Genomic DNA, 72,089 nt, shown 5'->3' with positions numbered 1-72,089 from the left:
GATAGCCCGAACTCATCTTCAGTTTGGTGCCAGTTTTCTGAAACAGTTCAGTCCAAAAATGACTGGTAAAAGTTGCATCACGATCAGAGACAATGGAAGAAGGGAGTCCATGAAGACGAAATATCTGGTCCATGAAGATTTGTGCAACAGAGGAGGCAGTATAGGGGTGGCTGAGGGCACAAAAATGACTATATTTCGAGAGGCGATCAACCACAACCAAGATCACTGTCTTGCCACCGGATTTAGGAAGCCCTTCAATGAAATCCATAGAAATATCAGTCCAAATCCGTGTAGGGATGGGCAATGGTTCGAGCAAGCCAGGAAGGAGGGTCGTTTCACCCTTGTGGCGTTGGCAAGTATCACATTCAGCCACCATCTGTTGAATCGTCTGTTTCATTCCTTTCCAAAAGAAGTTTCTCCTTGCTCGCTCATAAGTTTTGAGGAAGCCTGAGTGCCCTGCTGAAGGAGAAGCATGGAGTTCATAAAAAATAGCCTGATGTAGAGCTGGGTTCTGAGGAAGCACTAGCCGACCCTTGTATCGAAGAGAAGAACCATCCCAAGAGTAATGTGGTATAGCAGAAGGATTATTGGCTAGCTGGTGAATGATTTGAGATAAAGAAGAGTCACTGTCATAGCCCTGCTGAACAGACGCTAACCAATTGGGAATGGGCTTAGAAATAGCGGAAAGGGAAGCTTGATTATCAAATGTGCGAGAAAGAGCATCTGCCACAATATTCTCCTTACCCTTCTTGTAGGTGATCTCATAATCACACCCCATGAGTTTGCTGACCCATTTCTGTTGTGTAGGAGAGGATACCCGTTGTTCCAGGAAGTATTTCAGACTTTGGTGATCGGTTCTGATGCAAAAATGACTCCCTAAGAGGTATGGCCGCCACTTCTGTACAGCATGCAAAATAGCCATCATTTCTTTTTCATAAGTAGAGAGGGCTAGATTCTTACCAGAGAGGGCTTTGCTAGTGAACGCAATAGGATGGTCATCTTGCAGGAGAACAGCACCCAATCCATTGCCGCAAGCATCACTCTCAATAGTGAAGGGTTTGGAAAAATCTGGCATCGCGAGAACAGGTGTACTGCACATAGCCTGTTTCAGTTGTTCAAATGCAGTCTCAGCAACAGGGGTCCAGGAGAAGGCATCCTTTTTTAACAGAGCTGTCAATGGTGCTGCAATTTTCCCGTAATCTTTGACAAACTTGCGGTAGTAGCCAGTCAACCCCAAAAAACCTCGAAGGCTCTTGAGAGTTTTAGGATGCGGCCAAGTTTTCATGGCATCTATTTTTGTAGGATCCACCCGCACTCCATGGTGTGCAACAATATGCCCGAGATACTCCACTTCCTCCTGGCCAAACACACATTTAGATAGTTTTGCATAGAGTTGATGATCAGAGAGAAGTTGCAAGACAAGCTCCAGATGATGGAGATGCTCAGCCCAAGTTTTGCTATATATGAGGATATCATCAAGAAGACCAGAATGAATTTTCGGAGGTATGGTCGAAATATGTTATTCATCACTGCCTGAAATGTTGAAGGAGCATTCGTGAGGCCAAAGGTCATGACTAAAAATTCATAGTGACCATCATGTGTGCGGAAGGCAGTTTTAGGTATATCCTCCTCATTAATCCGAATTTGATGATACCCAGAACGAAGATCTAACTTGGAGAAAAAATGAGCCCCATGAAGTTCATCAAGAAGTTCATCAACAACTGGAATGGGAAACTTGTCCTTTATAGTGAGATGATTAAGTGCTCGGAAATCAATGCAGAGTCGCCATGACCCATCTTTTTTGCGAACAAGCAAAACTGGAGAAGAAAAGGAACTGGTACTAGGGCGAATAATACCTTGCTTCAGTAAGTCACGGACAAGTATCTCGATTTCGGTCTTCTGATGAAATGGGTAGCGGTAGGGCCTGATGTTGGGCGGAACACTGCCAGGAAGGAGCTGAATACGGTGGTCCTCTGGACGAGAAGGAGGTAATCCCACAGGTTCAGCAAATATACCAGAATACTTGTCCAAAATGTGTTGGAGATCGGCAGGAGTGCTAGAGACTGCTGATGGCTGCATCTGAATGGAATGGAGCTGAGCGATGACACCATGTGAATTCTTCTTAAGAATTTTTTCCATACGGTGTGAACTGATGATGCTGAGAGACCCTGGTTGTAAGCCTTTCAAAGTGTGTTGGTGCCCCTCGGCTGAAAACTGCATCCAAAGTTCAGCAAAATCCCAGAGAATGGGGCCAAGAGTGCGTAACCATTGGGCACCCAAAACCACATCACAGCCACCTAAGGGTAAGGCAAACATGTCAGAGCGCATGTTATAATCTCCAATAGAGAGACGCACATTGCGACATTTCCCTTTACAAGGTAAAGTGCCCCCATTGGCAATCATGACTTCAAAGCTAGAGCAGGGATGGATAAAGCAATCAGCCTGTTTGGCTATTCGTGGATCAATGAAGTTATGAGTGCTACCAGAATCAATGAGTATAGTAAGAGGGATCTTCTTGAAGAAACCCTGGACCCGCATGGTTTGTGGAGTAGTGACTCCTGCCAAAGCATGGACAGATATCTCTGGTGGAGCTTCTGGGGAAGGAGGTTCAGGCTGGTGAGGCTCAACCTCAGCATCCACTGTTTCCTGAGCATCTACATATTCTTCCAGTTCCGGTGGAGAATCCACATCCAAGAGATAGAGCTTTTGCTGAACACATCTATGGCCCCGAGACCATTTCTCATCACAATTATAACAAAGCCCTTTGTCTCGCCTAACTCGCATCTCTGTTTCAGACAAGTGCTTGATCGGAGTAGTTCTGGGAGCTGGTATGACTGGAGGGTTGTGAGAACCTGTATTTCTGAATGGAACAAAATTAGATCTGGAGCGTTGTAGAGCACTAATCTTGTCTTCCGCTAACTTAGCCAACCCAAGGGCTTCCATCATTGTAGTAGGTCGAAACATTTTGACTTCTGAGCGAAGTGCATCCTTCAGACCACTGACAAAACAACTACGGAAGAATTCATCAGACAAGCCCTCTGTGTGATTAGCTAATTTTTCAAACTCTGTCTGGTATTCTCTTACAGTGCCTGTTTGACGCAGTTTAGTGAGTGCTCCTGTGAAATCATCAAAGGAACTAGGGCCAAAGCGCTCCAAAATGAGGGTGCACAATTCGCTCCACGTTGGGCCTACATTAGCCTTGATGTACCAACGGAACCATTGAAGAGCTTCATGTTCCAAATGAAAAGATGCAAGGGAGACTTTGTGGTTATCCAAAGTATTATGCAAGCTGAAATACTGCTCTGCCCTATAGATCCATCCAGTCGGATCAGAACCATCGAAGCGTGGAAAATCAAGCTTTGGTCCACGAAAATTGCCAGAAGAGGACCCAGTATCTCCTGAATGGTTTCGGCTCATGGCTGACTGCTGAAAGTTAAGACCCAGAATTTTGTCATCCAGATCTTGAAGTCTGGTTTTGAGGGATGCAATTTCCTCTTCCATGATTTTTGCTCCTGTACGCGTAAAAACCATAAAACAAGTTTTTTTTTTTTTTTTTTTTTTTGAAATGGGTAGAAGATGAGAAACAAAAACTTTTTTAGTTACGGCAAACTTGGATTTGGGTAAAACTCATATAGGAAATGGGTGTTCGACGGGTGGTGGGAGACTATCTGGGGACAAGGGAAAAAGAAAAATGAGGGTTTCAAGGGTAGGGAGGCGAAATGAGGCGAACAGTCCAAGAGGGATAAGGGAGCAAAATGAGGAATTGAATCTTGTGGCTCAGTTTGGTGGCGATTGGATGAGAGGTGAAAAAGATAGGGCAAACCCTAAAATTAGATAAATGAGGGATTTAGGGCTTTGATATGTAAAATTTGGGGTTGGGTCGCCAAGGAAGGAAGTATGTGAAATGATATTGCAGACGTTCTGCGGAAGTATGAGCAGAAACAGAAAGCAAACAAGGAAGCTACGACTAAAAAACAGAAAAATTTTTACTCTTTTTTTTTTTTTTTTTTTTTAATTTTTTTAATTTTTTTTTCTGAACAGTCGACTTAGAAAAATTCACTCATAGACAGAACAACTGAAAAGAGTTATTGCAATAACAAGAGATATTAGAAGTGAGAGGAACCTGAAGGCCACGACAGAAAAAAAAATTTGATGTAATTTCCACCCAGCGAGCCCAAGAGCGTGCTCTGATACCAGATGAGAAGAACCTCCTTATAGCAATATCGTGAGAATGCTCGAAATAACAGAATACAAAGTGATAGCAGAACTCAGAATAAATCTACTGATCGCAGGCCACTTCGAGGGGGTAACCTCCTTTGAGCAAGCTCAATACAATAAATTCGTCCGTGCCCATCAAGGGCCTCAACCTATTCTTATATACTGGGTACGATCTAGAAAAGTAATACTACCTATGCATGTGGGATAATAAAATAAACTCACGGGACGACTTACAAAGCATATGCGTCCAACAACTCTACTCTAACAAAATAAACAGAAGGAACACACAGGTTCCTAACAAATTGTTGAACGTGCATTGTAATTTTAATGAAGATTTTATTAAAGTTTACAAAAATATTTGGAATAAGTATATAAGAATATAAGAATCTTACAGTCATTTATTATTAAAATTTATTTTTCAATTGTTATTTTTGAAATAGACCGTGTAAGGATTTTTTCGTCAACTTTTAGATCACATTGTATGATCCAACATTCTTTCCTTTTATTTCGCTTTCGTTCAGATGATAGATATGGAAGTATGATCTGAAAAAATATTTACATAATCATTTCTAAAAATAGCTTACCACTATTATTAAAATTCATTTCAAATAAAAATTTAAAGTATAATAAATCAAATAACAAAAGATCAACACTTTACTTAGCCAAAAGAAAAAAACTATTTAATGCGAATGATGTGGACTAAGAAGTCATGTGACATGTCCCCTTACTAATTTTGTATGATATTTCACGCCTCTAATTAGATTTTCAAGATCAAACAACTAATATCACAAAGATCCACCAAATTTATCAAGAAACCCCAAATCGGGTATGCCAGAAATAGTGCCAAAAGCTTCGCAGCTTCACCTATTATTAATAAATCTGAAAGTGGACATTTTTACAAAAATTTGAGCAGCATAACAGGCTTAAGCAGAACTTTTTCCTTGATTTCACCCATTGTTAGTTATGGAACGAACCTCCTCAAGCCTTAAAATGTACTTAAAAATAAATGCTAAGGTGGATATTTTCGTCAAAGATAAACGCCACTTCCAAGAGGCCTTGGATTTAGAAATTAACCCCCCAGTTTTCCAAACATGTGAGCTGCAGATTCATAGGAAAGAGCTAGGAATGCACTACGCTCTCACATTTAATAATCTAAAAGTAATGCTTTAAATTTTGTGGCCGAGAAACAACTGTGTTGGTTCATAGTTAGGTGGGAAAGGGTTTGGAGAAACGTTTTTGGGTAGACAAGTCCAGTAAAACAGTCGTCGCAGAAGCAGCTCCCCGGGATTAGGTCAGTCGTCGTAGTCAAGCTCCTCCGTGGCTAAGCCAGTCATACAAGTCTACGTGTGGATAAGTCAGGTGTCGTAGTCCACAAAGTAGAATTCGTTTCTCGTGTTTCATGGAAAACGGTTCTAAAAAATATAGCCAAGCCAAATTTTAATGTAAATGTATAAGTCAATTGTAATAGTATGCAAAGTTTAATTATAATATCGTAGTATATAAAGATAATGGAGAGATTCATAGGTATGTTTGAGATATGTAGGAGGTTTAAACTTCTACTTTCAAGGAAGAAGAGATAACATGAAGATTTATTTTTGTTATGTGAATATTTGAAATATTTTCCTAAATTGTATTTAGGAGTTCTTATTTTTCAGTAAGCGGATGAAAATGAGATGGGAACAAAATTTGTCTCAGATTGTTATTTTCCATTTAGTAACCATTTATGTTTAAATTTTCAGTAAAAATAAAATTAGAAGGAAAATAATCTTTTTTAACTTGTTTTTATTGTTGCACGACATAGATATGTATTAATGAGAGGACCAACTTCTTTCAATTTTAGAGATTAAACTTTTAATCTGAAATTGACTACAAGATTGTTGGGACCAACAACTTTGAAATATTCCTAAACAAAATCCATAATCTCGAACTCTATTTTTTAGGAAGTGGCCATCAATGAGACCTCACCTTAAGTCATGGAGATGAGCAACAAGGAGTTAAAATACAAAGACAAGCATGGGCCTTATCTAATATGCACGAGATGAGGGATTCATAGTTGAGTGTTAAAGTATCTAAATACTTACACCACCAACTCTTAAACTATATGAAAGGACATTTTTTTGAAGGCTCATCATTTGTTATATAAATTGTACTAGTAGTTACGTGCTTATATGCATGCGATGATGAGGAGCCAATAGGTTTTATTTATCAACAAGTTGGTAGTAATGGCCGCTAAGCACATATAAGAAGGGAAAATTGATATCAAATACAATATAGGTGTGTAAATCCTAATGAGCCTTTGATAAGATTAATAAAGTGTGTGAAACTATTGATGACATGAGGTATTGAAATTTGGTTAGGCAATGATTCTCTTTCTATGCTTTTTCTTTTCTTTTTGCAATTTGTGGGCCATCCTTTCTAGGTAGATCAATGTAACTTGGGATCTTTGACAAGATTAGGTATTATATCGAAAGTGGCCTTTATAGATTCTGACCAAGGAGAAAACAGTGATCTATTTGAAATACTATAATTTTTTTGTATTGTTGAATGATATATTAAATAAATCCCCTCAATCAATATTTTAAAGTAATCTAATAATTATCCGTATGAATGCTTTGAGAATGTTTATTAATAATATATGAGGTTCATTAGGGTTTACAAATCTATTCTTGTGTTACTCATAATTGCAATTTTCATGTGCTTCTCTTTCCTTATAGATGGAAAGATGACTTTATTTATTTTATTAAAATAAATAAGAAGTCTACGTGTGTTACTTGACAAAGGATTATAAATGATGTTAAGTGTTATTTGAATTAAATATATGTTTTGGATAAAGCTATTTTTAATCTAATGATAAAATTATATGAAATTATTATTTATAAATAATAATATGACTTATTCTAATGGAAATAAAGTATTTAATAATCACTTTAATATTTTAGTAAATAATCAATTTAGTATTTTCAAAATATTTTTTTATTATATTTATCTTTTATTAATATAATAATAAATGTTAAATAATTTTTGAAGAAATATACTTGAAGTATCTAATAATGATTTTTTTTTTATGTTGTGTTGTATTTAGGTAAGAATTAGTTTTATTTACTTAAATATAATAGCTAAAAGTTTTAGTAAATAAATAGAATTTAAATAATTGATAAAAATCTATCTAAACTAAGAGTGTTTATTATGCCAAGGTCTATATTTTTTTAGATATCATTAATTAATATTCTATCAAATTGATACTTATTTTTTAGTGGATATTATGTTTTTTTTTTTTAGTATTAATTATAATTCTTGGCAATTATTTAACTTAACATTGATAAAAAGATTTTGAAAAAATAAATGTGATAAATATTTTTGATTGGCTATTATATTTTATAAAAGAGTTATAAATTATGATGAAAAAATATATAAAGAGTACAAACTAGAATATTAAATACAAAAGAAGTCACTTATTTCAAATGTAACAATATTAAATAACTTACTTTTCCTTCTTAAAATTTATTTTTGAGATAAAATTAGTAAAATATTTTTTTTTAAAAATCAATTAAAAATATTATAAAGATTTAAATAAATAGAAATGATTATTTATTAAAAAATAATAATTTACAATGAACTATTTAAGATTTTTTTTTTTCTTAAATATCAATCATAAAATGGTCAACTTACATTACATTTTAATTTTTTTACTATTATAGAAATTTTATATATATTTACATTTTGTAATTATAATTTTTAATGAGTAAAATTTATGAATTATATGGTCCAATATTGATTATGAAAAATTAAAATATTATTAAAAGTAAAAATAAAAATAAAAATAATAAAAATATATTTTTAAAAGTCAATATTATAAAACTAATTAAATTCACCTAGTAAAGGAAGAACATTAGTAATGACAATTAGATTGAACAATGATCCTAATAGTCAATATTTTTAAAAGTCAATATTATAAAACTAATTAAATTCACCTAGTAAAGGAAGAACATTAGTAATGACAATTAGATTGAACAATGATCCTAACAGTTAAATACTTGAAGATTATTTTGTGATTGGGATTATGTTGGTTTTTGACTCACTTTGTGTCTTTAGTCTAGAATATTCACTATAAAAGATATTAATAGTTCATTTCTCTCTTTCAAACTATTCCCAAGAAACCAACAGTTCTCAAAGTTCTCATGACTTTAGTAGTACAATAATCATAAGCTACCTAACTAAATGTTGGCTTCCATTCTTCCTACACTTCCAACATCTACTCTCAAGCACCCAAGGGTTCTTGTGGTTCTAGAATGTTACAAGCACAACAACGATAATTAGAACAAACCAAGATAAAAATACTCTTTCAACACACACTAAAGTTACTTGACCATTTTCTCATTGCTAATTTGTAAGCACAAATCTAATAGAAGGAAAAGTTCTAAAACCATATGTAAGTTTTTCTTTAAAATTTATATGTAATATGCTCTACAAACTGAGGTAACTAAATTATTTTCCACAAATGAAACTATAAATATAATAAAACTACTCAAAAATATCTTGGTTATATATGTAATATAATAAACTAAGAGATTGTTACTTTCTTTCAAAAACTATTCCCAAACAACCAACGATCCTCATGGTTCCTATAACATTATGAGTACAATAATTATAAGCTACACTACTAAATAATGGACCTTACATTATAAGCATTAATATAGTACTTGTACGACATCTTTCATATTCACAATTACATTCTTTGCTTCAAATTTTTTGTGTAAGAAATCTGTAACTTGATTAATTCGTAAAAGTTTGTTACCAAAAATTCTCATTATTGACCTTGCTAATCCCAGTTGACAAAAAAAAGTATTTTATATTTTAGTGCCTTTGTATCATATATGTATGTGGCATCACAAAAGTAATACAAATAATTTTATATATCATTTTTATGGAGTTGAGAGTATTTCAATAGTTGATTTAGACATTACTTTATAACTATACTACCAGTCCAAGTTCCAAGGGTCTAATGATTGCTTAAAGTGCTTCTCTAACATGTGTTCAATTGTTATTGTATTTGCCATAGCAATATACTATTGCAATCACTTCTATTTAACAAGTGATTAATCTTTTTTGTTCCAACCAATTAGGTTTCAATATTTTAATTTTGAATTTTGAATTTTTATTTTTCTGACGTATATATGTGATATTTTTAGTTTTTAAACCAATAAAACTATTTTACTTGCAATTTATTGGCTTAGATATTTGGGTCTTATAGGAGCAAATTTATAGGAAGTATCCCTATTCTAAGGCTATATTTTTGGATGCACAAATATATAAACATATGAAGGTGTGTGTGTGTGTGTGTGTGTGTGTGTGTGTGTATACTTTAAATAAAATAAAATAAAATATTAATAAACTAAGATACAACTATTCTTTATTTTTAATATACAACTATGCTATAAATATATTATTTAATAATATATAAATTTTAAATAGCTTTTAAAAAAAAAAAGTAAAATGAAATTATTTTTGATGATAACCATTTTATTCTACTTAATTAAACCATTATGTCTAACAAAAAATACAAGCAACTGCATCGCACTTGTTTCATAAATAATCTGCACAACTAATTATATTAAACAAGTAGTTAACTAAATAAATTTGTAGTCTTTCACAGATGGTTTACATATAGTGCTTCTAAATTTATATTTCTAAAATTATACATCAAGAGTTTTCCTCTACAAATAGTTTGACTTGTTGATGTTCATTTTATTATTGAAACCTAAAGACCTCTTTAAAAATTATTAAACCACCCCAACTTAAATTTAACTCCAAGACAAATAGTAAGTCAGGATCGACAAATTAGGCAAACAAACGTTCCTGTATGAGGGCTCCCAACTATCACCTTCTTTTGTGTTATTTTTTAAATGTGCTAATTTTGTCTCCCAAAACAGAAGAAACTAAAACATGATTAAAACTACCATGGCATGTTGGAAACTAAAGATTCAAACATTTAGAAGAGTGTTATGTCTAAACAAGGCTATGTAAAACTTTAAATATACTTATCTACATTATTTGTTTTTAATATTATATCTAATTTAAAACTTTATAAGTACCAAATATATTAAAATTTAGTATCCATGAAATTACTAAATATACTCTCATTCACGCAATAAAAAATGAAATAAAAGTTTAAAGAAGAAAAGGGCAACAGGCGTGTGCTTGATAAAACTGAACTATTATAAAATCTACAAAAAACTCTTAGTTAAATAATTTCTCTTGAGATGACGGTTCACCTTTGTCAATATTGAAAAGATCATTCTACAATCATGACAAGAACACAGAGCATACAAAATAGTTGATAAAGATGATGTTTATGATGTATATTTTGTTGATAAATAAGTGACAAACAATCGTAGAAGAGTAGATAATAAAATTGAGATTCTATATGGCCAAGGGGTGGCCTATTGTTGGAGGTGAAAGAAAAAAATTATAGGGTCTGAGAATGATCAGAAGGAAAGTTGCATTGTTCAAAGACACACAAATACGGAATCTGTAGCTCCTAAATCAGTGCATTTATTTGATATTTCATCAAACATAAAAAATAGAATGGGACTGCTCATGGTCAGCCTAACTCTCACCCTTGGCATCATTGGAGGGCACTTGTTTCTTCCACTTATATATTTCCAATTTAGGGAACAATTTTTTCATGAAGTATTTTATTTTACATATCTAGTAGTCAACAAATGATTTCACATTCAGATAGAACCTTGCACGAGATTCTTGGTCTACTTTGTCCTATTAAAACCATTAGGGGCCAATGTATTCTTATATAATTAGAATTATTTTCTTGGATTAATCTTAGAAGATCAAGTCGCTATTACCACCAAGGCCATCTCCACCCTATTGACAACTCCCGTAAATCACCCTAGAACTTTTTGTAAACTATTAAGACACCAACATAATAAATGTTGACAATATGATAGTCATCAAGCAGGACGTTCAAGAACCACCATTTCCTTGCTCTGTTGTCGTCACCTTTTTCCATTGCCTCCAAAACATTTTTGGTATTAGACATCACCAAATTGGTGAATGTCTCAACTATAATAGCCTATCGGCTAACAAGGTATGCATGTTAGACAATAAAAAAATAGTACTGTGGACAAATATTTTAATAGAAAGTTGGGAATTTAACAAAAAGAGAAAATACAAGAGGGGTCTACAATTGAGAACATGCTAAGTCAAAGCTTAGTGAGTTATGTGTAAGACTAGTTTACCTATTGCACACTGAAATACCATGACTAATTTTAATTTCAATGGAATTATTTGCTTGTTTCAAACTTCTTGTCAAGGTCCACCACTCTTTTGAAATAAATCTCATTAAATATTTTACCTCATATTTTTCAAATATGCTAGTAGGTATATGCCATATTCAACAAGAGCTCTGTAGAGCTGGAGTCCCACCTAATGAATAAATAGTTTGTGAAATTTTTCAAGTGTTCAAGTAATATTTTAATCAAAATTAAGCTTCTCATAATTGAAAATAATTAAATTTTTGATAAAATCATAAGATAAAAAAAAGTGAGTAAGTTCTTTTTTTTTTTCAAAAATCAATAGAAAATTAATACATATGCTTCATAAAATGAAGACACTATGAAGGATGCAAATATTCAGTAAATAAAGAAACCAATTAAATTACTTGGAGTTCTTAAATAAAAATGCCTATAAAATTTTGCCCACATAAGCATCTTCCAAAGATTTAGGCAGATCAAAGTGGTATCATGTAACATGCGGTTGGATGCCTAAGAGTTGAAACAAAAGAATGAATGTCAAGATTTCCACTTACATCAAATGTTTATACACAAAATTATATAATGTTAACAAGGAATAGAGGCACATACACCTTTTGGATTGGGTCTAGTCATGCCATACAAAATGATATAGTTAAATCCCAATAGTATCACACTATAGTATTTAAAATGAAATACATAGAAATAGAAATAATTAAAAATAAAAATAAAAAATAGTAGAAATAAATAAATAAATGTGACTTTTCTATAAATGACTATAAATTTATCCCTCCACATGACCAATGGTAAACAAACAACTTTAGAAAATAGAGTAAATCTATTTTACCCTCTATCCCACATATAGGGCACTCTTAAAGGTTTACCACGTATAATGCTAATCACAAGGTCAAAGGAAAATTATCAAAAAATAGACTTTCTGCAATACCTGATTATCCATCTACTACTGCTTTGATCAATTAAATTTGCATTCGAGCTGAAAAGAATGTAAAAAAAATGTGTGTACAAAATCTATTCAAAGATTCAAAGGGAGATATAGTGAATCTAACATGGTGGAGATTGGGGACTTAATTTTTAGATGTAAAGTCCTCATTGTCATGCAATTGAACTTAGCCAATTTCCTAAAGATATCAGGTTTTTGATTCTTAAAGAAATTTTATTGCTACACTATTCAAAATGTGGATGATGCCATGCTTGAAGGATTCAAGACCATGTGGCCATAGCTTCAAAATTTGGCAGGTCGTATTTATTTTAAGTTGAGAAACTTTAATATGCGCTCTTCCAATGTCATGCACCTAAACATAGGCTATCTAAGCCATAATGACAGAAACAAGCCTCATGGATGTTGAGCAATACACTAGGCTTAAATTACTACATGAAATTTCAAAAGGAGAATTAGTTAATAAAATCGGTCTTCAAAATTATAATCGAGGCAATGTTGTAAACCAAGAATTCCTAGAATAAGGGTTCTTAATAGGTTTCTAGCACTAGAAGAGTTGGTAATCCATGGCCTATGTTTCCAGGTAAATTGTTGTACATTGAGCTAAATATTTGTAGAATAATATTTATTTATTTCAAATTCTTGTATAAATTTGATGACAATGGCATTGCTTCTTTTAAATTCTTGGATATGAAGGAACACATATTATGTTTGATGTAGGAGATGATTCTGAATGAGATTTGAGTACAACAGATGAAATTGATAAATTTGAAAAATGGTGCAAGCCCATATTGGGGCAGACAACGCTAAAAAAGCATTGAATTTTTTGCATTTTCTTTTCAAAGATTGGTCTGTTGAGTGTCACAATTTTTTTTTTTCAAGAAGACTATCCTAATAACATGCATAGTAAATTGCTAGATTAGGAAAATGAGTTTTCAAAATCAAGATTGTTCACTGCCATAAGAAAATAGTCAATGCAGGGGAGAACAAATTTTTAATTTTGTGGAAAAAACCTCTAGTCAGTGATGAAAATAGTAGTGGGAAAACTAGGAGCCTTGGAATGTGCAGATAGATTGATAAATTGAATTTAGCAAAAACTTCATTCATGATTGAAATATATATATAGGAAAAACTAGAAGTCAAAAGAAATTATACATCATATATTGTACACCATTTTTTAATCACTAAAGGATGGAACAAAAATTGAATTACTAAAGATCTCAAATAAATTTAGATAAGTTTTGCAAAAGATCCATGCTTAGACTGTCATATACCTGAAAAAATCACATTATAGACTAAAAAATCTACAACAATTTAACACAGTTTTTTTCTTTTCTCTTGAAACACAATTTAAATAATATATTTAAATACATAAAAAAATTAACATCTCACTTAATTGAAAAATAAAATTAAGTTTCATAGATTTGTGTTCATAACTAGTAAAATGGACCTCACTTTATTTAAATGATATTTATTCCCAACAACATCTCTAGTGCCTCCATCCATAGTATTCTCTGCAATCATACAACAAACAAAAAATGAGGAATGAAATAAAATCAAATAAGTCAGTCTAAATTTAAAATATAAGAGCATCTGATGTGAAAATTTAATATGAACAAAGGTGTTCAAACTGTAGGCTTTCAACCATCTTCTGTTGCAACACCTTCATACTCCAATAATGGAAGTGTTTAAAGATTATATTTTTTCATTGCACAATACACCATAGAAAGTATCCTAGAAATGGGAACTGACTTGATAAGCAACAAAATCAGCACTAAAAATGAATCCCAGTGGAAAATCTTGTGGCAAATTTCTTATGTTGAATGTGAAGCTAACCCAAGAAAAGTTAATGTTCCTGAGTCCATAATTACAATTCTCACCACACGAGGCCCCCTGACCTCTAAAGATTTTTTCTATTTACATGCACATGCAACACAAGACAGGTTACACCGTGAGATGCCATCACATGGAAGATGTTTCCTTTGAAAATTACCACTCGTCTATTGAACAATTTGAAAAATGGCACTTGCTCTACTTCTCTAATTTTCAATTGAATTTTTTTTTAAAATCTAAAATTTCACTTAATAGAGAAATTAACTTAGACCATAAGATTAATGAACATTTTTTTCCCTTTGCACAGTTTTCAAAACATGAACTATTAGTTAAAAAGAGACTGAAAACTATAGTCTCCGCCTACATATGCAGGACTAATAAGCATTATGATTGTTCAAGAGGTCACGGAACATGCCAAGCTTAATGTGAAATAGTTAAAATCACACGCCTAGACTCTTCCTCTATTAATAATTCATTGCCCTTTCGATGCCTTTTGCTCATATGACCGACTTTGGCCCTTTCAAAGACTTTTGCACATATGACCAACTTTTCATATGTTTCCCGTGCCAAATGTCTTCGCATATTAATTCCCCTGGATGACTCTGCCACTCTTTCTCCTCTCTCTATCGTGGCCAACGTTTGACATATGGGCAGAGTTGCTTCTCTCAAGTCTTTGTTACGCAACACTACCAAATAAATTTCCATGCGTTTGGAAGAACACTATACTTTTCACCCTCAGCTTAATTTTGTGAATGGCAGTCATATCCCCAAAAAACAATTTTATTTTATTTTAAACCCTACGTTATGCAAGCACACCAACCTCTTTAAAATGAATTTTCACATCTCGCTTCTGGGAAATTGGAAACTTTGAGTTGGGAGTGAGGTTTCTCTTTCTGGGGTGTTTCCGGCTGAGCATAATTTCCTTACTACTTGAGCGCTAGATAGTAAATTATATTGGGAGTGATGGACGAAACCAATAAAAAGTTCTGCATCTGTGTATTTATAGTGTGTATCCAACTGAAAACTCACGGCTCTGCAGTCAAAGGTGGACACTCTCTTGGGCGAATCGATGACTAGAAATCAGACAATAATTTCGAGAAATGGCACATCTGAATTGGGATTTTTCAGCCCAGATGGTACGAGTAACTGGTATATTGGCATCTGGAATGCCAATATAACAGAGAATACGATTGTTTGGGTGGCCAACAGGGAGACTCCTGCGAGAGAAAGTTCTGGCGTTTTGAAGCTTTCAGGAGGAGGTGATCTTGGACTGTTTGACGCAATGGGTGCATCTCTTTGGTCTGCCAATGTGACCAAAAGGCTGTTTTACTAGATTCTGGCAATTTTGTGATGTGCAGTGATGCCAACAAATCTAAAGCTGTTTGGCAGAGTTTTGACTATCCCGTCGACACCTTGTTGCCAGGGATGAGCTTCGGTGGGCAGCAAAAGCTCGTCTATTGGAAAAGCCCAGTAGATCCTTCTCCTGGGATTTTCTCTTGTCAAGCAGACCCATCTGGAACCAAACAAACGGAGAAATATGGAACTTGGGATGGCAAGTCTTTCAGTGAAATCCCATGGATGATAAACCAAGTCTACTTCTACAATGTCGGCGTTGAAAGCACTCACTCTGGCTGTTATGTCAAGTATACATTGAATGGTACCAAGAATATGCTCTCACGTTTCGTCCTAACAAAGTCTGGAGGAATGCAAGCATATGATCTGCTTGATGACGGTAAATAGAATATGTTCTGGTCTCGACCAGCAGAACCCTGTTCCATATATGGTCTCTGCGGCGCCTACGGAATCTGTAACTCCAACAATTTTCAGTTCTGCAGCTGCGTACAAGGCTTAGCCCCAAAAGACACTCGCGCTTGGGATTTGCGAGAGTCGTGATCGAGTGGCTGTGTTCGACAGAGCCCCTTAAACTGCCATGCCAAAAATGGAAGCACCTACGGATTACAAGATCCGAACAACAGTTTGGCTGCTGCTGAATCCGCATCGTCACACCCTACAATGACGAAGAAACATTGCCAGAAAGCCTGCCTCCTCAACTGCTCTTGCACTGCGTTTGCTTTCAGTCCGCCTTCAGGGCCCTGCCAAATCTAGTCAGGCGATATTTTGAACTTGCGTACCTCTCTTCCATCAAAAACCAATGCAAATATTTTTATTCGAGTAGCTGCCTCTGTAAACGCTACGATCGATGGAGAGTCATGCAGATTCCTCGATTTCTCTTCTAAGAATGTTTAGCTACATTGAGTTGAAGATTGCAACTAGGAATTTCAGGACAAAGCTGGGGAGCGGAGGATTTGGCACGGTGTACAAAGGACGTCTGGTAGACTGTACACTTGTGGCGGTAAAGAAGATGAACAGTGTACAGAGACAAGATGAGAAGCAATTCCGAGCAGAAATCAGCTCTCTATAACTAATTTATCATTCTTAGTCAGGCTCCGAGGCTTTTATGCAGAAGGCAAGAGAAGGTATTTGATTTATGATTTCATGTGTAATGGCTCTCTTAGTTCCTTACTCTTCTCAAATAAATCTAAAGGTAAACATAAGGTACTCGACTGGAAGACTCGATTTGAGATCGCGTTAGGCATAGCAAGAGGATTACTTTATCTCCATGAAGAATGCAGAGATTGTATCATTCACTGCGAAGTTAAGCCCGAAAATATTCTTCTCGACAATAATTTTTTGACTAGAAGTTGGCAGATTTTGGACTGGCAAAGCTTGTGGGTAGAGATTTCAGCCGTGTTCTCACTACAACAAGAGGAACGAGAGGATACTTGGCTCCAGAGTGGATCTCTGGTCTTCCCATTACTCCCAAGGTTGATGTGTACAGTTTTGGTATGATGCTTTTGGAAATCATTTTTGGCCGAAGAAATTTGGATTTAAGCATTCAAGACTCAACTAAGTATTACTTTCCCTCATGGGCTGCCTCACAAATTTTCAACGGCAACACAATTAATATTGTGGAGGCAGGAACTGCAGAGGAAACTGACAGTGAAGAGGTGAGAAGAACAATTATTGCCGGGTTGTTATGCATTGAAAAGTATGAGGGAGTGAGGCCGAACATAAGGCAAGTGGTGCTAACGCTGGAAGGGAAGTTGCAGCCACAAATTTCACAAATTCAGTACTATGTGCTTATGGATAATCCAATAGACCAAAAAAACACTAGTAGCAGTGGCGATATATGACGTAAATAGATTTCAATAGTTGTGAAAGACACGAAAATTAGACTTGCAGTGTTTTATGCACATGGATTGTGGTTGCCTCTTGGTATCAACATGGAAAATGCTTGACCTTCCCAATTCTATTGTATAGTTTAGATTTTTGAAGATCTGAAAGATTAATCATTGACTATTTTTAAGCCAATAGGCTTATTTCTATTGGGCTTGCCGCCTTAATGTTGTGACATTCTGGTGTTGTGGGAAATCATAAAATAAAATCCGGTCATTAACAACAATCTGTAGAAAGGTCCAAAAGACATAATCAAATTTAGGATTTCTAAATCGGCTTAAATATTGTATGTCATGCAAAGATTAGTTTTAAAGCCCTTCTTGTCTAGTACGACCATGAATGGAGCTCCTTCCTCCAAATCTTCACAATACCATTTTCCAAATTATAATTGAATAATGCAAGAAATTAGTGAAACATGTAAGGTATCACAATGGAAACTCTCAAGGGAATTCGCTCTCCTTTCCTTTGCCAAATTTCTTAATGTTTGTTTTGTTATATTATTGATCCCAGGAACTAAAGTTATTAATGCTCTATTTCTCATTAGTTCTGCTTAGGTAATTGTGCACGTTCTTCAGTCTTCATTTTAACCTATAGTTGGCATGAAAAAATTCATTATACGCAATTTAGAGCATTTTAATTTCTCTTTCTTCATTGGGCATGTTGCTTTTTCTCGGTGGTCTTTTTGTTTTTTAGCCTCAAAAATTGATCAAAAATAGAGTTAGGATAACTAGCAGGGACAAGAGATGTGTCTTTCTCTAGAAATTTTATGTGTCTTGTTACATGAGCCTCACGTGACTCACTCAAATAACAGGCTGCTACAGATGAGGCTATTACAGATGGCTAATGTCTTTTAGCATGCAACATTTTATCTTTGTTCATCCATATCTGGTGAAACTTGTCAAATTCAACTGAAAAGACAAGAAGAAATTTATACCTAGCAAAAAATATTTCTAGAATTTGTCGCTGGACTAACCAAACATTAACATGGCTTTGCTGCAACAATACTAGTTAGGGTTGAGGAATTTCATGTGTTCATTAGACAATCACAAGTTTTATCTAATCCGATATGTAAATTATTACTCGCTAAACTGGTTTCTCTATGACTTGTTTGTCGTATCTTAAATTGTGTTATTTTAATATGGAGATTTAGATCTTCATTTCTTTTTTGCAAAAATTGCTTGGTGTGGATTATCAAAGCTTGTATTAAAGGATTCTTTGCATTTGGTGAGATATTTTAAAGATTGATGACAACTGAGACTTTTTTCCTTGCACAAATTCATGTTTCTAGAGAATTTCTGTTGATTTTTATTTTTTTATATGCAACTTCATATAATTTTTTATTTTATTTTTGCTTATGTTGAGTATTTGATGGAACCATTTTTGCTGAATTTTGACTTCACGCTTAGTTAATTTTCTATGGGTTGGTGATTTGTTATTGAATTTTCTTTTTCTACCTAAAATTTCGTTGATGTTGCAGTCTTTTTTATATTGACCTCTATATCAAGTACTTTTGGATTGTTTTGAATGAGTTTAATCCACAAGTAGTTTTTATTGAAACTTTAGTTGATTTTGGAACTATTTTTAAAAGTGAATGTTTGAATTGACTGAAGAAACTTTGAGCAATTTGTAAGATGAAAAGGAATCACTAAAATTGGTGCATGGGAAAATGGCTATGAAAAAGTGAAAAAAGTGTCATAATTGAATTTAAGCAATGTAAAATTTAGAAATGTGCATGTTTACCTTATAGATTTCATTAGGAAGTTGACAATACCAATTGTTCTCCAAACATCTGTGAAATGGCCCCAATTGAATAGTTACATAAAACTTGTGAAAATTGTATTCAGCTATCTTTGCTACAAATTTCAAATGTATAGATGACATATATATCAATATTATTCTTTCTTGGTTTCCCTTCACATCCAATCTCAATTCATGTTATATTAAGACCAAACTTCAAACTTGGAGGGCTTTGCAAGTTGACATGTGCTCCCAAAAGGATAGCGTTGCAGGCAGGGTTGTATAGAGGACTGTTTGCTATTTTGCTGGGCTCTATTGTTCTATACTGCTCATCATCCCTAATTCTATTTTTTCTTTCCAGATATTTGTAAAACTAGAAACGTCGAACAAATGGGTTGCCATTACTTTTCGGCACAAAGTTTGGATTGTAAAAGCCATCAAAATTTTGATGTGGCCTCATTGCCCTTGTTTTCTATTTGGATCTTCTGATTCATGCCTAGTCAATTGTATAATCTATAATTAGTTGATTGGAGAGAGAGAACAACATAATTTTTTTTGGGCATGATTATTTGTGAGTTGTCCAAACATAGGTAATTTTTCTCTGTTTAGAAGGTGGTGACCAACATATTTTTTTATACATGATTATTTGTGAGTTGTCCAAATAGAGATAACTTTTCTTTGTTTAGAAGGTGGGGATTAATGCTTTTGACTTGCTATTACACGTTTATTGTTGCATTGGGACCTGAAAAAATTGCAAAACAAGCCCATTTATACCATAGACTGAGATAAATTCCTATTTAATCAAATTTCTAGATTTCAATTATTTTTTATCAGCTTTCAATTTTCCTAGTAGTATTTTTAATTTTATATTGAGAAAATTTGATGAAAAATAGAAAGATGAAATCTTTCTTAAAAGTGGGTGTGTCATGTTCAAGGAACGTTAGGGTTTTTGTTGACAGTTTAAAAGAGAAGATAGAATTTTTAGCATTTTTTGATGTTACTAGTAGATTATGTATATATTATATTTTATTAAAGGGCTTGACTAGACACTTGGAAATGTTAAAACAATACTAGTACCTCACATGTGCTTTCAAATTTGGCATGCATTTTTGATAGAGTTAGCCACATAAGTGTGTTTCTAACATGTCAGATAGACAGTAGCTTGTAGGATACAATAATATATTTAGTAGGACTGGTATTTTCTTCAACATATTGCATAGATAATATCTTGTCCATGTTCCCACATTTTACTTACATGTCTAGCATGGTAATTTAAATGATAATATGGCAATGCCCTACAACAATTTTATGGATAATATCTAGGTGCTAGGACACATATAATTTTTTTTTCCTTTATCTTGACACCTTTCTCCTCACAATTTTCGGTCCCAGAGGTAACTGCTCTTGCTAAGAGGGTTGCATTTCTTGAATATGAGTTGTCTTATTACAAATAACTTAAATCTCATTTTAATCCTATTAAAGAATTCTAAAAATTGTATTTTATCTATTTATCTTTTTTATGTTGCTAATATTTAGTTGTGAAGCTTTTCTTAGGAAAAAAGTCGGTGAAATTTGATTCTTACAAGAACAATTAGCAAGAATTCATCAGCTTTATGTTAGCAATCTTAGCAATGATCATTTTCGATAATAATTAAAATATAAGTTTGATAAACTTTTTTGATCTATATCTATAAAGGCTTATACAATTTAATATTTTAATATAGATTTTTAAAGAAAATTTATAGGAAAACAAATGGAATGTCATTGAATAAAATAGTAAATATTTTTAAATAAAGAATAGATTGTGTATATAGGGATAGTCTAATTAAATTCAATTGTTGAACGTGCATTGTAATTTTAAGGAAGATTTTATCAAAGTTTACAAAAATATTTGGAATAAGTATATAAGAATATAAGAATCCTACAGTCATTTATTATTAAAATTTATTTTTCAATTGTTATTTTTGAAATAGATTGTGTAAGGATTTTTCCTTCAAATTTTACATCACATTGTATGATCCAGCATTCTTTCCTTTTATTTCTCTTTCATTCAGATGATAGATATGGAAGTATGATCTGAAAAAATATTTACATAATCATTTCTAAAAATAGCTTACCACTATTATTAAAATTCATTTCAAATAAAAATTTAAAGTATAATAAATCAAATAACAAAAGATTAACACTTTACGTAGCAAAAAGAAAAAAACTATTTAATGCGAATGGTGTGGACTAAGAAGTCATGTGAAATGTCCCTTTACTAATTTTGTATGATATTTCACACCTCTAATCAGATTTTCAAGATCAAACAACTAGTATCACAAAGATCCACCAAATTTCTCAAGAAACCCCAAATCGGGTATGCCAAAAATAGTGCCAAAAGCTTCACAGCTTCACCTATTATTAATAAATCTGAAAGTGGACATTTTTACAGAAATTTGAGCAGCATAACAGGCTTAAGCAGAACTTTTCCCTTGATTTCACCCATCGTTAGTTATGGAATGAACCTCCTCAAGCCTTAAAATGTACTTAAAAATAAATGCTAAGGTGGATATTTTCGTCAAAGATAAATGCCACTTCCAAGAGGCCTTGGATTTAGAAATTAACTCCCCAGTTTTCCAAACATGTGAGCTGCAGATTCATACCAAAGAGCTAGGAATGCACTACGCTCTCACATTTAATAATCTGAAAGTAATGCTTTAAATTTTGTGGCCGGGAAACAACTATGTTGGTTCATAGTTAGGTGGGAAAGGGTTTGGAGAAACATTTTTGGGCAGACAAGTCCAGTAAAGCAGTCGTCGCAGAAGCAGCTCCCCGGGATTAAGTCAGTCGTCGTAGTCATGCTGCTCCGTGGCTAAGCCAGTCATACAAGTCTACGTGTGGATAAGTCAGGTGTCGTAGTCCACAAAGTAAAATTTATTTCTCGTGTTTCATGGAAAACGGTTCTAAAAAATATAGCCAAGCCAAATTTTAATGTAAATGTATAAGTCAATTGTAATAGTATGAAAAGTTTAATTATTCTATCATAGGTATGTTGGAGATATGTAGGAGGTTTAAACTTCTACTTTCAAGGAAGAAGAGATAACGTGAAGATTTATTTTTGTTATGTGAATATTTGAAATCTTTTCCTAAATTGTATTTAGGAGTTCTTATTTTTCAGTAAGCGGATGAAAATGAGATGGGAACAAAATTTGTCTCAGATTGTTATTTGCCATTTAGTAACCATTTATGTTTAAATTTTCAGTAAAAATAAAATTAGAAGGAAACTAATTTTTTTAACTTGTTTTTATTGTTGCACGACATAGATATGTATTAATGAGAGGACCAACATCTTTCAATTTTAGAGATTAAACTTTTAATCCGAAATTGACTACAAGATTGCTAGGACCAACAACTTTGAAATATTCCTAAACAAAATCCATAATCTCGAACTCTATTTTTTAGGAAGTGGCCATCAATGAGACCTCACCTTAAGTCATGGAGACGAGCAACAAGGAGTTAAAATACAAAGACAAGCATGGGCCTTATCTAATATGCACGAGATGAGGGATTCATAGTTTAGTGTTAAAGTATCTAAATACTTACACCACCAACTCTTAAACTATATGCAAGGACATTTTTTTCAACGCTCATCATTTGTTATATAAATTGTACTAGTAGTTATGTGCTTATATGCATGTGATGAGGAGGAGCCAATAGGTTTTATTTATCAACAAGTTGGTAGAAATGGCTGCTAAGCACATAGGAGAAGGGAAATTTGATATCAAATACAATATAGGTGTGTAAATCCTAATGAGCCTTTGACAAGCTTAATAAAGTGTGTGAAACTATTGTTGACATGAGGTATTGAAATTTGGTTAGACAATGATTCTCTTTCTATGCTTTTTCTTTTCTTTTTGCAATTTGTGGGCCATCCTTTCTAGGTAGATCAATGTAACTTGGGATCTTTGACAAGATTAGGTATTATATTGGAAGTGGCCTTTATAGATTCTGACCAAGGAGAAAACAGTGATATTGTAACTTGATATTTGATCTATTTGAAATACTATAATTTTTTTGTATTGTTGAATGATATATTAAATAAATTCCCTCAATCAATATTTTAAAGTAATCTAATAATTATCCTTATGAATGCTTTGAGAATCTTTATTAATAATATATGAGGTTGATTAGGGTTTACAAATCTATTCTTGTGTTACTCATAATTGCATTTTTCATGTGCTTCTCTTTCCTTATTTCTGCTTTTTTTTTTTTTGAATACCTTTACCGTTGAGTTGTTTGTTTTTGTCCTATTTAAATTGTACACCGAGTCATTATCTTATAGATGGAACGATGACTTTATTTATTTTATTAAAATAAATAAGAAGTCTACGTGTGTTACTTGACAAAGGATTATAAATGATGTTAAGTGTTATTTGAATTAAATATATGTTTTGGATAAAGCTATTTTTAATCTAATGATAAAATTATATGAAATTATTATTTATAAATAATAATATGACTTATTCTAATGTAAATAAAGCATTTAATAATTACTATAATATTTTAGTAAATAATCAATTTAGTGTTTTCAAAATATTTTTTTATTATATTTATCTTTTATTAATATAATAATAAATGTTAAATAATTTTTGAAGAAATATACTTAAAGTATCTAATAATGATTTTTTTTTGATGTTAAGTTGTATTTAGGTAAGAATTAGTTTTATTTACTTAAATGTAATAGCTAAAACTTTTAGTAAATAAATAGAATTTAAATAATTGACAAAAATCTATCTAAACTAAGAGTGTTTATTATGCCAAGGTCTATATTTTATTAGATATCATTAATTAATATTCTATCAAATTGATAGTTATTTTTTAGTGGATATTATGTATATTTTTTTCAGTATTAATTTTAATTTTTCGTAATTATTTAACTTAACATTGATAAAAAGATTTTAAAAAAATTAATGTTATAAATATTTTTATTGGCTATTATTTTTTATAAAAGAGTTATAAATAATGATGAAAAAATATATAAAGAATACAAACTAGAATATTAAATACAAAAGAAGTCACTTATTTCAAATGTAACAATATTAAATAACTTATTTTTCCTTCTTAAAATTGATTTTTGAGATAAAATTAGTAAAATAATTTTTTTTTAAATCAGTTAAAAATATTATAAAGATTTAAATAAATAGAAATGATTATTTTTTAAAAAATAATAATTTTAAATGAATTATTTAAGATTTTTTTTTTCTTAAATATCAATCATAAAATGGTCAACTTACATTACATTTTAATTTTTTTACTATTATAAATTTTTTATATATATTTACATTTGATAATTAAATATTAATTAAATGAGAAAATATCTTTTTGTAATTATAAATTTTAATGAGTAAAATTTATGAATTATATGGTCCAATATTGATTATGAAAAGTTAAAATATTATTAAAAGTAAAAGTAAAAATAAAAATAACAAAAATATATTTTAAATAGTCAATATTATAAAACTAATTAAATTCACCTAGTAAAGGAAGAACATTAGTAATGACAATTAGATTGAACAATGATCCTAATAGTTAAATACTTGAAGATTATTTTGTGATTGGGATTATGTTGGTTTTTGACTCACTTTGTGTCTTTAGTCTGGAATATTCACTATAAAAGGTATTAATAGTTGATTTCTCTCTTTCAAACTATTCCCAAGAAACCAACAATTCTCAAAGTTCTCATGACTTTAGTAGTACAATAATCATAAGCTACCTAACTAAATGTTGGCTTCCATTCTTCCTACACTTCCAACATCTACTCTCAAGCACCCAAGGGTTCTTGTGGTTCTAGAATGTTACAAGCACAACAATGATAATTAGAACAAACCAAGATAAAAATACTCTTTCAACACACACTAAAGTTACTTGACCATTTTCTCATTGCTAATTTGTAAGCACAAATCTAATAGAAGGAAAAGTTCTAAAACCATATGTAAGTTTTTCTTTAAAATTTATATGTAATATGCTGTACAAACTGAGGTAGCTAAATTGTTTTCCACAAATGCAACTATAAATATAATAAAACTACTCAAAAAAATCTTGGTTATATATGTAATATAATAAACTAATAGATTGTTACTTTCTTTCAAAAACTATTCCCAAACAACCAACGATCCTCATGGTTCCTATAACATTATGAGTACAACAATGATAAGCTACACTACTAAATAATGGACCTTACATTATAAGCATTAATGTAGTACTTGTACGAGATCTTTCATATTCACAATTACATTCTTTGCTTCAAATTTTTTGTGTAAGAAATCTATAACTTGATTAATTCATAAAAGTTTGTTACCAAAAATTCTCATTATTGACCTTGCTAATCCCAGTTGACAACAACAAGTATTTTATATTTTAGTGCCTTTGTATCATATATGTATGTGGCATCACAAAAGTAATACAAATAATTTTATATATCATTTTTATGGAGTTGAGAGTATTTCAATAGTTGATTTGGACATTACTTTATAACTATACTACTAGTCCAAGTTCCAAGGGTCTAATGATTGCTTAAAGTGCTTCTCTAACATGTGTTCAATTGTTATTGTATTTGCCATAGCAATATACTATTGCAATCACTTCTATTTAACAGTGATTAATCTTTTTCCTTCCAACCAATTATGTTTAAATATTTTAATTTTGATTTTTGATTTTTTATTTTTCTAAGGTATATATGTGATATTTTTAGTTTTTAAACCAATAAAACTATTTTACTTGCAATTGATTGGCTTAGATATTTGGGTCTTATAGGAGGAAATTTACAGGAAGTATCCCTATTCTAAGGCTATATTTTTTGATGCACAAATATATAAACATATGAAGGTGTGTGTGTGTGTTTGTTTATATATATATATATATATATATACTTTAAATAAAATTGAACAAAATATTAATACACTAAGATACAACTATTCTTTATTTTTAATATACAACTATGCTATAAATATATTATTTAATAATATATAAATTTGAAATAGTTTTTTTTAAAAAAAAGTAAAATTAAATTATTTTTGATGATAACCATTTTATTCTACTTAATTAAACCATTATGTCTTACAAAAAATACAAGCAACTACATCGCACTTGTTTCATAAATAATCTGCACAACTAATTATATTAAACAAGTAGTTAACTAAATAAATTTGTAGTCTTTCATAGATGGTTTACATACAGTGCTTGTAAATTTATATTTCTAAAATTATACATCAAGAGTTTTCCTCTACAAATAGGTTGACTTGTTGATGTTCATTTTATTATTGAAACTTAAAGACCTCTTTAAAAATTATTAAACCACCCAAACTTAAATTTAAGTCCAAGGCAAATAGTAAGTCAGGATCGACAAATTAAGCAAACACACATTCCTCTATGAGGGCTCCCAACTACCAGCTTCTTTTGTGTTATTTTTTAAATGTGCTAATTTTGTCTCCAAAAATAGAAGAAACTAAAACATGATTAAAACTACCATGGCATGTTGGAAACTAAAGATTCAAACATTTAGAAGAGTGTTATGTCTAAACAAGGCTATCTAAAACTCTAAAGATACTTATCTACATTATTTGTTTTTAATATTATATCTAATTTACAACTTTATAACTACCAAATATATTAAAATTTAATATCCATGAAATTACTAAATATAGTCTCATTCACACAATAAAAAATGAAATAAAAGTTTAAAGAAGAAAAGGGCAACAGGCATGTGCTTGATCAAACTGAACTATTATAAAATCTACAAAAAAATCTTAGTTAAATAATTTCTCTTGAGATGATGGTTCACCTTTGTCAATATTGAAAAGATGATTCTACAAGCATGACAAGAACAAAGAGCATACAAAATAGTTGATAAAGATGATGTTTATGATGTATATTTTGTTGATAAATAAGTGACAAACAATCGTAGAAGAGTAGATAATAAAATTGAGATTCTATATGGCCAAGGGGTGGCCTATTGTTGGAGTTGAAAGAAAAAAATTATAGGGTCTGAGAATGATCAGAAGGAAAGTTGCATTGTTCAAAGACACACAGATACGGAATTTGTAGCTCCTAAATCAGTGCATTCATTTGTTATTTCATCAAACATAAAAAATAGAATGGGACTGCTCATGGTCAGCCTAACTCTCACCCTTGGCATCATGGGAGGGCACTTGTTTCTTCCACTTATATATTTCCAATTTAGGGAACAATTTTTTCATGAAGTATTTTATTTTACATATCTAGTAGTCAACAAAGGATTTCACATTTAGATAGAAGCTTGCACGAGATTCTTGGTCTACTTTGTCTTGTTAAAACGATCAGGGGCCAATGTATTCTTATATAATTAGATTTTTTTTCTTGGATTAATCTTAGAAGATCAAGTCATTATTACAACCAAGGCCATCTCCACCCTATTGCCAACTCCCGTAAGTCACCCTAGAACTTTCTGTAAACTATTAAGAAACCAACATAATAAATGTTGACAATATGATTGTCATCAAGCATGACTTTCAAGAACCACCATTTCCTTGCTCTGTTGTCGTCACCTTTTTTTTTTGCCTCCAAAACATTTTTGGTATTAGACATCACCAAATTGGTGAATGTCTCAACTATAATAGCCTATTGGCTCACAAGGTATGCATGTTAGACAATAAACAAATAGTACTTTGGACAAATATTTTAATAGAAAGTTGGGAATTTAACATAAAGAGAAAATACAAGAGGGGTCTACAATTGAGAACATGCTAAGTCAAAGCTTAGTGTGTTATGTGTAAGACTAGTTTACTTATTTCACACTGAAATACCATGACTAATTTTAATTTCAATGGAATTATTTGCTTGTTTCAAACTTCTTGTCAAGGTCCACCACTCTTTTGAAATAAATCTCATTAAATATTTTACCTCATATTTTTCAAATATGCTAGTAGCTATATGCCATATTCAACAAGAGCTCTGTAGAGCTAGAGTCCCACCTAATGAATAAATAGATTTTGAAATTTGTCAAGTGTTCAAGTAATATTTTAATCCAAATTAAGCTTCTCATAATTGAAAATAATTAAATTTTTGATAAAATCATAAGATAAAAAAAAGTAAGTTCTTTTTTTTTTTAAAAATGAATAGAATATTAATACATATGCTTTATAAAATGAAGACACTATGAATGATGCAAGTATTCAATAAATAAAAAAACCAATTAAATTACTTGGAGTTCGTAAATAAAAATGCCTATAAAATTTTGCCCACATAAGCATCTTCCAAAGATTTAGGCAGATCAAAGTGGTATCATGTAACATGCGGTTGGATGCCTAAGAGTTGAAACAAAAGAATGAATGTCAAGATTTCCACTTACATCAAATGTTTATACACAAAAGTATATGGATTGGGTCTAGTCATGCCATACAAAATGATATAGTTAAATCCCAATAGTATCACACTATAGTATTTAAAATGAAATACATAGAAATAGAAATAATTTAAAAAATAAAAATAAAAAAATAGTAGAAATAAATAAATAAATGTGACTTTTCTATAAATGACTATAAATTTATCCCTCCACATGGCCAATGGTAAACAAACAACTTTAGAAAATAGAGTAAATCTATTTTACCCTCTATCACACATATAGGGCACTCTTAAAGGTTTACCACGTATAATGCTAATCACAAGGTCAAAGGAAAATTCTCAAAAAATAGACTTTCTGCAATACCCGATTATCCATCTACTACTGCTTTGATCAATTAAATTTGCATTCGAGCTTAAAAGAATGTTAAAGAAATGTGTGTACAAAATCTATTCAAAGATTCAAAGGGAGATATAGTGAATCTAACATGGTGGAGATTGGGGACTTAATTTTTAGATGTAAAGTCCTCATTGTCATGCAATTGAACTTAGCCAATTTCCTAAAGATATCAAGTTTTTGATTCTTAAAGACATTTTATTGCTACACTATTCAAAATGTGGATGACGCCATGCTTGAATGATTCAAGACCATGTGGCCACAGCTTCAAAATTTGGTAGGTCATATTTATTTTAAGTTGAGAAACTTTAATATGCGCTCTTCCAATCTCATGCACCTAAACATAGGCTATCTGAGCCATAATGACAGAAACAAGCCTCATGGATGTTGAGCAATACACTAGGCTTAAATTACTACATGAAATTTCAAAAGGAGAATTAGTTAATAAAATCGGTCTTCAAAATTATAATCGAGGCAATGTTGTAAACCAAGAATTCCTAGAATAAGGGTTCTTAATAGGTTTCTAGCACTAGAAGAGTTGGTAATCCATGGCTTATGTTTCCAGGTAAATTGTTGTACATTGAGCTAAATATTTGTAGAATAATATTTATTTCTTTCAAATTCTTGTATAAATTTGATGACAATGGCATTGCTTCTTTTAAATTCTTGCATATGAATGAACATATATTATGATTGATGTAGGAGATGATTCTAAATGAGATTTGAGTACAACAGATGAAATTGTTAAATTTAAAAAATGGTGCAAGCCCATATTGGTGCAGACAACACTAAAAAAGCATTGAATATTTTGCATTTTCTTTTCAAAGATTGGTCCATTGAGTGTAGCAATTATTTTTTTTCAAGAAGGCTATCCTAATAACATGCATAGTAAATCACTACATTAGGAAAATGAGTTTTCAAAATGAAGATTGTTCACAGCCATAAGAAAATAGTCAATGCAGGGGAGAACAAATTTTTAATTTTGTGGAAAAAACGTCTAGTCAGTGATGAAAATAGTAGTGGGAAAACTAGAAGCCTTGGAATGTACAGATAGATTGATAAATTGAATTTAGCAAAAACTTCATTCATGATAGAAATATATATATATAGGAAAAACTAGAAGTCAAAAGCAATTATACATCATATATTGTACACCATTTTTTAATCACTAAAGGATGGAACAAAAATTGAATTACTAAAGATCTCAAATAAATTTAGATAAGTTTTGCAAAAGATCCATGCTTAGACTGTCATATACCTGAAAAAATCACATTATAGACTAAAATATCTGCAACAATTTAACACAGTTTTTTTCTTTTCTCTTGAAACACAATTTAAATAATATATTTAAATACATAAAAAAAACTAACATCTCACTTAACTGAAAAATAAAATTAAGTTTGATAGATTTGTGTTGATAACTAGTAAAATGGACCTCACTTTATTTAAATGATATTTATTCCCAACAACATCTCTAGTGCCTCCATCCATAGTATTCTCTGCAATCATACAACAAACAACAAATGAGGAATGAAATAAAATCAAATAAGTAAGTCTAAATTTAAAATATAAGAGCATCTGATGTGAAAATTTAATATGAACAAAGGTGTTCAAACTATAGGCTTTCAACCATCTTCTGTTGCAACACCTTCATACTCCAATAATGGAAGTGTTTAAAGATTATATTTTTTCATTGCACAATACACCATAGAAAGTATCCTAGAAATGGGAACTGACTTGATAAGCAACAAAATCAGCACTAAAAATGAATCCCATGTGGAAAATCTTGTGGCAAATTTCTTATGTTGAATGTGAAGCTAACCCAAGAAAAGTTAATGTTCCTGAGTCCATAATTGCAATTCTCACCACACGAGGCCCCCTGACCTCTAAAGATTTTTTCTATTTACATGTACATGCAACACAAGATAGGTTACACCGTGAGATGCCATCACATGGAAGATGTTTCCTTTGAAAATTGTCACTCGTCTATTGAACAATTTGAAAAATGGCACTTGCTCAACTTCTCTAATTTTCAGTTGAATTTTTTTTGAAAATATAAAATTTCACTTAATAGAGAAATTAACTTAGACCATAAGATTAATGAACAGTTTTTTCCCTTTCCACAGTTTTCGAAACATGAACTATTAGTTAAAAAAAGACTGAAAACTATAGTCTCCGCCTACATATGCAGGACTAATAAGCATTATGATTGCTCAAGAGGTCACGGAACATGACAGGCTTAATGTGAAATAGTAATCACACGCCTAGACTCTTCCTCTATTAATAATTCATTGCCCTTTCGAAGCCTATTGCTCATATGACCGACTTTGGCCCTTTCAAAGACTTTTGCACATATGACCAACTTTTCATATGTTTCCCGTGCCAAATGTCTTCGCATGTTAATTCCCGTGGATGACTCTGCCACTCTTTCTCCTCTCTCTATGGTGGCCAACGTTTGACATATGAGCAGAGTTGCTTCTCTCAAGTCTTTGTTACGCAACACTACCAAATAAATTTCCATGCGTTTGGAAGAACACTATACTTTTCACCCTCAGCTTAATTTTGTGAATGGCTGTCATATCCCCAAAAAACTATTTTATTTTATTTTAAACCCTACGTTATGCAAGCACTCCAACCTCTTTAAAATGAATTTTCACATCTCGCGTCTGGGAAATTGGAAACTTTGAGTTGGGAGTGAGGTTTCTCTTTCTGGGGTGTTTCCGGCTGAGCATAATTTCCTTTCTTCTTGAGCGCTAGACAGTAAATTATATTGGGAGTGATGGACGAAACCAATAAAAAGTTCTGCATCTGTGTATTTATAGTGTGTATCCAACTGAAAACTCACGGCTCTGCAATCAAAGGTGGACACTCTCTTGGGCGAATCGATGACTAGAAATCAGACAATAATTTCGAGAAATGGCACATCTGAATTGGGATTTTTCAGCCCAGATGGTATGAGTAACTGGTATATTGGCATCTGGAATGCCAATATAACAGAGAATACGATTGTTTGGGAGGCCAACAGGGAGACTCCTGCGAGAGAAAGTCCTGGCGTTTTGAAGCTTCCAGGAGGAGGTGATCTTGGACTGTTTGACGCAATGGGTGCATCTCTTTGGTCTGCCAATGTGACCAAAAGGCTGTTTTACTAGATTCTGGTAATTTTGTGATGTTCATGATGCCAACAAATCTGAAGCTGTTTGGCAGAGTTTTGACTACCCCGTCGATACCTTGTTGCTAGGGATGAGCTTCGGTGGGCAGCAAAAGCTCGTCTATTGGAAAAGCCCAGTAGATCCTGGTCCTGGGATTTTCTCTTGTCAAGCAGACCCATCTGGAACCAAACAAACGGAGAAATATGGAACTTGGGACGGCAAGTCTTTCAGTGAAATCCCATGGATGATAAACCAAGTCTACTTCTACAATGTCGGCGTTGAAAGCACTCACTCTGGCTGTTATGTCAAGTATACATTGAATGGTACCAAGAATATGCTCTCACGTTTCGTCCTAACAAAGTCTTGAGGAATGCAAGCATATGATCTGCTTGATGACGGTAAATGGAATATGTTCTGGTCTCGACCAGCAGAACCCTGTTCCATATATGGTCTCTGCGGCACCTACAAAATTTGCAACTCCAACAATCTTCAGTTCTGCAGCTGCGTACAAGGCTTCGCTCCAAAAGACACTCGCGCTTGGGATTCGTGAGAGTCGTGATCGAGTGGCTGTGTTCGACAGGGCCCCTTAAACTGCCATGCCAAAAATGGAAGCCCCTACGGATTACGAGATCCGAGCAACAGTTTGGCTGGTGCTGAATCCGCATCGTCACACCCTGCAACGACGAAGGAAGATTGCCAGAAAGCCTGCCTCCTCAACTGCTCTTGCACTGCGTTTGCTTTCAGTCCGCCTTCAGGGCCCTGCCAAATCTAGTCAGGCGATATTTTGAACTTGCTTACCTCTCTTCCATCAAAAACCAATGCAAATATTTTTATTCGAGTAGCTGCCTCTGCAGACGCTACGATCGATGGAGAGTCATGCAGATTCCTCGATTTCTCTTCTAAGAATGTTTAGCTACATTGAGTTGAAGATTGCAGCGAGGAATTTCAGGAAAAAGCTGGGGAGCGGAGGATTTGGCACGGTGTACAAAGGACGTCTGGTAGGCTGTACACTTGTGGCGGTAGAGAAGATGAACAGTGTACAGAGACAAGATGAGAAGCAATTCCGAGCAGAAATCAACTCTCTATAACTAAGTTATCATTCTTAGTCAGGCTTCGAGGCTTTTATGCAGAAGGCAAGAGAAGGTATTTGATTTATGATTTCATGTGTAATGGCTCTCTTAGTTCCTTACTCTTCTCAAATAAATCTAAAGGTAAACATAAGGTACTTGACTGGAAGATTCGATTTGAGATCGCGTTAGGCATAGCAAGAGGATTACTTTATCTCCATGAAGAATGCAGAGATTGTATCATTCACTGTGATGTTAACCCCGAAAATATTCTTCTCGACAATAATTTTTCGACTAGAAGTTGGCAGATTTTGGATGGCAAAGCTTGTGGGTAGAGATTTCAGCCGTGTTCTCACTACAACAAGAGGAACGAGAGGATACTTGGCTCCAGAGTGGATCTCTGGTCTTCCCATTACTCCCAAGGTTGATGTGTACAGTTTTGGTATGATGCTTTTGGAAATCATTTCTGGCCGAAGAAATTTGGATTTAAGCATTCAAGACGCAACTAAGTATTACTTTCCCCCATGGGCTGCCTCCCAAATTTTCAACGGCAACACAATTAATATTCTGGAGGCAGGAACTACAGAGGAAACTGACAGTGAAGAGGTGAGAAGAACAATTATTGCGGGGTTGTTATGCATTGAAAAGTATGAGGGAGTGAGGCCGAACATAAGGCAAGTGGTGCTAATGCTGGAAGGGAAGTTGCAGCCACAAATTTCACAAATTCAGTACTATGCGCTTATGGACAATCCAATAGACAAAAGAAACACTAGTAGCAGTGGCGATATATCATGTAAATAGATTTCAATAGTTGTGAAAGACACGAAAATTAGACTTGGAGTGTTTTATGCACATGGATTGTGGCTGCCTCTTGGTATCAACATGGAAAATGCTTTACCTTCCCAATTCTATTGTATAGTTTAGATTTTTGAAGATCTGAAAGATTAATCATTGACTATTTTTAAGCCAATAGGCTTATTTCTATTGGGCTTGCCGCCTTAATGTTGTGACATTCTGGTTTTGTCGGAAATCATAAAATAGAATCCGGTCATTAACAGCAATCTGTAGAAAGGTCCAAAAGACATAATCAAATTTAGGATTTCTAAATCGGCTTAAATATTGTATGCCATGCAAAGATTAGTTTTAAAGCCCTTCTTGTCCAGTAAGACCATGTACGTAGCTCCTTCCTCCAAATCTTCACAATACCATTTTCCAAATTATAATTGAATAATGCAAGAAATTAGTGAAACATGTAAGGTATAACAAGGGAAACTCTCAAGGGAATTCGCTCTCCTTTCCTTTGCCAAATTTCTTATTGTTTGTTTTCTTATATTACTAGTCCCAGGAACTAAAGTTATTAATGCTCTATTTATCATTAGTTCTGCTTAGGTAATTGTGCACGTTCTTCAGTCTTCATTTTAACCTATAGTTGGCATGAAAAATTTCATTATACGCAATTTAGAGCATTTTAATATCTTTTTTTTCATTGGGCATGTTGCTTTTTCTTGGTGGTCTTTTTGTTTTTTAGCCTAAAAAATTGAACAAAAATAGAGTTAGGATAACTAGCAGGGACAAGAGATGTGTCTTTCTCTAGAAATTATATGTGTCTTGTTACATGAGCTTCACGTGACTCACTCAAATAACAGGCTGCTACAGATGAGGCTATTACAGATGGCTAATATCTTTCAGCATGCAACATTTTATCTTTGTTCATCCATATCTGGTGAAACTTGTCAAATTCAACTGAAAAGACAAGAAGAAATTTATACCTGGCAAAAAATATTTCTACAATTTTTCCCTGGACTAACCAGACATTAAGATGGCTTTTCTGCAACAATACTAGTTAGGGTTGAGGAATTTCATGTGTTCATTAGACAATCACTAGTTTTATCTAATCCGATATGTAAATTATTACTCGCTAAACTGGTTTCTCTATGACTTGTTTGTCGTATCTTAAATTGTGTTATTTTAATATGGAGATTTAGATCTTGATTTCTTTTCTGCAAAATTTACTTGTTGTGGATTAGCAAAGCTTGTATTTAAGGATTCTTTGCATTTGGTGAGATATTTTAAAGATTGATGACAACTGAGACTTTTTTCCTTGCACAAATTCATGTTTCTAGAGAATTTCTGTTGATTTTTTTTTTTCATATGCAACTTCATATAATTTTTTATTTTATTTTTGCTTATGTTGAGTATTTGATGGAACCATTTTTGTTGAATTTTGACTTCACGATTAGTTAATTTTCTATGGGTTGGTGATTTTTTATTGAATTTTCTTTTTCTACCTAAAATTTCGTTGATGTTGCAAATTTTTTTATATTGACCTCTATATCAAGTACTTTTGGAATGTTTTGAATGAGTTTAATCCACGGGTAGTTTTAATGAAACTTTAGTTGATTTTGGAACTATTTTTAAAAGTGAATGTTTGAATTGACTGAAGAAACTTTGAGCAATTTGTAAGATGAAAAGGAATCACTAAAATTGGTGCATGGGAAAATGGCTATGAAAAAGTGAAAAAAGTGTCATAATTGAATTTAAGCAATGTAAAATTTAGAAATGTGCATGTTTACCTTATAGATTTCATTAGGAAGTTGACAATACCAATTATTCTCCAAACATCTGTGAAATGGCCCCAATTGAATAGTTACATAAAACTTGTGAAAATTGTATTCAGCTATCTTTGCTACAAATTCCAAATGTATAGTTGATATATATATCAATATTATTCTTTCTTGGTTTCCCTTCACATCCAATCTCAATTCATGTTATATTAAGACCAAACTTCAAACTTGGAGGGCTTTGCAGGTTGACATGTGCTCACAAAAGGATAGTGTTGCAGGCAGGGTTTTATAGAGGACTGTTTGCTATTTTGCTGGGCTCTATTGTTCTATACTGCTCATCATCCCTAATTCTATTTTTTCTTTCTAGATATTTGTAAAACTAGAAACGTCGAACAAATGGTTTGCCATTACATTTTGGCACAAAGTTTGGATTGTAAAGGCATAAAAATTTTGATGTGGCCTCATTGCCCTTGTTTTCTATTTGGATATTCTGATTCATGCTTGGTCAATTGTATAATCTATAATTAGTTGATTGGAGAGAGAGAACAACATAATTTTTTTTGGGCATGATTATTTGCGAGTTGTCCAAACATAGATAATTTTTCTCTGTTTAGAAGGTGGAGGAAAACATATTTTTTATACATGATTATTTGTGAGTTGTCCAAATAGAGATAACTTTTCTTTGTTTAGAAGGTGGGGATTAATGCTTTTGACTTGCTATTACACATTTATTGTTGCATCGGGTCCTGAAAAAATTGCAAAACAAGCACATTTATACGATAGACTGAGATAAATTCCTATTAAATCAAATTTCTAGATTTCAATTATTTTTTATCAGCTTTCAATTTTCCTAGTAGTATTTTTAATTTTATATTGAGAAAATTTGATGAAAAATAGAAAGATGAACTCTTTCTTAAAAGTGGGTGTGTCATGTTCAAGGAACGTTAGGGTTTTTGTTGACAGTTTAAAAGATAAGATAGAATTTTTAGCATTTTTTGATGTTACTAGTAGATTATTTATATATTATATTTTATTAAAGGGCTTGACTAGACAGTTGGAAATGTTAAAACAATACTAGTGCCTCACATGTGCTTTCAAATTTGGCATGCATTTTCGATAGAGTTAGCCACATAAGTGTGTTTCTGACGTGTCAGATAGACAGTAGCTTGTAGGATACAATAATATACTTAGTAGGACTGGTATTTTCTTCAACATATTGCATAAATAATATCTTGTCTATGTTCCCACATTTTACTTACATATCTAGCATGGTAATTTCAATGATAATATGGCAATGCCCTACAACAATTTTATGGATAATATCTAGGTGCTAGGACACATATAATTTTTTATTCCTTTATCTTGACACCTTTCTCCTCAGAACTTTTGGTCCCAGAGGTAACTGTTCTTGCTAAGAGGGTTGCATTTCTTGAATATGAGTTGTCTTATTACAAATAACTTAAATCTCATTTTAATCCTATTAAAGAACTCTAAAAATTGTATTTTATCTATTTATCTTTGTTATGTTGCTAATATTTAGTTGTGAAGCTTTTCTTAGGAAAAAAGTTGATAAAATTTGATTCTTACAAGAACAATTAGCAAGAATTCATCAGCTTTATGTTAGCAATCTTAGCAATGATCATTTTCGATAATAATTAAAATATAAGTTTGATAAACTTTTTTGATCTATATCTATAAAGGCTTATACAATTTAATATTTTTATATAGATTTTTAAAGAAAATTTATAGGAAAACAAATGGAATGTCATTGATTAAAACAGTAAATATTTCTAAATAAAGAATAGATTGTGTATATAGGGATAGTCTGATTAAATTCAATTGTTGAACGTGCATTGTAATTTTAATGAAGATTTTATCAAAGTTTACAAAAATATTTGGAATAAGTATATAAGAATATAAGAATGTTACAGTCATTTATTATTAAAATTTATTTTTCAATTGTTATTTTTGAAATAGACCATGTAAGGATTTTTCCATCAACTTTTAGATCTCATTGTATGATCCAGCATTCTTTCCTTTTATTTCTCTTTCATTTAGATGATAGATATGGAAGTATGATCTGAAAAAATATTTACATAATCATTTCTAAAAATAGCTTACCACTATTATTAAAATTCATTTCAAATAAAAATTTAAAGTATAATAAATCAAATAACAAAAGATCAACACTTTACATAGCCAAAAGAAAAAAACTATTTAATGCGAATGGTGTGGACTAAGAAGTCATGTGAAATGTCCCTTTACTAATTTTGGATGATATTTCACACCTCTAATCAGATTTTCAAGATCAAACAACTAATATCACAAAGATCCACCAAATTTCTCAAGAAACCCCAAATTTGGTATGCTAGAAATATTGCCAAAAGCTTCACAGCTTCACCTATTATTAATGAATCTGAAAGTGGACATTTTTACAGAAATTAGAGCAGCATAACAGGCTTAAGCAGAACTTTTTCCATGATTTCACCCATCATTAGTTACGGAACGAACCTCCTCAAGCCTTAAAATGTACTTAATAATAAATGCTAAGGTGGCTATTTTTGTCAAAGATAAACACCACTTCCAAGAGGCCTTGGATTTAGAAATTAACTCCCCAATTTTCCAAACATGTGAGCTGCAGATTCATACCAAAGAGCTAGGAATGCACTACACTCTCACATTTAATATTTTGAAAGTAATGCTTTAAATTTTGTGGCTAGGAAACAACTGTGTTGGTTCATAGTTAGCTGGGAAAGGGTTTGGAGAAACGTTTTTGGGCAGACAAGTCCATTAAAGTAGTCGTCGCAGAAGTAGCTCGCCAGGATTAAGTCAGTCGTCATAGTCAAGCTGCTTCGTGGCTAAGCCAGCCATACAAGTCTACGTGTGGATAAGTCATGTGTCGTAGTCCACAAAGTAAAATTCATTTTTCAAGTTTCATGGAAAACGGTTCTAAAAAATATAGCCAAGCCAAATTTTAATGTAAATGTATAAGTCAATTGTAATAGTATGCAAAGTTTAATTATACTATCATAGTATATAAAGATAATGGAGAGAATCATAGGTATGTTGGAGATATGTAGGAGGTTTAAACTTCTACTTTCAAGGAAGAAGAGATAACGTGAAGATTTATTTTTGTTATGTGAATATTTGAAATCTTTTCCTAAATTGTATTTAGGAGTTCTTATTTTTCTGTAAGCGGATGAAAATGAGATGGGAACAAAATTTGTCTCAGATTGTTATTTGCCATTTAGTAACCATTTATGTTTAAATTTTCAGTAAAAATAAAATTAGAAGGAAAATAATTTTTTTAACTTGTTTTTATTGTTGCACGACATAGATATGTATTAATGAGAGGACCAACTTCTTTCAATTTTAGAGATTAAACTTTTAATCCGAAATTGACTACAAGATTGCTGGGACCAACAACTTTGAAATATTCCTAAACAAAATCCATAATCTCGAACTCTATTTTTTAGGAAGTGGCCATCAATGAGACCTCACCTTAAGTCACGGAGACAAGCAACAAGGAGTTAAAATACAAAGACAAGCATGGGCCTTATCTAATATGCATGAGATGAGGGATTCATAGTTGAGTGTTAAAGTATCTAAATACTTACACCAGCAACTCTTAAAGTATATGCAAGGAAATTTTTTTCAAGGCTCATCATTTGTTATATAAATTGTACTAGTAGTTACGTGCTTATATGTATGCGATGAGGAGGAGCCAATAGGTTTTATTTATCAACAAGTTGGTAGTAATGGCTGCTAAGCACATAGGAGAAGGGAAATTTGATATCAAATACAATATAGGTGTGTAAATCCTAATGAGCCTTTGATAAGCTTAATAAAGTGTGTGAAACTATTGATGACATGAGGTATTGAAATTTCGTTAGGCAATGATTCTCTTTCTATGCTTTTTCTTTTCTTTTTGCAATTTGTGGGCCATCCTTTCTAGGTAGATCAATGTGACTTGGGATCTTTGACAAGATTAGGTATTATATTGGAAGTGGCCTTTATAGATTTTGACCAAGGAGAAAACAGTGATATTGTAACTTCATATTTGATCTATTTGAAATACTATAATTTTTTTGTATTGGTGAATGATATATTAAATAAATCCCCTCAATCAATATTTTAAAGTAATCTAATAATTATCCTTATGAATGCTTTGAGAATATTTATTAATAATATGTGAGGTTCATTAGGGTTTACAAATCTATTCTTGTGTTACTCATAATTACATTTTTCATGTGCTTCTCTTTCGTTATTTCTGCATTTTTTTTCTGAATACCTTTATTGTTGAGTTGTTTGTTTTTGTCCTATTTAAATTGTACACCGAGTCATTATCTTATAGATGGAAAGATGACTTTATTTATTTTATTAAAATAAATAAGAAGTCTACGTGTGTTACTTGACAAAGGATTATAAATGATGTTAACTGTTATTTGAATTAAATATATGTTTTGGATAAAGCTATTTTTAATCTAATGATAAAATTATATGAAATTATTATTTATAAATAATAATATGACTTATTCTAATGGAAACAAAGTATTTAATAATCACTTTAATATTTTAGTAAATAATCAATTTAGTATTTTCAAAATATTTTTTTATTATATTTATCTTTTATTAATAGAATAATAAATGTTAAATAATTTTTGAAGAAATATACTTAAAGTATCTAATAATGATTTTTTTTTTATGTTAAGTTGTATTTAGGTAAGAATTAGTTTTATTTACTCAAATGTAATAGCTAAAAGTTCTAGTAAATAAATAGAATTTAAATAATTGACAAAAATCTATATAAACTAAGAGTGTTTATTATGCCAAGGTCTATATTTTTTTAGATATCATTAATTAATATTCTATCAAATTGATACTTATTTTTTAGTGGATATTATGTATATTTTTTTCAGTATTAATTTTCATTTTTGGTAATTATTTAACTTAACATTGATAAAAAGATTTTTAAAAAAAAAATGTGATAAATATTTTTGATTGGCTATTATTTTTTATAAAAGAGTTATAAATAATGATGAAAAAATATATAAAGAGTAAAAACTAGAATATTAAATACAAAAGAAGTCACTTATTTCAAATGTAACAATATTAAATAACTTATTTTTCCTTCTTAAAATTGATTTTTGAGATAAAATTAGTAAAATAATTTATTTTTTAATTAGTTAAAAATATTATAAACATTTAAATAAATTGAAATGATTATTTATTAAAAAATAATAATTTACAATGAATTATTTAAGATATATATTTTTTTAAATATCAATCATAAAATGGTCAACTTACATTACATTTTAATTTTTTTACTATTATAAAATTTTTATATATATTTACATTTGAAAATTAAATATTAATTAAATGAGAAAATGTCTTTATGTAATTATAATTTTTTATGAGTAAAATTTATGAATTATATGGTCCAATATTGATTATGAAAAGTTAAAATATTATTAAAAGTAAAAATAAAAATAAAACTAATAAAAATATATTTTAAATAGTCAATATTATAAAAGTAATTAAATTCACCTAGTAAACGAAGAACATTAGTAATGACAATTAGATTGAACAATGATCCTAATAATTAAATACTTGAAGATTATTTTGTGATTGGGATTCTGTTGGTTTTTGACTCACTTTGTGTCTTTAGTCTAGAATATTCACTATAAAAGATATTAATAGTTCATTTCTCTCTTTCAAACTATTCCCAAGAAACCAACAATTCTCAAAGTTCTCATGACTTGAGTAGTACAATAATCATAAGCTACCTAACTAAATGTTGGCTTCCATTCTTCCTACACTTCCAACATCTACTCTCAAGCACCCAATGGTTCTTGTGGTTCTAGAATGTTACAAGCACAACAACAATAATTAGAACAAACCAAGATAAAAATACTCTTTCAACACACACTAAAGTTACTTGACCATTTTCTCATTGCTAATTTGTAAGCACAAATCTAATAGAAGGAAAAGTTCTAAAACCATATGTAAGTTTTTCTTTAAAATTTATATGTAATATGCTCTACAAACTGAGGTAGCTAAATTGTTTTCCACAAATGCAACTATAAATATAATATAACTAGTCAAAAATATCTTGGTTATATATGTAATATAATAAACTAATAGATTGTTACTCTCTTTCAAAAACTATTCCCAAACAACCAACAATCCTCATGGTTCCTATAACATTATGAGTACAACAATGATAAGCTACACTACTAAATAATGGACCTTACATTATAAGCATTAATGTAGTACTTGTACGAGATCTTTCATATTCACAATTAAATTCTTTGCTTCAAATTTTTTGTGTAAGAAATCTGTAACTTGATTAATTCGTAAAAGTTTGTTACCAAAAATTCTCATTATTGACCTTGCTAATCCCAGTTGACAACAACAAGTATTTTATATTTTAGTGCCTATGTATCATATATGTATGTGGCATCACAAAAGTAATACAAATAATTTTATATATCATTTTTATGGAGTTGAGAGTATTTCAATAGTTGATTTGGACATTACTTTATAACTATACTACTAGTCCAAGTTCCAAGGGTCTAATGATTGCTTAAAGTGCTTCTCTAACAGGTGTTCAATTGTTATTGTATTTGCCATAGCAATATACTATTGCAATCACTTCTATTTAACAAGTGATTAATCTTTTTCCTTCCAACCAATTAGGTTTAAATATTTTAATTTTGAATTTTGATTTTTTATTTTTCTAAGGTATATATGTGATATTTTTAGTTTTTAAACGAATAAAACTATTTTACTTGCAATTGATCGGCTTAGATATTTGGGTCTTATAGGAGGAAATTTATAGGAAGTATCCCTATTCTAAGGTTATATTTTTGGATGCACAAATATATAAACATATGAAGGTCTGTGTGTGTGTGTGTGTTTATATATATATATATATATATATATATATATATATATATATACTTTAAATAAAATAAAATAAAATATTAATACACTAAGATACAACTATTCTTTATTTTTAATATACAACTGTGCTATAAATATATTATTAAATAATATATAAATTTGAAATAGTTTTTTTTTTTTTTTAAAGTAAAATGAAATTATTTTTAATGATAACCATTTTATTCTACTTAATTAAACCATTATGTCGTACAAAAAATACAAGCAACTACATCGCACTTGTTTCATAAATAATCTGCACAACTAATTATATTAAACAAGTAGTTAACTAAATAAATTTGTAGTCTTTCACAGATGGTTTACATATAGTGCTTCTAAATTTATATTTCTAAAATTATACATCAAGAGTTTTCCTCTACAAATAGTTTGACTTATTGATGTTCATTTTATTATTGAAACTTAAAGACCACTTTAAAAATTATTAAACCACCCCAACTTAAATTTAAGTCCAAGACAAATAGTAAGTCAGGATCGACAAATTAGGTAAACACACATTCCTGTATGAGGGCTCCCAACTGCCACCTTCTTTTGTGTTATTTTTTAAATGTGCTAATTTTCTCTCCCAAAACAGAAGAAACTAAAACATGATTAAAACTACCATGGCATGTTGGAAACTAAAGATTCGAACATTTAGAAGAGTGTTATGTCTAAACAAGGCTATGTAAAACTTTAAATATACTTATCTACATTATTTTTTTTTAATATTATATCTAATTTACAACTTTATAAGTACCAAATATATTAAAATTTAATATCCATGAAATTACTAAATATACTATCATTCACACAATAAAAAATGAAATAAAAGTTTAAAGAAGAAAAGGGCAACAGGCATGTGCTTGATCAAACTGAACTATTATAAAATCTACAAAAAACTCTTAGTTAAATAATTTCTCTTGAGATGACGGTTCACCTTTGTCAATATTTAAAAGATGATTCTAAAAGCATGACAAGAACACAGAGCATACAAAATAGTTGATAAAGATGATGTTTATGATGTATATTTTGTTGATAAATAAGTGACAAACAATCGTAGAAGAGTAGATAATAAAATTGAGATTCTATATGGCCAAGGGGTGGCCTATTGTTGGAGTTGAAAGAAAAAAATTATAGGGTCTGAGAATGATCAGAAGGAAAGTTGCATTGTTCAAAGACACACAAATACGAAATTCGTAGCTCCTCAATCAGTGCATTCATTTGTTATTTCATCAAAAATAAAAAATAGAATGCGACTACTCATGGTCAGCCTAACTCTCACCCTTGGCATCATGGGAGGGCACTTTTTTCTTCTACTTATATATTTCCAATTTAGGGAACAATTTTTTCATGAAGTATTTTATTTTACATATCTAGTAGTCAACAAACGATTTCACATTTAGATAGAACCTTGCACAAGATTCTTGGTCTACTTTGTCCTGTTAAAACCATCAGGGGCTAATGTATTCTTATATAATTAGAATTTTTTTCTTGGATTAATCTTAGAAGATCAAGTCACTATTACAACCAAGGCCATCTCCACCCTATTGCGAACTCCCGTAAGTCACCTTAGAACTTTTTGTAAACTATTAAGACACCAACATAATAAATGTTGACAATATGATAGTCATCAAGCAGGACTTTCAAGAACCACCATTTCCTTGCTCTGTTGTCGTCACCTTTTTTTGTTGCCTCCAAAACATTTTTGTTGCTAAGTCAAAGTTTAGTGTGTTATGTTTAAGACTAGTTTACCTATTGCACACTGAAATACCATGACTAATTTTAATTTCAATGGAATTATTTGCTTGTTTCAAACTTCTTGTCAAGGTCTACCACTCTTTTGAATTAAATCTCATTAAATATTTTACCTCATTTTTTTCAAATATGCTAGTAGGTATATGCCATATTCAACAAGAGCTTTGTAGAGCTAGAGTCCCACCTAATGAATAAATAGATTGTGAAATTTCTCAAGTGTTCAAGTAATATTTTAATCAAAATTAAGCTTCTCATAATTGAAAATAATTAAATTTTTGATAAAATAATAAGATAAAAAAAAGTGAGTAAGTTCCTTTTTTTTTTCAAAGTCAATAGAAAATTAATACATATTCTTTATAAAATGAAGACACTATGAAGGATGCAAATATTCAATAAATAAAGAAACCAATTAAATTACTTGGAGTTCGTAAATAAAAATGCCTATAAAATTTTGCCCACATAAGCATCTTCCAAAGATTTAGGCAGATCAAAGTGGTATCATGTAACATGCGGTTGGATGCCTAAGAGTTGAAACAAAAGAATGAATGTCAAGATTTCCACTTACATCAAATGTTTATACACAAAAGTATATAATGTTAACAAGGAATAGAGGCACATAAACCTTTTGGATTGGGTCTAGTCATGCCATACAAAATGATATAGTTAAATCCCAATAGTATCACACTATAGTATTTAAAATGAAATACATAGAAATAGAAATAATTAAAAATAAAAATAAAAAATAAAAACAAATAAAAAATAGTAGAAATAAATAAATAAATGTGACTTTTCTATAAATGACTATAAATTTATCCCTCCACATGCCCAATGGTAAACAAACAACTTTAGAAAATAGAGTAAATATATTTTACCGTTTATCCCACATATAGGGTACTCTTAAAGGTTTACCACATATAATGCTAATCACAAGGTCAAAGGAAAATTCTCAAAAAATAGACTTTCTGCAATACCCGATTATCCATCTACTACTACTTTGATCAATTAAATTTGCATTCGAGCTGAAAAGAATGTAAAAAAATGTGTGTACAAAATCTATTCAAAGATTCAAAGGGAGATATAGTGAATCTAACATGGTGGAGATTGGGGACTTAATTTTTAGATGTAAAGTCCTCATTGTCATGCAATTTAACTTAGCCAATTTCCTAAAGATATCAGGTTTTTGATTCTTAAAGACATTTTATTGCTACACTATTCAAAATTTGGATGATGCGATGCTTGAAGGATTAAAGACTATGTGGCCACAGCTTCAAAATTTGGGAGGTCATATTTATTTTAAGTTGAGAAACTTGAATATGCGCTCTTCCAATCTCATGCACCTAAACATAGGCTATCTGAGCCATAATGACAGAAACAAGCCTCACGGATGTTGAGCAATACACTAGGCTTAAATTACTACATGAAATTTCAAAAGGAGAATTAGTTAATAAAATTGGTCTTCAAAATTATAATCGAGGCAATGGTCTTGAACATATATTATGTTTGATGTAGGAGATGATTCTGAATGAGATTTGAGTACAACAGATGAAATTGTTAAATTTGAAAAATGGTGCAAGCCCATATTGGGGCAGACAACACTAAAAAAGAATTGAATTTCTTTCATTTTCTTTTCAAAGATTGGTCCATTGAGTGTAGCAATTTTTGTTTTTCCAGAAGACTATCCTAATAACATGCATAGTAAATTGCTAGATTAGGAAAATGAGTTTTCAAAATCAAGATTGTTCACTGCCATAAGAAAATAGTCAATGCAGGGGAGAACAAATTTTTAATTTTGTGGAAAAAGCCTGTAGTCAGTGATGAAAATAGTAGTGGGAAAACTAGAAGCCTTGGAATGTGCAGATAGATTGATAAATTGAATTTAGCAAAAACTTCATTCATGATTGAAATATATATATAGGAAAAACTAGAAGTCAAAAGCAATTATACATCATATATTGTACACCATTTTTTAATCACTAAAGGATGGAACAAAAATTGAATTACTAAAGATCTCAAATAAATTTAGATAAGTTTTGCAAAAGATCCATGCTTAGACTGTCATATACCTGAAAAAATCACATTATATAATAAAAAATCTGCAACAATTTAACACAGTTTTTTTCTTTTCTCTTGAAACACAATTTAAATAATATATTTAAATACATAAAAAAATTAACATCTCACTTAATTGAAAAGTAAAATTAAGTTTGATAGATTTGTGTTGATAACTAGTAAAATGGACCTCACTTTATTTAAATGATATTTATTCCCAACAACATCTCTAGTGCCTCCATCCATAGTATTCTCTGCAATCATACAACAAACAACAAATGAGGAATGAAATAAAATCAAATAAGTAAGTCTAAATTTAATATATAAGAGCATCTGATGTGAAAATTTAATATGAACAAAGGTGTTCAAACTGTAGGCTTTCAACCATCTTCTGTTGCAACACCTTCATAGTCCAATAATGGAAGTGTTTAAAGATTATATTTTTTCATTGCACAATATACCATAGAAAGCATCCTAGAAATGGGAACTGACTTGATAAGCAACAAAATCAGCACTAAAAATGAATCCCAGTGGAAAATCTTGTGGCAAATTTCTTATGTTGAATGTGAAGCTAACCCAAGAAAAGTTAATGTTCCTGAGTCCATAATTGCAATTCTCATCAAACGAGGCCCCCTGACCTCTAAAGATTTTTTCTATTTACATGCACATGCAACACAAGACAGGTTACACCATGAGATGCTATCATATGGAACATATTTCCTTTGAAAATTGCCACTTGTCTATTGAACAATTTGTAAAATGGCACTTGCTCAACTTCTCTAATTTTCAGTTGAATTTATTTTTAAAATCTAAAATTTCACTTAATAGAGAAATTAACTTAAACCATAAGATTAATGAACATTTTTTTCCCTTTGCACAGTTTTCGAAACATGAACTATTAGTTAAAAAGAGACTGAAAACTATAGTCTCCGCCTACATATGCAGGACTAATAAGCATTATGATTGCTCAAGATGTCACGGAACATGCCAGGCTTAATGTGAAATAGTTAAAATCACACGCCTAGACTCTTCCTCTATTAATAATTCATTGCCCTTTCGAAGCCTATTGCTCATATGACCGACTTTGGCCCTTTCAAAGACTCTTGCACATATGACCAACTTTTCATATGTTTCCCGTTCCAAATGTCTTCGCATATTAATTCCCCTGGATGACTCTGCCACTCTTTCTCCTCTCTCTATCATGGCCAACGTTTGACATATGAGCAGAGTTGCTTCTCTCAAGTCTTTGTTACGCAACACTACCAAATAAATTTCCATGCGTTTGGAAGAACACTATACTTTTCACCCTCAGCTTAATTTTGTGAATGGCTGTCATATCCCCAAAAAACTATTTTATTTTATTTTAAACCCTGCGTTATGCAAGCACTCCAACCTCTTTAAAATGAATTTTCACATCTCGCATCTGGGAAATTGGAAACTTTGAGTTGGGAGTGAGGTTTCTCTTTCTGGGGTGTTTCCGGCTGAGCATAATTTCCTTTCTACTTGAGCGCTAGACAGTAAATTATATTGGGAGTGATGGACGAAACCAATAAAAAGTTCTGCATCTGTGTATTTATAGTGTGTATCCAACTGAAAACTTACGGCGCTGCAGTCAAAGGTGGACACTCTCTCGGGCGAATCGATGACTAGAAATCAGACTATAATTTCGAGAAATGGCACATCTGAATTGGGATTTTTCAGCCCCGATGGTACGAGTTACTGGTATATTGGCATCTGCAATGCCAATATAACAGAGAATACGATTGTTTGGGTGGCCAACAGAGAGGCTCCTGCGAGAGAAAGTCCTGGCGTTTTGAAGCTTTCAGGAGGAGGTGATCTTGGACTGTTTGACGCAATGGGTGCATCTCTTTGGTCTGCCAACGTGACCAAAAGGCTGTTTAACTAGATTCTGGTAATTTTGTGATGTTCAGTGATGCCAACAAATCTGAAGCTGTTTGGCAGAGTTTTGACTATCTCGTCGACACCTTGTTGCCAGGGATAAGCTTCGGTCGGCAGCAAAAGCTCGTCTATTGGAAAAGCCCAGTAGATCCTGCTCCTGGGATTTTCTCTTGTCAATCAGACCCATCTGGAACCAAAAAAACGGAGAAATATGGAACTTGGGACGGCAAGTCTTTCAATGAAATCCCATGGATGATAAACCAAGTCTACTTCTACAATGTCGGCGTTGAAAGCACTCACTCTGGCTGTTATGTCAAGTATACATTGAATGGTACCAAGAATATGCTCTCACGTTTCGTCCTAACAAAGTCTGGAGGAATGCAAGCATATGATCTGCTTGATGATGGTAAATGGAATATGTTCTGGTCTCGACCAGCAGAACCCTGTTCCATATATAGTCTCTGCGGCGCCTACGGAATCTGCATCTCCAACAATCTTCAGTTCTGCAGCTGCGTACAAGGCTTCGCCCCAAAAGACACTCGCGCTTGGGATTAGCGGGAGTCGTGATCGAGTGGCTGTGTTCGACAGAGCCCATTAAACTGCCATGCCAAAAATGGAAGCACCTACGGATTACGAGATCCGAGCAACAGTTTGGCTGCTGCTGAATCCGCATCGTCACACCGTGCAACGATGAAGAAAGATTACCAGAAAGCCTGCCTCCTCAACTGCTCTTGCAATGCGTTTGCTTTCAGTCCGCCTTCAGGGCCCTGCCAAATCTAGTCAGGCGATATTTTGAACTTGCGTACCTCTCTTCCATCAAAAACTAATGCAAATATTTTTATTCGAGTAGCTGCCTCTGCAGACGCTACGATCGATGGAGAGTCATGCAGATTCCTCGATTTCTCTTCTAACAATGTTTAGCTACATTGAGTTGAAGATTGCAACTAGGAATTTCAGGACAAAGCTGGGGAGCGGAGGATTTGGCACGGTGTACAAAGGACGTCTGGTAGACTGTACACTTGTGGCGGTAAAGAAGATGAACAGTGTACAGAGACAAGATGAGAAGCAATTCCGAGCAGAAATCAGCTCTCTATAACTAATTTATCATTCTTAGTCAGGCTCCGAGGCTTTTATGCAGAAGGCAAGAGAAGGTATTTGATTTATGATTTCATGTGTAATGGCTCTCTTAGTTCCTTACTCTTCTCAAATAAATCTAAAGGTAAACATAAGGTACTCGAATGGAAGACTCGATTTGAGATCGCGTTAGGCATAGCAAGAGGATTACTTTATCTCCATGAAGAATGCAGAGATTGTATCATTCACTGCGATGTTAAGCCCGAAAATATTCTTCTCGACAATAATTTTTCAACTAGAAGTTGGCAGATTTTGGACTGGCAAAGCTTGTGGGTAGAGATTTCAGCCGTGTTCTCACTACAACAAGAGGAACGAGAGGATACTTGGCTCCAGAGTGGATCTCTGGTCTTCCCATTACTCCCAAGGTTGATGCGTACAGTTTTGGTATGATGCTTTTGGAAACCATTTCTGGACGAAGAAATTTGGATTTAAGCATTCAAGACTCAACTAAGTATTACTTTCCCTCATGGGCTGCCTCCCAAATTTTCAACGGCAACACAATTAATATTGTGAAGGCAGGAACTGCAGAGGAAAATGATAGTGAAGAGGTGAGAAGAACAATTATTGCGGGGTTGTTATGCATTGAAAAGTATGAGGGAGTGAGGCCGAACATAAGGCAAGTGGTGCTAATGCTGGAAGGGAAGTTGCAGCCACAAATTTCACAAATTCAGTACTATGCGCTTATGGACAATCCAATAGACCAAAGAAACACTAGTAGCAGTGGCGATATATGATGTAAATAGATTTCAATAGTTGTGAAAGACACGAAAATTAGACTTGCAGTGTTTTATGCACATGGATTGTGGCTGCCTCTTGGTATCAACATGGAAAATGCTTTACCTTCCCAATTCTATTGTATAGTTTAGATTTTTGAAGATCTGAAAGATTAATCATTGACTATTTTTAAGCCAATAGGCTTATTTCTATTGGGCTTGTTTCTTAATGTTGTGACATTCTGGTGTTGTCGGAAATCATAAAATAGAATGCGGTCATTAACAGCAATCTGTAGAAAGGTCCAAAAGACATAATCAAATTTAGGATTTCTAAATCGGCTTAAATATTGTATGTCATGCAAAGATTAGTTTTAAAGCTCTTCTTGTCCAATAAGACCATGTACGGAGCTCCTTCCTCCAAATCTTCACAATACCATTTTCCAAATTATAATTGAATAATGCAAGAAATTAGTGAAACATGTAAGGTATCACAATGAAAACTCTCAAGGGAATTCGCTCTCCTTTCCTTTGCCAAATTTCTTAATGTTTGTTTTGTTATATTATTAGTCCCAGCAACTAAAGTTATTAATGCTCTATTTCTCATTAGTTCTGCTTAGGTAATTGTGCACGTTCTTCAGTCTTCATTTTAACCTATAGTTGGCATGAAAAATTTCATTATACGCAATTTAGAGCATTTTAATATCTCTTTTTTCATTGGGCATGTTGCTTTTTCTCGGTGGTCTTTTATTTTTTTAGCCTAAAAAATTGAACAAAAATAGAGTTAGGATAACTAGCAGGGACAAGAGATGTGTCTTTCTCTAGAAATTTTATGTGTCTTGTTAAATGAGCTTCAAGAGACTCACTCAAATAATAGGCTGCTATAGATGAGGCTATTACAGATGGCTAATATCTTTCAGCATGCAACATTTTATCTTTGTTCATCCATATCTGGTGAAACTTGTCAAATTGAACTGTAAAGACAAGAAGAAATTTATACCTGGCAAAAAATATTTCTACAATTTTTCACTGGACTAACCAGACATTAAGATGGCTTTTCTGCAACAATACTAGTTAGGGTTGAGGAATTTCATGTGTTCATTAGACAATCACCAGTTTTATCTAATCCAATATGTAAATTATTACTCGCTAAACTGGTTTCTCTATGACTTGTTTGTCGTATCTTAAATTGTGTTATTTTAATATGGAGATTCAGATCTTTATTTCTTTTCTGCAAAATTTACTTGGTGTGGATTAGCGAAGCTTGTATTAAAGGATTCTTTGCATTTGGTGAGATATTTTAAAGATTGATGACAACTGAGACTTTTTTCCTTGCACAAATTCATGTTTCTAGAGAATTTCTGTTGATTTTTTTTTTTCATATGCAACTTCATATAGTTTTTTATTTTATTTTTGGTTATGTTGAGTATTTGATGGAACCATTTTTGGTGAATTTTGACTTCACGCTTAGTTAATTTTCTATGGGTTGGTGATTTGTTATTGAATTTTCTTTTTCTACCTAAAATTTCATTGATGTTAAAGTTTTTTTTATATTGACCTCTATATCAAGTACTTTTGGAATGTTTTGAATGAGTTTAATCCACGGGTAGTTTTAATGAAACTTTAGTTGATTTTGGAACTATTTTTAAAAGTCAATGTTTGAATTGACTGAAGAAACTTTGAGCAATTTGTAAGATGAAAAGGAATCACTAAAATTGGTGCATGGGAGAATGGCTATGAAAAAGTGAAAAAAGTGTCATAATTGAATTTAAGCAATGTAAAATTTAGAAATGTGCATGTTTACCTTATAGATTTCATTAGGAAGTTGACAATATGTAATGATCCCATCTTTTAGCAGTTGACCAAGTGTGTGTGCGTTAGCCTTGTTCTACATGGTCCCGAGGGCTAACGAAGGGTTTAATGGGATCCTGGAGTGTTTTGGCCTAGTCATTTCCAGTTTGGGCCAAAACGAAGTTGATTTACTCAGTTTCAGGCATACTTACTATTTTTAGTAAGTCGGCAGGACACAGTGCAGGTCAATTTTGGTGATTGGATTCGATACTCCTCGATGAGAGCTTTCCAATGAGCTATCACTTGCATTATTCGGAGTCCGATTGCTAATACATTTTAATGCCTGAAGTTTTATTAAAGTATCGTCTAATTTAATTATAAAATATTAAAGTGTTACTTTAATATTTATTTTATGGGGATGTGTACCCAAGGGAGACATAAGGGGTATTTTAATATATGTTTTATATATTACACATCTTTTATCCCACATTGCCCATATGAGTTGAGCGAACCCTTGGAAATAGAATAAAAGGAAGCATTTGTGGCTTCATTAGACAGGTTGAATATGAGAAGAAATTGGTATGTGAGTTGCAGCTCAGTTCTTGGCATTTGAGGACGTCTATCCTCTCTTGTAACATTCTAGATGTCATTCCCTTGGGGTTTGGCCTTTGGAATTCTTTGTTTTTGGCTTCATTATCAAGCAGTTTAGTTGCATTTCCGGCTACAGGCAGATTTGGTATTTTGCTCATATCTTCTTCACTACTTGTCCGACGCTTATGCCACTTTGAGGGAATGGTATTACGAAGGTAGTGGACTGATTGAAGGACAAAGTATTGTAGCAGCAAGTTCGTAAGCATGGGCTGGATTATTATGACAATATTGCTGAAGTAATTAGTGAGTTGATAAATCTGTCATGTATTTGGTTTTATGAATTCTGAAAATAACATTTTATTAGCAGCAGTTCATTTCCACTTTGCATATTATTGTAGTTCCTTTCTTGTTTATGTTGTATGATACCAATTCCATGCATGAAACACAACAAACGAATAAACGTTTGATTTCCGGAGTTATAAGGGGTTTTAAGAAGTTGAATGCAAACTGTTTGACATAATTCCTTTCAGCAATTTGGTTTAGTTTTTTGGGACATCCAGGGGTGCCCATTACAGTGGTATCAGAGCTATTAGTCCTGCCATCCTGTGGAGGTCTTATAGGGAATTTGGAACAGCCGGATAGAGGGAAAAAGTAAGTAAAAAAACACAAGCTAAGCATTTATGTTTGAGCATGCAACAGGGGTCTTATAATTTCCGCGATACCGGAGCAAGACAAAATAAGATTTCAGACTTGCAAAGCAAACAATCTAGTACATCCGTGCAGGGGGACATTGAATTCAACCATACAGACACAGAGGAGATATTCTGTGATCAGGACAATAATATGGGTGATCGAGATGACAGGAATACAGGATTAGGCGGAGGCGGGAATGCCGGTCCAGATCAGGGGGATGTAATGTTCAGACAATTACTGGATACATTAGAGAAGGGGCAACGTATGCAACAGGAGCAGAATAGGCAAATGGATATGATGTTGCAGCTTATGGCTAGACAGATGGGCATCAACATTGATGATTTCTATGTTGCTCCAGAGCAGAAGGTAGTTGATTCCTCAGGTGGGATCGAGACACGTATAGAGCCAACCAGTTATGATGTTGGTGATGTGGGCTTTTCGGCAGAGTCAGTAGAGACATGCGTGCAAAGTCAGGAGACCACATATGAAGCTTTGTCAGGGGATGATGATGTAGCAATAGTGGAATTAGGAGAATGCAAGGGAACTGTCATATCAACAACCACTTCTATGTCAGTTGAACCATCCAATGAGGAGTTTGGTAATAAGCATGCGGTTGTAGATGTGTGCTCTGATGATAGTACACTTGTTATTGCTAATGAGGTGAGCAATATAGTGACAGAGTCATATTATACTATCGATCAACAAAGTGTTAATGTTCACTCTTGGGATAGTACTATGTTCAACACGGATGCAACATTGTCTTATGACAATCTGATGTTTAAGGCTGATGTTGATCATTCACCTGAGTGGATTTGGGCTCAGTTTTCATCATCTACAAAGATTCAATTTTGTGTTGCAGCAGTTGGGAGGAAGAGGTTTCATAGATCTTCTATGGAGCCGCCTTCTGGTGACATCCAGACTTATATTTCATCAGCACAAGTTTTGGGAGCTAACTTGCAGGACATGTGGTTGGTCCTAATGATGTCCATTTGTAGTTTGTTTAATGTCTATATGGATATCACACATTATTTCAATTGGGATCCAGGTGGAGGTTGGAGTTCATTATGTTACTTAATTGCTTGAGGACAAGCAATTTCAAGGAGGGCGGATTTGTAATGATCCCATCTTTTAGCAGTTGACCAAGTGTGTGTGCGTTAGCCTTGTTCTACATGGTCCCGAGGGCTAACGAAGGGTTTAATGGGATCCTGGAGTGTTTTGGCCTAGTCATTTCCAGTTTGGGCCAAAACGAAGTTGATTTACTCAGTTTCAGGCATACTTACTATTTTTAGTAAGTCGGCAGGACACAGTGCAGGTCAATTTTGGTGATTGGATTCGATACTCCTCGATGAGAGCTTTCCAATGAGCTATCACTTGCATTATTCGGAGTCCGATTGCTAATACATTTTAATGCCTGAATTTTTATTAAAGTATCGTCTAATTTAATTATAAAATATTAAAGTGTTACTTTAATATTTATTTTATGGGGATGTGTACCCAAGGGAGACATAAGGGGTATTTTAATATATGTTTTATATATTACACATCTTTTATCCCACATTGCCCATATGAGTTGAACGGACCCTTGGAAATAGAATAAAAGGAAGCATTTGTGGCTTCATTAGATAGGTTGAATATGAGAAGAAATTGGTATGTGAGTTGCAGCTCAGTTCTTGGCATTTGAGGACGTCTATCCTCTCTTGTAACATTCTAGACGTCATTCCCTTGGGGTTTGGCCTTTGGAATTCTTTGTTTTTGGCTTCATTATCAGGCAGTTTAGTTGCATTTCCGGCTACAGGCAGATTTGGTATTTTGCTCATATCTTCTTCACTACTTGTCCGACGCTTATGCCGCTTTGAGGGAATGGTATTACGAAGGTAGTGGACTGATTGAAGGACAAAGTATTGTAGCAGCAAGTTCGTAAGCATGGGCTGGAGTATTATGACAATATTGCTGAAGTAATTAGTGAGTTGATAAATCTGCCATGTATTTGGTTTTATGAATTCTGAAAATAACATTTTATTAGCAGCAGTTCATTTCCACTTTGCATATTATTGTAGTTCCTTTCTTGTTTATGTTGTATGATACAAATTCCATGCATGAAACACAACAAACAAATAAAAGTTTGATTTCCGGAGTTATAAGGGGTTTTAAGAAGTTGAATGCAAACTGTTTGACATAATTCCTTTCAGCAATTTGGTTTAGTTTTTTGGGACATCCAGGGGTGCCCATTACAGTGGTATCAGAGCTATTAGTCCTACCATCCTGTGGAGGTCTTATAGGGAATTTGGAACAGCCGGATAGAGGGAAAAAGTAAGTAAAAAAACACAAGCTAAGCATTTATGTTTGAGCATGCAACAGGGGTCTTATAATTTCCATGATATCGGAGCAAGACAAAATAAGATTTCAGACTTGCAAAGCAAACAGTCTAGTACATCCGTGCAGGGGGACATTGCATTCAACCATACAGACACAGAGGAGATATTCTGTGATCAGGACAATAATATGGGTGATCGAGATGACAGGAATACAGGATTAGGCGGAGGCGGGAATGCCGGTCCAGATAAGGGGGATGTAATGTTCAGACAATTACTGGATACATTAGAGAAGGGGCAACGTATGCAACAGGAGCAAAATAGGCAAATGGATATGATGTTGCAGCTTATGGCTAGACAGATGGGCATCAACATTGATGATTTCTATGTTGCTCCAGAGCAGAAGGTAGTTGATTCCTCAGGTGGGATCGAGACACGTATAGAGCCAACCAGTTATGATGTTGGTGATGTGGGCTTTTCGGCAGAGTCAGTAGAGACATGCGTGCAAAGTCAGGAGACCACATATGAAGCTTTGTCAGGGGATGATGATGTAGCAATAGTGGAATTAGGAGAATGCAAGGGAACTGTCATATCAACAACCACTTCTATGTCAGTTGAACCATCCAATGAGGAGTTTGGTAATAAGCATGCGGTTGTAGATGTGTGCTTTGATGATAGTACACTTGTTATTGCTAATGAGGTGAGCAATATAGTGACAGAGTCATATTATACTATCGATCAACAAAGTGTTAATGTTCACTCTTGGGATAGTACTATGTTCAACACGGATGCAACATTGTCTTATGACAATCTGATGTTTAAGGCTGATGTTGATCATTCACCTGAGTGGAGTTGGGCTCAGTTTTCATCATCTACAAAGATTCAATTTTGTGTTGCAGCAGTTGGGAGGAAGAGGTTTCATAGATCTTCTATGGAGCCGCCTTCTGGTGACATCCAGACTTATATTTCATCAGCACAAGTTTTGGGAGCTAACTTGCAGGACATGTGGTTGGTCCTAATGATGTTCATTTGTAGTTTGTTTAATGTCTATATGGATATCACACATTATTTCAATTGGGATCCAGGTGGAGGTTGGAGTTCATTATGTTACTTAATTGCTTGAGGACAAGCAATTTCAAGGAGGGCGGATTTGTAATGATCCCATCTTTTAGCAGTTGACCAAGTGTGTGTGTGTTAGCCTTGTTCTACATGGTCCCGAGGGCTAACGAAGGGTTTAATGGGATCCTGGAGTGTTTTGTCCTAGTCATTTCCAGTTTGGGCCAAAACGAAGTTGATTTACTCAGTTTCAGGCATACTTACTATTTTTAGTAAGTCGGCAGGACACAGTGCAGGTCAATTTTGGTGATTGGATTCAATACTCCTCGATGAGAGCTTTCCAATGAGCTATCACTTGCATTATTCGGAGTCTGATTGCTAATACATTTTAATGCCTGAAGTTTTATTAAAGTATCGTCTAATTTAATTATAAAATATTAAAGTGTTACTTTAATATTTATTTTATGGGGATGTGTACCCAAGGGAGACATAAGGGGTATTTTAATATATGTTTTATATATTACACATCTTTTATCCCACATTGCCCATATGAGTTGAGCGGACCCTTGGAAATAGAATAAAAGGAAGCATTTGTGGCTTCATTAGACAGGTTGAATATGAGAAGAAATTGGTATGTGAGTTGCAGCTCAGTTCTTGGCATTTGAGGATGTCTATCCTCTCTTGTAACATTCTAGACGTCATTCCCTTGGGGTTTGGCCTTTGGAATTCTTTGTTTTTGGCTTCATTATCAGGTAGTTTAGTTGCATTTCCGGCTACAGGCAGATTTGGTATTTTGCTCATATCTTCTTCACTACTTGTCCGACGCTTATGCCGCTTTGAGGGAATGGTATTACGAAGGTAGTGGACTGATTGAAGGACAAAGTATTGTAGCAGCAAGTTCGTAAGCATGGGCTGGAGTATTATGACAATATTGCTGAAGTAATTAGTGAGTTGATAAATCTGCCATGTATTTGGTTTTATGAATTCTGAAAATAACATTTTATTAGCAGCAGTTCATTTCCACTTTGCATATTATTGTAGTTCCTTTCTTGTTTATGTTGTATGATACCAATTCCATGCATGAAACACAACAAACAAATAAACGTTTGATTTTCGGAGTTATAAGGGGTTTTAAGAAGTCGAATGCAAACTGTTTGACATAATTCCTTTCAGCAATTTGGTTTAGTTTTTTGGGACATCCAGGGGTGCCCATTACAGTGGTATCAGAGCTATTATTCCTACCATCCTGTGGAGGTCTTATAGGGAATTTGGAACAGCCGGATAGAGGGAAAAAGTAAGTAAAAAAACACAAGCTAAGCATTTATGTTTGAGCATGCAATAGGGGTCTTATAATTTCCGCGATACCGGAGCAAGACAAAATAAGATTTCAGACTTGCAAAGCAAACAGTCTAGTACATCCGTGCAGGGGGACATTGAATTCAACCATATAGACACAGAGGAGATATTCTGTGATCAGGACAATAATATGGGTGATCGAGACGACAGGAATACAGGATTAGGCGGAGGCGGGAATGTCGGTGCAGATCAGGGGGATGTAATGTTCAGACAATTACTGGATACATTAGAGAAGGGGCAACGTATGCAACAGGAGCAGAATAGGCAAATGGATATGATGTTGCAGCTTATGGCTAGACAGATGGGCATCAACATTGATGATTTCTATGTTGCTCCAGAGCAGAAGGTAGTTGATTCCTCAGGTGGGATCGAGACACGTATAGAGCCAACCAGTTATGATGTTGGTGATGTGGGCTTTTCGGCAGAGTTAGTAGAGACATGCGTGCAAAGTCAGGAGACCACATATGAAGCTTTGTCAGGGGATGATGATGTAGCAATAGTGGAATTAGGAGAATGCAAGGGAACTGTCATATCAACAACCACTTCTATGTCAGTTGAACCATCCAATGAGGAGTTTGGTAATAAGCATGCGGTTGTAGATGTGTGCTCTGATGATAGTACACTTGTTATTGCTAATGAGGTGAGCAATATAGTGACAGAGTCATATTATACTATCGATCAACAAAGTGTTAATGTTCACTCTTGGGATAGTACTATGTTCAACACGGATGCAACATTGTCTTATGACAATTTGATGTTTAAGGCTGATGTTGATCATTCACCTGAGTGGAGTTGGGCTCAGTTTTCATCATCTACAAAGATTCAATTTTGTGTTGCAGCAGTTGGTAGGAAGAGGTTTCATAGATCTTCTATGGAGCCACCTTCTGGTGACATCCAAACTTATATTTCATCAGCACAAGTTTTGGGAGCTAACTTGCAGGACATGTGGTTGGTCCTAATGATGTTCATTTGTAGTTTGTTTAATGTCTATATGGATATCACACATTATTTCAATTGGGATCCAGGTGGAGGTTGGAGTTCATTATGTTACTTAATTGCTTGAGGACAAGCAATTTCAAGGAGGGCGGATTTGTAATGATCCCATCTTTTAGCAGTTGACCAAGTGTGTGTGCGTTAGCTTTGTTCTACATGGTCCCGAGGGCTAACGGAGGGTTTAATGGGATCCTTGAGTGTTTTGGCCTAGTCATTTCCAGTTTGGGCCAAAACGAAGTTTATTTACTCAGTTTCAGGCATACTTACTATTTTTAGTAAGTCGGCAGGACACAGTGCAGGTCAATTTTGGTGATTGGATTCGATACTCCTCGATGAGAGCTTTCCAATGAGCTATCACTTGCATTATTCGGAGTCCGATTGCTAATACATTTTAATGCCTGAAGTTTTATTAAAGTATCGTCTAATTTAATTATAAAATATTAAAGTGTTACTTTAATATTTATTTTATGGGGATGTGTACCCAAGGGAGACATAAGGGGTATTTTAATATATGTTTTATATATTACACATCTTTTATCCCACATTGCCCATATGAGTTGAGCGGACCCTTGGAAATAGAATAAAAGGAAGCATTTGTGGCTTTATTAGACAGGTTGAATATGAGAAGAAATTGGTATGTGAGTTGCAGCTCAGTTCTTGGCATTTGAGGACGTCTATCCTCTCTTGTAACATTCTAGACGTCATTCCCTTGGGGTTTGGCCTTTGGAATTCTTTGTTTTTGGCTTCATTATCAGGCAGTTTAGTTGCATTTCCGGCTACAGGCAGATTTGGTATTTTGGTCATATCTTCTTCACTACTTGTCCGACGCTTATGCCGCTTTGAGGGAATGGTATTACGAAGGTGGTGGACTGATTGAAGGACAAAGTATTGTAGCAGCAAGTTCGTAAGCATGGGCTGGAGTATTATGACAATATTGCTGAAGTAATTAGTGAGTTGATAAATCTGCCATGTATTTGGTTTTATGAATTCTGAAAATAACATTTTATTAGCAGCAGTTCATTTCCACTTTGCATATTATTGTAGTTCCTTTCTTGTTTATGTTGTATGATACCAATTCCATGCATGAAACACAACAAACAAATAAACGTTTGATTTTCGGAGTTATAAGGGGTTTTAAGAAGTTGAATGCAAACTGTTTGACATAATTCCTTTCAGCAATTTGGTTTAGTTTTTTGGGACATCCAGGGGTGCCCATTACACAATACCAATTATTCTCCAAACATCTGTGAAATGGCCCCAATTGAATAGTTACATAAAACTTGTGAAAATTGTATTCAGCTATCTTTGCTACAAATTCCAAATGTATAGATGACATATATATCAATATTATTCTTTCCTTGTTTCCCTTCACATCCAATCTCAATTCATGTTATATTAAGACCAAACTTCAAACTTGGAGGGCTTTGCAAGTTGACATGTGCTCCCAAAAGGATAGCTTTGCAGGCAGGGTTGTATAGAGGACTGTTTGCTATTTTGTTGGGCTCTATTGTTCTATACTGCTCATCATCCCTAATTCTATTTTTTCTTTCCAGATATTTGTAAAACTAGAAACGTCGAACAAATGGGTTGCCATTACTTTTTGGCACAAAGTTTGGATTGTAAAAGCCATCAAAAATTTGATTTGGCCTCATTGCCCTTGTTTTCTATTTGGATCTTCTGATTCATGCCTAGTCAATTGTATAATCTATAATTAGTTGATTGGAGAGAGAGAACAACATAATTTTTTTTGGGCATGATTATTTGTGAGTTGTCCAAACATAGGTAATTTTTCTCTGTTTAGAAGGTGGAGATCAACATATTTTTTTATATATGATTATTTGTGAGTTGTCCAAATAGAGATAACTTTTCTTTGTTTAGAAGGTGGGGATTAATGTTGTTGACTTGCTATTACACATTTATTGTTGCATTGGGACTTGAAAAAATTGCTAAACAAGCCCATTTATACCATAGACTGAGATAAATTCCTATTAAATCAAATTTCTAGATTTCAATTATTTTTTATCAGCTTTCAATTTTCCTAGTAGTATTTTTAATTTTATATTGAGAAAATTTGATGAAAAATAGAAAGATGAACTCTTTCTTAAAAGTGGGTGTGTCATGTTCAAGGAACGTTAGGGTTTTTGTTGACAATTTAAAAGATAAGATAGAATTTTTAGCATTTTCTGATGTTACTAGTAGGTTATTTATATATTATATTTTATTAAAGGGCTTGACTAGACACTTGGAAATGTTAAAACAATACTAGTGCCTCACATGTGCTTTCAAATTTGGCATGCATTTTTGATAGAGTTAGCCACATAAGTGTGTTTCTGACATGTCAGATAGACAGTAGCTTGTAGGATACAATAATATACTTAGTAGGATGGGTATTTTCTTCAACATATCGCATAGATAATATCTTGTCTATGTTCCCACATTTTACTTACATGTCTAGCATGGTAATTTCAATGATAATATTGCAATGCCCTACAACAATTTAATGGATAATATCTAGGTGCTAGGACACATATAATTTTTTTTTTCCCTTTATCTTGACACCTTTCTCCTCACAATTTTTGGTCCCAGAGGTAACTGCTCTTGCTAAGAGGGTTGCATTTCTTGAATATGAGTTGTCTTATTACAAATAACTTAAATCTCATTTTAATCCTATTAAAGAACTCTAAAAATTGTATTTTATCTATTTATCTCTGTTATGTTGCTAATATTTAGTTGTGAAGCTTTTCTTAGGAAAAAAGTCGGTGAAATTTGATTCTTACAAGAACAATTAGCAAGAATTCATCAGCTTTATGTTAGCAATCTTAGCAATGATTATTTTCGATAATAATTAAAATATAAGTTTGATAAATTTTTTTGATCTATATCTATAAAGGCTTATACAATTTAATATTTTTATATAGATTTTTAAAGAAAATTTATAGAAAAACAAATGGAATGTCATTGCTTAAAATAGTAAATATTTTTAAATAAAGAATAGATTTTTTTGCAAAAAGAGGGGTAAAAATTTATTAAGATAGAAAGGAATACAACAAGGAGATCTCAACAAGGAGCTCGATCCTGAGCAACAAGATCATCAAATTATTGCACCATCTCAAAGGATAGTTGCCCCCTATACCTAATATTCCAACCTGGATCATGACTAGAAGCCAATTTGGCTAAACAATTAGTAGTTCTATTCCATTCACGAGGAATATACATGAACCTAATGAACTGAAAAGAGGAAGAGAAGAAAAGAATCTGCTTAACAACAGTGGCCAACTGCCAACTAATATCTTGAAGCTTTTGCGAAGAAAGTATGCTCACCACCACCTGGGAATCAGATTCACAAATAATCTTACTCCATCCCCGCAAGCAACACTGTTCCACAGCATATAAAATAGCCTGAGCTTCCATGAGATTGTTAGTATAATCACCCTTATGAACTGAGAAGAAAAATTTAACATCCCCAGAACTACAACAAGCCACTCCGCCAATACCAGCCGGACCAGGATTCCCACGAGAAGAACCATCAGTGTTAATTTTCAGAACTCCACAGGGAGGAGGAGTCCAGTGCCCATCTCGGTTAACCTGACCGTTCCTCTGATGGTGAAGCTGCCTGGACATAGAATGAAACCTATGAGCTGCAACCCCATCCTGCAGATTAAAATTGAGGTGATTACAGATAGCAAGATCAACTGGATCCATACCCCCATCAAGCTCACACTTCACAAGAATAGTTTCCTAAAGAGAATGTGATATTTTCCACCAAAGATGCAAAACACCAAGCCGAACATCTTGGAATATGCAACGATTCCTCTCCAACCAGATATGCCAAAGCATGAAAGATGGGCCAACAATCCAAGCAACATGGAGAGAAGAAGACTTGGAGGGAGCACTACCCAAGCAGGCCCAAAACTTAGGCAAAGAGGAAGCATGACGACAAGAGCAACCCCAAGTGCTCCACCAAAGGTGCCATATCTGAGTAGAATAGGAGCAATGGAAGAACAGATGGGAGACAGACTCCTCTCCATTACCACACAAAACACAATAAGAGGGGCCTTGAAATCCACGTTTACAAAGATTATCCCAGGTAAGACAACGGTTGTGAGCCACTAGCCACATGAAAAAATTGCACTTTTACCAAGATACTTTATTCCAAACTTGCTTCCACCAAGGGACCTTAGCATCCCCAAATAATTGTCTAGTTATCTCTTGATACCTAGCAGAGACATGATATTTACCAGACAAGGTACCGCCCCAAGCCAAAACATCTGGACCAAGCAAAGAAGAACACTCTCTAGAGACCAGAATTTGAGAAAGCTCCTGACAATCCATGTCTGTACCTCCAAGAGGCCAATCAGAGGAATGCTTCCATCTGTAACCAACAATAGGTCCCAATTGATAAGGAGTCTTGTAATGAGCCACTTTATCCCATCCAACAGCAAGAAAAGAGTCACAAAGAGGCTGAAGATGAGGGTATATGGATAAAATGGAAGGGAATCCATCCCAAGCATTAGACCAAAACAAAGCCTGAGAACCTCCTTTACATATCTAGAACAGACCCCTCTTCACCAACATCGCACCTGTCTTCAAAGTATGCCAAACCATTGAGCCACGACCTTCAAGAGGAAGTGCAGAAATAGTGCAAGGATCAGCACCATGAAAATATTTATGAGTGATAATACGAGCCCAAAGTTGATGTTTTCCAGAGCACCATTGCCAATAAAGTTTAGCAGCCAAAGCTTGACTAGTCAATAGAGCAGATCGAAGACCAAGACCACCCTCCTTTTTAGGCCTACAAACAGTTGCCCAATTAACCAAGCTCCATTTAGTACTATGCAAATTACCACTCCAAAGGAATTTTTGAGAAAGAGCATCAAACTCCTTGAGAAAGTAAATAGGTGTAGCATGAACCATGCTTCTATAAGTAGGAAGAGCTTGAAGAAGAGTAACCCGGGCAACAGTAGAAAGCCATCTATGAGTCCAATGATTTACCTTATCCTGAAGCTTGGTAATCAAATTTTGCCAGAAGAGATGTGGCTGCCTGGAAACAGCAATAGGAATGCCAAGATAAGTCAAAGGAAGTGAACCTATCTGAAACCATAGGATACCAACAATCCTATTCTGAATAGAATCAGGAGTGTTAAAAAAGTAAATAAAAGATTTGTGCTCATTAACTTTCTGGCCTGAAGCTGCCAAATAAACATCCAAAGCATGTCAAAAGGCTTCAGCTTCCTTGATCCTAGCAAGACCGGCAAGAGTAGAATTATCAACAAATTGAAGATGGGAAAGAGAAGGTAAGCCATTACCCCACCGCCAGCCTTGAATAGAATTCTGGGACACCTGATGCTTAATGAATCTTCCCAAGCCTTCAGCCATGATGCTGAATAGATATGGGGAGAGAGGGTCACCCTGGCGAGGCCTCTAGAAGCACCAAATAGTTGTGAAGGTTGACCATTAATAAGAATAGAAAAAGAGGCAGAAGTAACACAACTCATAATCCAACTCACCCAGTCAGAGCTAAATCCAAAAGAAAGAAGAATACTCCTTAGGAAGCTCCATTTAACTCTATCGTAGGCCTTAGCCATATCCAGCTTAACAAACATGGCTCTCTCCCTTGAAGTAGCCATAGAGTGAATAGCCTTAGTAGCAATAACCACCCCATCCAAAATTTGTCTGTCAGGAACAAAACCACCTCGTTCTTCTGAGATAATAATGGGAAGCCACTTTTTCAGTCTCTCAACATTCAGCGTAGTAATAACTTTGTAAACCACATTACATAAGGCAATTGGTCTAAAAAACTCCAATTGATTAGCACCCTCTCTCTTAGGAATAAGAGTCAAGAATGTAGAGTTCAAAGCTCGAAGCATCTACTTGCTAGCATAGGATTCTTTAACCACCTCCAACAAATCATGATTAATGATGTCCCAAAATTCCTGAAAGAATTCAACTGGAAAGCCATCAAGACCAGGAGCCTTCCACTTAGGCATGCCAAAGACCACCTCCTCCAGCTCTTCCAAAGAGATAGGACGGATGAGATAATCATTCATTTCCTGAGTGATAAGGGAAGGAATACAGGACAAAATAATATTTTCTTCATTATCAGCAGGAGGAGAGTCCTCAGAGAAGAGGGTAGAGAAGTACGAAATAGCCTCCTGGAACAAAGCTGGCAAGGAATTCAGTTGGATACCTTGAGAATTAACCAAAGAAGAGATAGTGCTCTGATTCCGACAAGATTGCACTGTTTTATGGAAAAAGGCAGTGTTTCGATCACCTTCCTAGAGCCAATCAACTCGAGCCTTTTGCTTCCAAAAAATTTCCTCTCAAAGTTCCCATTCTTCTAGAGCTCTAGAAGCAAGGGATTCAGCCTGGCCAAGATCCTTTGAGAAACCTCGATCTCTAATCTCCCTTGTGATGACATCAAGATTTTGTTGAGAAAGCCTCTTCATAAAGTGAAGATTCCCAAAGCATTCCCTATTCCATATCTTGAGCTACCTTTTAACATATTGAAGCCTTTTAGAAAATGAGAACATTGCAGTACCATATGCAGGAGCACCATCTTTCCACCAACAAAAAATAATATCATGAAGAGAGGAGTCACGAAGCCACATCAACTGGAACTTAAAAGGAGGATGCTTCAGAACATAAGCCCCTATAGCGAAAAATTTTATTGGCCAATGATCTGAACCCCTCCAATCAAGGATTTTTGAAGAGATAGTAAGGGTGCCACTAAGCCAGAAGCAAGAAACAAGAAATCTATCCAGGCGTTCTGAGATAGCAGCAACACCAGTCCTATGATTATTCCAGGTATAGAGGCGATTAGAAGGCTTAACATCAGAGAGCTTCAAAAGAGATATGTGTTGCCGAAGAAGAGCAAAAGAAGGCCCCAATCTAGCCAAACCACCATGCTTCTCTTGCAGACTTAAAACTGAATTGAAGTCCCCTGCTAACACCCAAGGATGATAAGGATGACAATTTCTAACATATTGAAATGTTCCCAAAGTTCCTCCTTTCCCACAAGATCAACAGGTGCATACACATTAGTAACCATGATTACCACTCCTGAGTCTAGAGCAGAAGCTACCATAGAGAGAGCTGAGCGAGAAGACATCCAGCCAAGAGGAGAAATTTTTTGAGGATCCCAAAATATAGCTAAACCACCAACACTGCCTGTTGCCCCAACACACTAGCATTGGCCACGAGACCAAATACTAGAGGCATGTTGGACCATAGACTCCACAGAGAGCTTAGTCTCTTGGATACAAAAACATCAGGACTATGATCAACTACCAAGTTATGAATAGCCTTTTGTCTAGGGATGCTATTCAACCCCCTTACATTCCATGAGAGAATAATCATCATTGGGTAGAATTGGGAAAATGAGAATCCAAAGGTTTCACTGAACCAGACTCAATCAATATATCTCCTATGAGTTTAATCTTCTCTTGGTCTGTTTTGCGCCCACTCCTTAGAGGGGGAGTAGAAGAAGCTCGCTTAAAGGGTCGAGGCAGCAACCCCAAGGGGAGAGGAGATCCCTTGCCCTTACCTGATGGTAGCACATCCTTAACCAAGTTAGCCAAAACAACATCATCATCTTCCAACACTGCAGGAGTCACCAGAGCCGCTGTCACAGGAGCTATAGAAACCTCATAGTTCTGATATACTACAACTTGAGATACCCCACAAGCATCATTAGGAACAGATCTCTCATCTGGGCAAACTGGATTAGAAGAGATAGGAGGAGGAATACCCTCCTCTAGAACCATACTATCCAGCACCTCAAATCAGTTAAAACCAGAATCAGATAATCTTTCTTTCAAAGGCCTCTTTTGACCACATCCCTTAGCTCGAGGGCGAACAGGGGTAAATCCATGCTTATCCTGCATTTGAGCCTTACCCTTACCTGTAGCATCTTGTGGATTCATCCCCTTGGTAGTATTAACCATTTGAGATTGTCCTTTCTCTGTAGTATATGCCAAACCACTAGCATTGCCAGCTATAGAACGATCCACTCCTTTGAAACTCGAGTTACGGGGGCACTGCCATAGCAAATGACCATACTCATGACAAATCTGGCAACGGAAAGGGAGGGATTCATAATCTAACTGCTGCACCCAAAAAGAATCCTCCAGACAAATTTCCAAAGAATCTGGTAATGGGTTATTCAAATTAATTTCAACACAAATTCTAGCATAAGAAATAACCTTTTTATCGAGGGATTGATGTGCGATCGCAGCTGGCTTCCCCAACAAAGCAGTAATTTGTCGAAGGATGTCTTCACACCAAAATTCCAAGGGAAGATGAGGCAAGGGAACCCAAACTGGCACTGTTGAAGGGAGATCCTCAGCAGAATTAAAACTTGAATACCAAGGTTTGACAAATAACCCCACATGGTTGTAGAAATAAGGGTGTCCTTCAAAAACACGATCACGATCAGACATGCAAGAGAATAAAAAAAAAAATAACTATTCCCTACCAACATAATCTCCATATCGCCTTCCACCTGCCAAGAGCAGCGGATCCATGTCTCAAGAGCGGATAGGGAAATCTCGATTCCAAGAAATTTGCATATCAAAGCATGCTTGGTCCAATAATCAATGTCCTCCATTACAGCCGTTGGAGGAATAACTAGAACAGGGCGATCATGGCTACGCGGAAAACAACCATTAACTTTTTTCAGCTTGGAGCTCTCCCCTGAATAAAATGATTCAGATTACATTGCATGCATAGTTGGAGAAGAACCATCTGTTCTCACCAATGGAGAAGAAATCCCAGGCCCTGCCATGCAAACAATAAAACCCCAATCCAAAATTGACTGCAGAAGATCTCCAAAAACACCGATGCAAATTATGTCCAGTAGCTAGCAATCCAAACAAAACAGAAAAATAGTAAAGATCAAACACCAAGAACAGGCTAGGGGAAAAACCATAGCCCAGCCGGCAGCCAACGCTTCTCCACATCCTCCAGCAAAACCCAAAATCCCTATAGCTACAGCTTTGATCGAAACCATCTACAATCAAGAATAGATTGTGTATATAGGGATAGTCTGATTAAATTCAATTTTTGAATGTGCATTGTAATTTTAATGAACATTTTATCAAAGTTTACAAAAATATTTGGAATAAGTATATAAGAATATAAGAATCTTACAATCATTTATTATTAAAATTTATTTTTCAATTGTTATTTTTGAAATAGACCGTGTAAGGATTTTTCCATCAACTTTTAGATCACATTGTATGATCCAGCATTCTTTCCTTTTATTTCTCTTTCCTTTAGATGATAGATATGGAAGTATGATCTGAAAAAATATTTACATAATCATTTCTAAAAATAGCTTACCACTATTATTAAAATTCATTTCAAATAAAAATTTAAAGTATAATAAATCAAATAACAAAAGATCAACACTTTACGTAGCCAAAAGAAAAAAACTATTTAATGCAAATGGTGTGGACTAAGAAGTCATGTGAAATGTACCTTTACTGATTTTGTATGATATTTCACGCCTCTAATCAGATTTTCAAGATCAAACAACTAATATCACAAAGATCCACCAAATTTCTCAAGAAACCCCAAATCGGGTATGCCAGAAATAGTGCCAAAAGCTTCACAGCTTCACCTATTATTAATAAATCTGAAAGTGGACATTTTTACAGAAATTTGAGTAGCATAACAAGCTTAAGCAGAACTTTTTCCCTGATTTCACCCATCGTTAGTTATGGAACGAACCTCCTCAAGCCTTAAAATGTACTTAAAAATAAATGCTAAGGTGGATATTTTCATCAAAGATAAACGCCACTTCCAAGAGGCCTTGGATTTAAAAATTAACTCCCCAGTTTTCCAAACATGTGAGCTGCAGATTCATAACAAAGAGCTAGGAATGCACTATGCTCTCACATTTAATAATCTGAAAGTAATGCTTTAAATTTTGTGGCCAGGAAACAACTGTGTTGGTTCATAGTTAGGTGGGAAAGGGTTTGGAGAAACATTTTTGGGCAGACAAGTCCAGTAAAGTAGTCGTCATAGAAGCAGCTCCCCGGGATTAAGTCAGTCGTCGTAGTCAAGCTGCTCCGTGGCTAAGCCAGTCATACAAGTCTACGTGTGGATAAGTCAGGTGTCATAGTCCACAAAGTAAAATTCATTTCTCGTGTTTCATGGAAAACAGTTCTAAAAAATATAGCCAAGCCAAATTTTAATGTAAATGTATAAGTCAATTGTAATAGTATGCAAAGTTTAATTATACTATCCTAGTATATAAAGATAATGGAGAGAATCATAGGTATGTTGGAGATATGGAGGAGGTTTAAAATTCTACTTTCAAGGAAGAAGAGATAACGTGAAGATTTATTTTTGTTATGTGAATATTTGAAATCTTTAGGAGTTCTTATTTTTCAGTAAGCGGATGAAAATGAGATGGGAACAAAATTTGTCTCAGATTGTTATTTTCCATTTAGTAACCATTTATGTTTAAGTTTTTAGTAAAAATAAAATTAGAAGGAAAATAATTTTTTTAGCTTGTTTTTATTGTTGCATGACATAGATATGTATTAATGAGAGGACCAACTTCTTTCAATTTTAGAGATTAAACTTTTAATCCGAAATTGACAAAAAGATTGCTGGGACCAACAACTTTGAAATATTCCTAAACAAAATCCATAATCTCGAACTCTATTTTTTAGGAAGTGGCCATCAATGAGACCTCACCTTAAATCATGGAGACGAGCAACAAGGAGTTAAAATACAAAGACAAGCATGGGCCTTATCTAATATGCACGAGATGAGGGATTCATAGTTGAGTGTAAAAGTATCTAAATACTTACACCACCAACTCTTAAACTATATGCAAGGACATTTTTTTTAAGGCTCATCATTTGTTATATAAATTGTACTAGTAGTTACGTGCTTATATGCATGCGATGAGGAGGAGCCAATAGGTTTTATTTATCAACAAGTTGTTAATAATGGCTACTAAGCACATAGGAGAAGGGAAAATTGATATCAAATACAATATAGGTGTGTAAATCCTAATGAGCCTTTGATAAGCTTAATAAAGTGTGTGAAACTATTGATGACATGAGGTATTGAAATTTGGTTAGGCAATGATTCTCTTTCTATGCTTTCTTTTCTTTTTGCAATTTGTGGGCCACCCTTTCTAGGTAGATCAATGTAACTTGGGATCTTTGACAAGATTAGGTATTATATTGGAAGTGGCCTTTATAGATTCTGACCAAGGAGAAAAGAGTGATATTGTAACTTCATATTTGATCTATTTGAAATACTATAATTTTTTTGTATTGTTGAATGTTATATTAAATAAATCCCCTCAATCAATATTTTAAAGTAATCTAATAATTATCCTTATGAATTCTTTGAGAATATTTATTAATAATATATGAGGTTCATTAGGGTTTACAAATCTATTCTTGTGTTACTCATAATTGCATTTTTCATGTGCTTCTCTTTCCTTATTTTTGCTTTTTTTTTTCTGAATACCTTTACCATTGAGTTGTTTGTTTTTTTCCTATTTAAATTGTACACCGAGTCATTCTCTTATAGATGGAAAGATGACTTTATTTATTTTATTAAAATAAATAAGAAGTCTACTTGTGTTAGTTGACAAAGCATTATAAATGATGTTAAGTGTTATTTGAATTAAATATATGTTTTGGATAAAGCTATTTTTAATCTAATGATAAAATTATATGAAATTATTATTTATAAATAATAATATGACTTATTCTAATGGAAATAAAGTATTTAATAATCACTTTAATATTTTAGTAAATAATCAATTTAGTATTTTCAAAATATTTTTTTATTATATTTATCTTTTATTAATATAATAATAAATGTTAAGTAATTTTTGAAGAAATATAGTTAAAGTATCTAATAATGATTTTTTTTTTATGTTGTGTTGTATTTAGGTAAGAATTAGTTTTATTTACTTAAATGTAATAGCTAAAAGTTTTAGTAAATAAATAGAATTTAAATAATTGATAAAAATCTATCTAAACTAAGAGTGTTTATTATGCCAAGGTCTATATTTTTTTAGATATCATTAATTAATATTCTATCAAATTGATACTTATTTTTTAGTGGATATTATGTATATTTTTTTTAGTATTAATTATAATTTTTGGTAATTATTTAACTTAACATTGATAAAAAGATTTAAAAAAAATAAATGTGATAAATATTTTTGATTGGCTATTAATTTTTATAAAAGAGTTCTAAATAATGATGAAAAAATATATAAAGAGTACAAACTAGAATATTAAATACAAAAGAAGTCACTTATTTCAAATGTAACAATATTAAATAACTTATTTTTCCTTTCTAAAATTGATTTTTGAGATAAAATTAGTAAAATAATTTTTTTAAAAATCCATTAAAAATATTATAAAGATTTAAATAAATAGAAATGATTATTTATTGAAAAATAATAATTTACAATGAATTATTTAAGATATTTTTTTTTCTTAAATATCAATCATAAAATGGTCAACTTACATTACATTTTAATTTTTTTACTATTATAAAATTTATATATATATTTACATTTGAAAATTAAATATTAATTAAATGAGAAAATGTCTTTTTGTAATTATAAATTTTAATGAGTAAAATTTATGAATTATATGGTCCAGTATTGATTATGAAAAATTAAAATATTATTAAAAGTAAAAATAAAAATAAAAATAATAAAAATATATTTTAAATAGTCAATATTATAAAACTAATTAAATTCACCTAGTAAAGGAAGAACATTAGTAATGACAACTAGATTGAACAATGATCCTAATAGTTAAATACTTGAAGATTATTTTTTGATTGGGATTATGTTGGTTTTTGACTCACTTTGTGTCTTTAGTCTAGAATATTCACTATAAAAGATATTAATAGTTCATTTCTCTCTTTCAAACTATTCCCAAGAAACCAACAATTCTCAAAGTTCTCATGACTTTAGTAGTACAATAATCATAAGCTATCTAACCAAATGTTGGCTTCCATTCTTCCTACACTTCCAAC

General features: G+C 33.3%; 4 protein-coding genes and 2 pseudogenes across 4 annotated transcripts; all 6 read left to right on the top strand.

Annotated features, from left to right (window-relative positions):
* The first annotated feature begins 15,343 nt into the window (after positions 1-15,343).
* On the top strand, positions 15,344-16,380 carry LOC149554154 (S-locus-specific glycoprotein S13-like). Its single transcript, XM_089790448.1, has 4 exons — positions 15,344-15,573; positions 15,633-15,917; positions 16,015-16,081; positions 16,189-16,380. Exons 1-4 carry the CDS (start codon positions 15,344-15,346, stop codon positions 16,378-16,380), a joined length of 774 nt encoding a protein of 257 aa, XP_089646574.1.
* Positions 16,381-16,474: 94 nt separating this feature from the next.
* On the top strand, positions 16,475-17,468 carry LOC149554153 (G-type lectin S-receptor-like serine/threonine-protein kinase SD2-2). The gene is made up of 3 exons (XM_089790447.1): positions 16,475-16,627; positions 16,719-16,751; positions 16,974-17,468. The coding sequence occupies exons 1-3, from the start codon at positions 16,475-16,477 to the stop codon at positions 17,466-17,468; spliced, it is 681 nt and encodes a 226-aa protein (XP_089646573.1).
* Positions 17,469-31,887: 14,419 nt separating this feature from the next.
* Positions 31,888-32,518, top strand: LOC149554152 (S-locus-specific glycoprotein-like). Its single transcript, XM_089790446.1, has 2 exons — positions 31,888-32,104; positions 32,196-32,518. The coding sequence occupies exons 1-2, from the start codon at positions 31,888-31,890 to the stop codon at positions 32,516-32,518; spliced, it is 540 nt and encodes a 179-aa protein (XP_089646572.1).
* Positions 32,519-33,533: 1,015 nt separating this feature from the next.
* Positions 33,534-34,019, top strand: LOC149554151 (G-type lectin S-receptor-like serine/threonine-protein kinase SD2-2 pseudogene; annotated as a pseudogene).
* A 14,148-nt stretch (positions 34,020-48,167) lies between these two features.
* Positions 48,168-49,204, top strand: LOC149554150 (G-type lectin S-receptor-like serine/threonine-protein kinase At2g19130). Its single transcript, XM_089790444.1, has 3 exons — positions 48,168-48,397; positions 48,457-48,937; positions 49,013-49,204. The coding sequence occupies exons 1-3, from the start codon at positions 48,168-48,170 to the stop codon at positions 49,202-49,204; spliced, it is 903 nt and encodes a 300-aa protein (XP_089646570.1).
* A 94-nt stretch (positions 49,205-49,298) lies between these two features.
* LOC149554149 (G-type lectin S-receptor-like serine/threonine-protein kinase At2g19130 pseudogene) lies at positions 49,299-50,292 on the top strand (annotated as a pseudogene).
* Positions 50,293-72,089: the final 21,797 nt, after the last annotated feature.

This window comes from Cupressus sempervirens, chromosome 6 (assembly GCF_028749045.1).
Source record: "Cupressus sempervirens isolate cs-2001-9-10 chromosome 6, ASM2874904v1, whole genome shotgun sequence".
Lineage (NCBI taxonomy): Eukaryota > Viridiplantae > Streptophyta > Pinopsida > Cupressales > Cupressaceae > Cupressus > Cupressus sempervirens.
This window is presented reverse-complemented; position numbering and strand designations above follow the sequence as displayed.

Excerpts from the sequence above, each read along its gene's own strand:
- LOC149554154 (XM_089790448.1), top strand. The coding sequence starts at position 15,344 with ATGACTAGAAATCAGACAATAATTTCGAGAAATGGCACATCTGAATTG. Across the intron at positions 15,574-15,632 it reads GCAATGGGTGCATCTCTTTG|TGATGCCAACAAATCTAAAG; the intron begins GTCTGCCAATGT and ends TGTGATGTGCAG. Across the intron at positions 15,918-16,014 it reads CACTCTGGCTGTTATGTCAA|AATATGTTCTGGTCTCGACC; the intron begins GTATACATTGAA and ends GACGGTAAATAG.
- LOC149554153 (XM_089790447.1), top strand. The coding sequence starts at position 16,475 with ATGGAGAGTCATGCAGATTCCTCGATTTCTCTTCTAAGAATGTTTAGC. Across the intron at positions 16,628-16,718 it reads TAGACTGTACACTTGTGGCG|GCTCCGAGGCTTTTATGCAG; the intron begins GTAAAGAAGATG and ends ATTCTTAGTCAG. Across the intron at positions 16,752-16,973 it reads TATGCAGAAGGCAAGAGAAG|AAGTTGGCAGATTTTGGACT; the intron begins GTATTTGATTTA and ends TTTTTTGACTAG.
- LOC149554152 (XM_089790446.1), top strand. The coding sequence starts at position 31,888 with ATGACTAGAAATCAGACAATAATTTCGAGAAATGGCACATCTGAATTG. Across the intron at positions 32,105-32,195 it reads TGGACTGTTTGACGCAATGG|CTGTTTGGCAGAGTTTTGAC; the intron begins GTGCATCTCTTT and ends ACAAATCTGAAG.
- LOC149554150 (XM_089790444.1), top strand. The coding sequence starts at position 48,168 with ATGACTAGAAATCAGACTATAATTTCGAGAAATGGCACATCTGAATTG. Across the intron at positions 48,398-48,456 it reads GCAATGGGTGCATCTCTTTG|TGATGCCAACAAATCTGAAG; the intron begins GTCTGCCAACGT and ends TGTGATGTTCAG. Across the intron at positions 48,938-49,012 it reads ATCTTCAGTTCTGCAGCTGC|AGCCCATTAAACTGCCATGC; the intron begins GTACAAGGCTTC and ends TGTGTTCGACAG.